The sequence below is a fragment of the Lates calcarifer genome, linkage group LG15 (genome assembly GCF_001640805.2).
Source record: "Lates calcarifer isolate ASB-BC8 linkage group LG15, TLL_Latcal_v3, whole genome shotgun sequence".
NCBI lineage: Eukaryota > Metazoa > Chordata > Actinopteri > Centropomidae > Lates > Lates calcarifer.
The window spans coordinates 4142842-4214055 of record NC_066847.1 but is presented as its reverse complement, the minus strand read 5'-3'; the positions used below and the strand labels follow the sequence as shown (position 1 = coordinate 4214055).

The 71214-nt window shown below is 39.5% G+C and overlaps 5 protein-coding genes across 6 annotated transcripts in view; 3 read left to right on the top strand and 2 right to left on the bottom strand.

Moving 5' to 3' along the window:
- Positions 1–16074: 16074 nt before the first annotated feature.
- On the top strand, positions 16075–30242 carry LOC108889231 (retinoic acid receptor beta). Of its 2 annotated transcripts, none has more exons than XM_018685599.2 (8): positions 16075–16716; positions 20894–21051; positions 21555–21696; positions 23734–23900; positions 26122–26298; positions 27756–27960; positions 28142–28300; positions 28550–30242. In XM_018685599.2, the coding sequence occupies exons 1-8, from the start codon at positions 16554–16556 to the stop codon at positions 28723–28725; spliced, it is 1347 nt and encodes a 448-aa protein (XP_018541115.1). In that variant the 5' UTR covers positions 16075–16553; the 3' UTR covers positions 28726–30242. The 2 variants fall into 2 exon arrangements, with proteins under 2 accessions (XP_018541115.1, XP_018541114.1); XM_018685598.2 differs by having other exon boundaries at positions 20891–21051.
- Positions 30243–31237: 995 nt separating this feature from the next.
- On the bottom strand, positions 31238–43790 carry nek10 (NIMA-related kinase 10). Its single transcript, XM_051076389.1, is given in 36 exon segments — positions 31238–31929; positions 32283–32338; positions 32698–32741; positions 33022–33127; positions 33907–34017; positions 34220–34320; positions 34492–34529; positions 34755–34800; positions 35084–35149; positions 35246–35303; positions 35398–35674; positions 35918–35988; positions 36096–36191; positions 36193–36226; positions 36701–36776; positions 36857–36959; positions 37508–37629; positions 37725–37770; positions 37879–38016; positions 38162–38290; positions 38457–38559; positions 38740–38804; positions 38892–38963; positions 39059–39120; positions 39630–39769; positions 40691–40915; positions 41221–41307; positions 41382–41461; positions 41946–42013; positions 42112–42190; positions 42302–42343; positions 42498–42582; positions 42655–42750; positions 43251–43387; positions 43507–43567; positions 43679–43790. Coding segments are annotated over 36 exon segments (3237 nt in total). The 5' UTR covers positions 43750–43790; the 3' UTR covers positions 31238–31883.
- Positions 43791–44984: 1194 nt separating this feature from the next.
- Positions 44985–63817, top strand: septin7b (septin 7b). The gene is made up of 14 exons (XM_051076388.1): positions 44985–44988; positions 46924–47085; positions 48676–48782; positions 49871–49971; positions 50121–50255; positions 56110–56227; positions 56996–57088; positions 57173–57269; positions 57575–57626; positions 57791–57919; positions 58806–58826; positions 60632–60767; positions 61647–61789; positions 62514–63817. The coding sequence occupies exons 1-14, from the start codon at positions 44985–44987 to the stop codon at positions 62551–62553; spliced, it is 1338 nt and encodes a 445-aa protein (XP_050932345.1). The 3' UTR covers positions 62554–63817.
- On the bottom strand, positions 63755–66350 carry LOC108889220 (protachykinin). Its single transcript, XM_018685585.2, has 5 exons — positions 64880–66350; positions 64492–64594; positions 64384–64407; positions 64239–64295; positions 63755–64163 (listed from the first exon to the last, which is right to left on the bottom strand). The coding sequence occupies exons 1-5, from the start codon at positions 64976–64978 to the stop codon at positions 64153–64155; spliced, it is 294 nt and encodes a 97-aa protein (XP_018541101.1). The 5' UTR covers positions 64979–66350; the 3' UTR covers positions 63755–64152.
- A 179-nt stretch (positions 66351–66529) lies between these two features.
- The window catches only part of si:dkey-256h2.1 (uncharacterized protein LOC337520 homolog), a 9369-nt gene continuing 4684 nt past the window's right edge, over positions 66530–71214 (top strand). Inside the window, exons 1-5 of the mRNA XM_018685582.2 lie at positions 66530–67148; positions 68138–68277; positions 69427–69602; positions 70374–70534; positions 70816–70956. Coding sequence (XP_018541098.1) covers positions 66682–67148; positions 68138–68277; positions 69427–69602; positions 70374–70534; positions 70816–70956 — 1085 coding nt within the window. The 5' untranslated portion in view covers positions 66530–66681. The remainder of the gene's footprint in view (positions 67149–68137; positions 68278–69426; positions 69603–70373; positions 70535–70815; positions 70957–71214) is intronic.

Sequence of the window (71214 nt, the reverse complement as noted above, 5' to 3'; positions counted from 1 at the left end):
GCACAGACAGACATGTCAATGTAGCCAGAACAAATGCCATTACTGAAGCAATGCTATAAAAACCCAATTAACACAATTCAACAGGTATCCAAATACATCATCTCCAGCAGAAGTATCAGTAGTAACTCAAAAAAATAACAAAAACGGAAACAATAAAATATAGGTAAAATGCATTTTACACACCGAAACAGCGGATTATTTGTATACAAATTAAAAAACTGCCTGTCGAGCGGACATTCTCAGCCCGAAAGCAAATTAAAACTTGTGTGAGAAATATGACTGGTCAGACTCGACTTTCAGCGTTAGCCTCCATAGCAATAGAAAAGGACTTACTGTTGGAACTGAGACGCACAGATAACCTCTACAACAGTCATTGGACTCTTCCTCCTCCTTCAGCCTTTTAGCCTGTGCTAGTAGCTATACGTGCAGTTTGCTAGCTCTGACCAGTACACTGTCTGACCATCCAATCAAATGACACTAGACCTGCTGGATGGCCCCAGATCTCAAAAACTCGAAAAGGATCCATGAGGCAACAGTTTAAAATTACTGGGGCCTGCACTGTTGAGTCTGAAGGCCCTAAAGCAGATTTCGGTAACTTGGCAACACAGGGCTGAAATCTGATTGGATAAAAGCTCTGACATAAACAGACTGTATGGGAAGTAGTGCAACTGGGAGGAAAGCTATGAGATGAAGAGAACAGACAACTGGGAACAATTTAATACATAAAATATTAATGGAAAAAACATATACAAAAATATAATTCAGTGATTGTGACAGTGACAGAAGGCCTTGCTGGCCCTGACAGCCCACCACTGCTTGAGAGATTGACAACCACAAGTTACTACCATCTCTAGTGCCATTTCTGTGCTAAGGCCGGATAAACATAATCATATATTCAAATCATATATTCAAATCCATCCTCTCTAAATCTTTGTCAGGAAAAAGGAAGATTGGAGATGGGTTTGCAAATGCCAAAGTCAGTGATGTCTAGACAGACCCACGGATACTTCTTCTCAAATTTTAAGCATAACATTATATCATTAATATTCATGACTAAATAAGTGACCAAACAACCAGCCAACCGTCATCAAATTCATACTGAAATGTTGCTTATGCCTGGTTGGTGTATACAAGTATATTGTATGACATCACCTGGTGCTAACGAAGTCCAACTCACTTCAAGAAAAAAGAAAAGCAACAATCCGTCAAGTGATGTTCTGTTTTACAGGTAATACTGTGATTTACAGAAGTGGATAACAACAAAAGTTGCAAAATGTTGAATCAATGAACCAATCCTACTAAAAAGTAAAGGTAAATTACATCATGATCACACCATGCTGTGTACTACAAAAGGTATCCTTCACCAAGGTCATGCTTTGCATATGAAAATAGTGGCAAGAGCGCTCTATGGTGATAAGCAGACGTATATCTGGAGGCTTTACTGCACAGAGTTCAGATCTCATCAATCAGTAGCTGGATTTAAAGTCGTGAGTATATCTTAATATTTCCATGGAATTAGTGAGGTAGTTTGATTTCCACTCCCAGTTTACAATACGGTAAGTCTTAATCCATGATTTAAGTATGCTGTCTTCTGTTAAGACGTGAGAAAATTAATTATTTTTAAAAGTCAGTCATGTTTTTATCCCATTTGTTGATATTAATGTTTTCTGGTCTCTGTACGTGGCACATTAAAAGCTACATCAGAGGGGAAAGTTGTACAGCTCCCTCATCTTCAGTAGATTTTTCCCTGGATCGATGAGCACTGGGCACTGATTCAGTGATTTGCAGGTCAGAAGAGGTTTGGTTAAAAACATTACACTTTCTTTAGACAACCAGGGTACAATCATTGTTTCAACAACACTGAAATGAGTAGATTCAATAAATATGTAGCAGCTTCAAACTACACAATGAAATTCCAAATATCTTTTGACTGCAAATCACCAAATCTTGATTACTGAGAAGCATCAACCATGTATGGATGTTGTTAGTGTTTCAACATATGGCTCATAAAAAAAAAGACCACAGCAACTACAAAACACATTTAAACCCAACCAGTCAATGCAGATGGCCGCCCACTCTGAGTTCGGTTCTGCTCGAGGTTTCTGCCTCTTAAAAGGAAGTTTTTCCCTGCCACAGTCGCCTACTGTGTGCTCATAGTGGGATCTGTTGGGTCTCTCTCTGTAAATTTTAGAGTACGGTCTAGACCTGCTCTATATGCACAGTGCCTCGAGATAACTTCTGTTGTGAATTGGCGCTATGGAAATAAAACTGACTTGACTTGACATTTCAGATGGCTTGTAGCAGCTAAATTTAAAATGAAAACATCCTGTACTGCGTTTGCCATCACTTCACAAAAAACATCTCCACTACCGGACTGATTATCAGCTGATAAAGAATAAACATCATACCTGCAGCTGTGCCACCTGCACTCCATTTCAGAGGGTTTCAAAAACCTTACTGTTGTAAACAAGAAACACGCCAATACAGTCTAATAGAACACACTTTGCCAAGTACCACACAGAGCAAAGGTCTATACAAGTTGGAAGTTGGGTGTTATATATAATTCACTTATTTTCTCCTTTTCTGCAGTAAAATCAGAAATGGATCATAACATGACTGTGATTCTCCTCTTCTTTGGTAAGATCACATGTGCCACTTACATAATATTTTACAGTGATTTGTTTTTTTGGTTTTGGGCTGTCTACATTTCTGTACCATTACTTCCTGTTACTTACCAGCCAAAAAAATACAATACTAATATATCTATAATATTACTGGCCAGTATATCTCCCTGGCTGATGAAACGATCTAACCTCCCTCCTCCCTCAAATCTTAGATCCAAACCTAAAACACCCCTACAGCAAACAGACTTTGCTCAAATGTTAACGCACTGTTACTTTTCATTTCATGAACCTAAAGATTAGTACAAAAAAAAAAAAACACTAATTGTGACAAGTACTAACATTTGGGCACCCTACTGGGAATAATCTGCTTTGCAAATTAGGGCTGTGTTGTAGCCAGTGGCAAGGAAACATTGCACAGATGGAGGAGAGGAACAGATTCCAGGAACTATCAGCAAATTCCAAGCATCCTGCAGTCAGCGAAAAAAATGAACCTGAAAAGAGGCCGTCTTCTGTAACATGACAATGACCCAAAATCAAACCTAAAAATCCACCATTAACTACCCATAGAAACACAGGTATGTATGTCACAGTTAAAATTAAATAAGAAAATTTGCACACAGTATCTTAGGGTTATACTCTGGATACCTGCTGGATATTTTGTCAACCACTTTGACTGCGCCCGCCACAATTTCCCACTTAAAGATATATGTCCACATCAAAAAAGTTACAAAACTTACACTGTCTTTTCTATAAGCATAGAGCACGAAACACAGCCTAGAGTGCCGAGTATATACTAATCAACCTGGCCGACTATACAGCAGACCTCTCCAGTGCTGCTGGATTGGTCAGGTTGATACAGTACCAATCAAAACTCTGGACGCATCTTCTCATTAAATGGTTTTGATTTACACTGTCAGAGAATAGCACGATTTCCGCATATAAACACCAACGTGACAGTTTGATACATTTTAATCAGTTTCACCTGGTTTCTCCTCAGTAGATTCGACGCAATGAAATGTAACAGTGCAGTATCACCTCTGACCACACAGACCGTCTGTTACAACCCAGAGGGCCCGCTGTGGTTTTTCGTTTATTTTTTAAACACACATAAAGTTGTATATAATATACTTATAATATAATGGGGCGATAACTTGGGATTTAATGTATTTATTTTTAAAAATATATATTTTATCATATAAAAATAACATGACGAAATATGTATATATTATATGCCAAGTGTCTGAAAAAAACACATTTTCTATTACCGGGCATATATTTGAAAATAAACGTACACACAGAGTGAGGGAGAAAAGCAAAGGCTCCAAAAATAAGGGCTATTAGTAACAACAACAACAACAGAGAAGGTATCCTCACAAATCTTTCTTGCTATTTTACCAGAGTACTTTTTTCAACTTTATTATACATTAAACATTTTCACAAAACCTCTACAATTTAGCCAGGGGGTACATGCCAGCAGTGATGAAAGAAGTACTCATACTCTTTTACTTAAGTAAAATTAATGATGCATCTCAGTAAGAATATTCATCATACTAATATACTCACTAATCATACTAATGTAAAAGAATTATCAGCAAAATTTCAGGTAGCAAAAATAAAAGTTGAATTAGGCAGAGTAGCTCTTTGAGAGTGTCTGGAGTGCACCTTCACATCACTGCAGCAAGGTGAAACATTGAACAGCTGCTGTTAAGTTGCCCTCTGTTGGTTTCCAATTTGATGAAAAATATACCAGTCTAAACATGTTGTATATTTTATGCCCACTATCTTCAATCAGGATTTTGCATCCCCTACTCTTACCACCTTCGTCAGTTCCACTATGTCAACTTGAAAATGAACTGGACCAGTGCTCAAGATTACTGTAGAGAGACATACACAGACCTGGCTACCATCAAAAGCATGGAACACATAAGTAGGTTGAACAGACCTACTTTGGACACCTCAGAGGCATGGATTGGCCTGAGTGATGACCCAAAATCATGGAGGGGAACCATGGGCAATTGACGTCCCAACTCCTGGAGATGGTCCGCAAATGAAGAAACAAGCAGAACTGGTTATAATGTCTGGTATTCAGGAGAACCAAATAATCAATATATAGAGTACTGTGGGATAATGAATTCACTTGGAGGATGGAATGATTTGTCCTGTGAAACGCAGGAAAGTTTTATTTGTTATACTGGTAAGAAAATATTTGTATTAATGGTTTTTACCTACTGACCTAATCTGTCAGCGACAGGTAGACCACAAGACAAACACCTGTCTATTAATGAATTTAATACAAAAGGTCTGCCACTAATTAATAAGTTTATTATCATTTATTCTGATAATTATTTCAGTCAATTGATTTAGAGACTCCTACTACATCTTAAGCTCTCCTATTGACATGTTGTATCTTGTTTGTTCAATCTATGGAAGTTCAAGATAATGCACCAAACGATTTCTTGGCTGGGTGCACAGACTTCCTGGAGTCTCCGCTGGTTGCCTGGCAACCTTACCATAATTGCAAGGCTCCAGTTTCCAGTCTTTATGCTAAGCTAAGCTAACCAGCTGGCTCCATCTTCATAACTGCTTAATTAGCAGATATGCAAATGGTGTCAACCTTCTAATCTAACTCTTTACAAGGAAGCAAAATGATGTTTTGCTTTAAAACTCTACTATGAAGGAAGATACAGGTCTATTGTACTAGCATGGATCTTATCATTCACTCAAACATGGCTGCCCATCAGTGTGTTGTCTGAAAATGCTCTGAAATGATTCAAATAATTTCACTGTCTTCACTTCTGTGTATTGCAGAAACAGCTGGAAATGTGAAAACCTATGTGTTTGTCCCAACTTTGCTGACGTGGACTGATGCTAGAGATTACTGTAGAACACACCACACAGACTTGCCTATGATTGAGAACTCCATAGAGAACACAGATGTTTTCAAAGCAAAACCAGCCTCTGCTTCTGTATGGATTGGTCTTTACCGAATGGCATGGGTTTGGTCTGACAACAGCAACAGCTTATTTAGAAACTGGAAGACTGGACAACCAAACAACTATGGTCTTAATCAGTACTGTACAGCTGAGGATGCTCTACATGAATGGGATGATAAGGACTGTGCACTCAAGTACCCTTTCATCTGCCATGAAGGTGACTGTTCATATAACACAGAAAAAAATATTTAGTATTCTAGTATTCTAATCTATGCATGTGTCTCTTTGGTTTGTAAATGTATGTTTATTGGATTGTCCAGATCCAAAAGTGCATCTGACTGTGGTGAGGATGAAGATTCAAACTACCGCCGACATGACAAATCCAGCTAATAACGCCCAGTTACTTGAACAGGTGGGAAACTTACAGAGGATGAGTAAATGACATGAGTCTGTTCACAGTCTGCTAATAGAGAAAAATTAATAGAGAAAAATGTATATTTCTTTTATTCCTCCTCAGCTAAGTGCATTGTCAAAACATCAGGGACTGACTGGCATTAATCTCCGATGGAAGATCCAGCCCAGAAAACAGAGGAGCGCACAAGACACAGAACCTCAGCGTACTCTACATGTTTAATTTTGTCTGCAACCACAAACTCTACCTGCATGTTTAAATAACTGAATGACACATTTGATCAATAATACTACACTCAAAATATACATTTCTTTTCTAAACAGTGACATAGCGACTTTGTTGAGTTCTTTAGTAAGATGTTTGTGTATTTAATTAAGCATATATCATTGCATTGCAGATGTAATCAAGTCCCTACTAAACAAAATGTGTATTGTCTTTCTCACCACCAAAATCTCAAATCTTACAAAACATTATCCGCTCATGGTGACTGTAACATTACTACATTTTATCTTAAGGTTAAGATCATTTTTTTGGTTTAAAACTGAAGAAGTCTTCAGGGACTTCTAGCACCAGACACAGTGTGTTTACAAACATGCAATGGAAACCATGATCTCTCCACAACTGCTGAAGCACAGACAGGATCATGCCAAAGTTGAATCACTTGAAAAAATGTTGCTTGTGAACATGTCCATGGAGTGATTATGATTATCATATGAGCAAAGCAAATGAGTAATATAGAAGCACTGATGTAAACGGTGTAAGAAATAATCAATAATAATATACATATATATATTTGTGTGTGTGCAACCAACTGACTTTAATTAAACTATTGTCTGTTTGCTTCATATGTGTTTTTCATGTGTGGCCATGTCTTTATTGTTGAGTATTCCTTCCTCGTCCTGTTAGTCATTAGCTATTTTATCCATGAGTGGCAGCCCTTAACAATTTTTCCAGACGTTTGCCTGCAAATGTGTTTCCAGCTGACAACAACACACGATGAAACTGAATATCATGTATCTATTTATAAACATTTGAAATAAGCCAATAAAGTAGTTTTGAATTGTAAGTGTTTGTTTTTACTTTTGACTTTACTCTCTGTGCAGACTGAATACTTTCAATGAGGACAAGACACTGGTCTGGTTCCGCTGTTCATTGACCTCCACCAAGTCAAATCCAAGTCACGAATGCTTGCACACAGTGAGACTTCTGGGCCCACACCCATCGACTTGAACTCAGTCCATCTACCAGATGACTAAATGTAAAATAAGCTTGTCACAAAATGTCAGCATTAGCGTCTAACTTTTATCTGCAAATGTAGGTTTTATTTTGCAACCATTAAATACCCATGGTTTGGTTCTAGATCTTCACATAGCAACCAACCTTGCATTTATTCCTCATTTGTATATTTAAATATATAATGCTGTGTCTCACTGCATAAACAGATGTTTACCCACAGATCAGAGTGATAAAGGTTGATTCGTTATTGCAGCTGATGGTTTTATTTTTCTAAATCTTTTATTGAGTCCATTTTAACTTTCTGTATCATTACTTGGAATGGGAACCTCGTGGTGCAGAACAGATCAGACATGCTCCATACTTGCAGTAATGCAGCTACCGCAAATATTCTTGCATTTAAGCAACAAAACTGAAAACTTCTTGTTGTAGTCCACTTGACCTACCAGAAAATACAGTGATTCTGATGCTGATCTGGTGATCTTATCTTGAGCATCCCTGAACTGCATTTTCCCAATTTCAGTGTGTAGCAGCTTACCTGTTTGATGTGCAGAAAGTTAAAAAGTGCACCATAAGATGCCACACCAGAAGATTTAGATGAAGATCTAAAGACGTTATCGCTGCTGTACCACCTGAGGACATACCCCCTCTCTCTATTTGGAGAGACAGTATTGGTCCTGGTGCTGTGTTATGACAACAGATATTTAATAAAGTTAAAGAAAAGGAACATACATTTAGCATTTGTTTGGTCAGCATGAGTCAGAACACTGTGATACTTAAGGAGACGGAGCTGAGCAACAACAGGATGCCATTTGAATGTCTGGAGGCAGAGCCCAGCTTCAGCTCTGGCCCAAGTTAACCCCTGTTCATGATAAAACCAGCACTATTACGTGATCTTCCTTACTTGCATATGAAAATGGAAATGAAAATAGGATGGCGCATCTGATTCCGCTGTTCATTGACCTCCACCGAGTCAAATCCAAGTCACGAATGCTTGCACACAGTGAGACTTCTGGGCCCACACCCATCGACTTAAACTCAGTCATCTTGTCTGGCATTGCTACCCCCATACGTGGGGAAATCTCAGTCCAGACTGTTCTTGTTTATGGTTTCCTGATGGTGCAACAAGCTCCCAAATGCTGTCAGAGCAGGGCATCCCTCTCTATATTCAAGAACCTCTTGAACATGCTTAACTACCACATTTCTTTACCTGACCTTCTTACATAATTCAAGGTCTCCTACTCTACTAAAGTTTGAAAGTTGATTTGTTATTGCAGCTAGCCTGAATATAAAAAACAGTCTGCAGCTGGATTGAACCTATGACACTGAACAACCTTAAGGGCATTCATAAATTATTTAGGAAACCACTGTGCTTTGACAGTAAAGTAGGAATTCTGGACAACACAAAGAAATGCAATATTTCAGATCTCACTGCAAAATATAATATTTTGCTGCATGATGATCCTTTTTAAGACATTTCTTAAAATAAAGCACTTCTCTACAAAGATACAGACTGCAACCATGGTTACATTTTCTCATTTGAATATTTAAATATGAGAATGCCAAAAAGCAGAGCAGCTCCAGGATACTGGGGAGCAGACATACAGAGATACATACAGGGATTCCAACTTTACTTAATATGCTGCCAAGAGTTCAAATGCTGTATTTTATACATGTAAGTACATTTTCTATTTCATCTTTTTTTTAAAAATCCTCTATTGTTATATGTTTTTATATCATTAAGTTAGATCAACTTTATTAACTTCAAAGGTATATCTTTGTCATTTTAGTTTTGAGCTGTGGAATTTAGTTTCCCAGTTTGTATCAGCTAACATATGTTTCACCCAGTGGTTTTGATATATATATATTTTTAGAATTCCCTTCAAACACACCAGAAATGCATTTAAATTTATTATTTACAATTTATATCACCTCAATACTATAACTAGAGAGTTTTTCATTAATACTGAACCAAATCTAAGACCACAGTAAAGCTTATTCGAAATGTAACATGTCCTGTATGTTAATCTTTAAGGTGATTTTTTGCTTTTATGTCTACTGACCTGTTAAATGCTTGATACTTGATACTTTTTTTCTGTTTACTTTACAGTGAAATCATAAATGGATTATACAGAACTTTTGATTTTTGTATTCTTTGGTAAGATTTTCAGTTACTTTTCAGAATTTTAAGTTAATGGTTTTTGGTTTCCAGTCTGTCTGTGCCATAAATGTTTACATAAAGGCTGTGAACTCCCTTGAAGTCCTTTGACCATCCCTGTTCATAATGTTGTACACAGAATTTTCAACTGTAAAACTAAGCAAAAGGCCTTTAGACATTATTCAGATCAACCCTTCCAAACATGATTTTCTTTTTCTCTATAATCCCTCAGGATCTGGCCTATCTTCCTGCTCTCACACCACCCGAGAGTACCACTATGTTAACATACCAATGACCTTTACCAATGCTCAGCATTACTGCAGGGTGAAACACACTGATCTGGCAACTTTTAATAGCTCCAGTGACTTTAGCAGGTTAAACAGACCAAGTTCTGACACCTCATGGTTATGGATTGGACTGTGGGATAACCCAGAATCCTGGAGAACTATGGGCAATGATTCAAACTCCTGGAGATGGTCAGCGACTGGTGAAACAAGCAAAACTGGTTACCACAACTGGCAACCTGGTCAGCCAAATTATTATGAGGCACAGCAGACCTGCGTGCTGGTGAAAAGTGATGGCGGATGGGACGATTCCTCCTGTGGCACAAAAATGTTTTTTGTTTGTTTCACCGGTAAGAAAAGTTGTTGGTTCACTGGCTTAAAGACACACACACACACACACACACACACACACGGTTACTTTTTAAAAGTACTTTTTTAAAGTGACAGCAAACTGCTCTGTGTTCACCTGTGACCAGTTTAATCAACAATCAACATGCTTAAACTTATCTACTCATCTCATTTATAACCAAATTGCAAGTTTTGAAAAACTATCATCTCCTCACACCTAATGCTGCTGCACTTCTAACACTAGCTCTACTTTTCCTCTCTTGTAGAAACAAATCCTCCAGGTCAGAGAACATATACTCTAATCACTGAATCACTGACATGGAAGGATGCCCAGAACTATTGCAGAACATACCACAAAGACCTGGCCATGATTGAGAATGCTAAGGAAAACGGAGAGATGATGTCAGTGAAGTCATCACATGTTGTATGGATTGGCTTGTACCGAGAACCGATGGATGTGGTCTGACAAGAGCAGCAGCTCCCTCAGAAACTGGCAGGGTGGACAGCCAAATCACTATCCTGGCCAGAATTGTGTGGCTGAGAATTCAGCTCACTACTGGGCTGATCTAACCTGTGACGATGAGCATTCCTTCTGGTGTCATGGAGGTGAGAAGAAAATCCTCACAAGTTCTTTTCTGCTTATTTCTCACAGTGCATTAATATTTCCTGTTTGTCTGAATGTCCAGCCCTGAAAGTGAAGACTACTGTGGTGAGGATGAAGATTCAGACACTTGCTAACTTTTCTGATCCAGCCATAAATACCCAGATTCTACTGCAGGTAAAACCTCCTCCTACCCTTACACAAGTATATCTTAAGCATCAGAACGTCTGTCTGTCCGTCGGATCAGAACTCCCAAATGAAACTCTGTTCCACTGGCAAAAATAACCCATGAAATTAATCATGTTTATTAATCATCAAAGCACTAGTATCCTTTCAGACAGTGACCTTCTAATATTATGTTTGTTCCCTCTCAGCTACGTGCAGGGTTCAACACTTCACTGACTGACTTTAACCTGAGATGGAGGATTCAACCCAGAAAAGAAGGGGGAGAGAATGATGATGAATGATGAAGCCAGTGGATATAGAGATCCTCTGTAATTGATAAAGAATCAGAATTGATGTAGTTTTATGACTTTGTTAACCAAAATCTGATCGATCACATACTTATACACTACTTACTTATCTATCATCTAGTATCTTCCATGTTTTAAAAGTAACTAAACACCGGGAGGTTTTTCTGTTTTCATGAAATCTTTCATGGAAAATTATAAAAAGAATGAATAAATAAATAGTTACCTCGTAGTGGATAATGATTAAATCACAGATTCTCTTTTTGATGTCTTGTGAGTGATAATGCTGTAGGCTCAATGAAACACTCACAGGTGTCTTCATAGATGAAGGAAAAGGTCTTTTTTTTTCCTTTGAGTCATGTGTTTATTACAAAATCACCTGACCTGTGAAGTTATAAACCACAAAGCTTCCCTGTCAGTGCAGTTTGGAGGATGGATTAGCACTTTGTACTTTTCTGTTCTTATGTCCGGGTTTTATACCAGCCAGAATACAAACATTGTCCTTTATAGTGTCTTGAAATGGGATGAAAATAATGATGATGCCAGGTGCAATTACTCTCTTATAATACATTGAATCTTTCTTTTCAATTATAATGCATTCATTAAATGTACTAATATTAATACAACTTTTTTACTATGATTGTATTAAAACTGAACATGGCTAGGAGTTTGATTTCACACAACAAAACATTTTACTTGTAAATGGCCTGACTTTAATATCAGGTACTAATCAAGGTGACCTTTGTCAGATTCCACATTTGTATATTCAAATATGTTGCACCTGAAATGCAGCACATCCCTGGATACTTCACAGAGATGCACGTTAACATGTTTATAGGCAGATGTGAGGGATTCTGACTTCAGGTGATTTGATGCTAAAAGTTGAAATGCTGCATTTTAAACCTGTGAGTATGTCTTCTACTAACATGTTTCTATTGCTGTTATAGTAAAGCTGAACTGCAGGAGAATAGAAGGCAATAATATCATTTATATCAATATCCTGTCACCTCACTAGTTTTCTTCTTTTCAGAATCACAATAAGTGATACTGTGACATTTCTGAAAACACACATTGAAGTGCTGATTGTTAATACAAGATATAGAAAAGGTGTGATAGCCATACATTTATCATCTGCAAGTTCTGAAAATGTTTCTTGAAGTTCAAATTTCTATTCCTTGTATTAAATAACAATGAACATGTTTTAATGGATATATTTCTGAATTCTTGCTAATAGTTCTTTTTAGTGATTATAGCATATTATTAATCATCCTGGCTTTGTTTTCTCATGTTATTCTGTCTGTACATCATTTATTTAAGGATTAATATTTTGTTTGTAATGTCTGCTGCTGTTTTGGTAAATTAATTTTTTACCTCTGCAGTGAAATCAGAGATGGATCATTCACTGATTTTAACTTTCCTCATCTTAGGTAAGAGTCAGGACTGTGATTTACAAAACCCTGTGTCTCATTGTTTCTAGTTTGTATGCCCACATGACACTCTGTAAGCTTCATCTGATTCATGCAGCTGAGAAAAATAAACCTGTCCATCACTGAAAAGTGGAGACTAATAATTCCATATACATTTATGTAAATAATATTACATATTATGGTATTTTTTTTAAATACCATGTCATATAGTGTTGGAGTACTGGTACTATTATTGTTAATAGGACCCTTGTTGACTTGACAAGTTCATCTGCACTGAAGTTAGACCGTCCTTCAGACTGTACAAATTCTGCCGACTTCCTCGGTAAACGAAGATAAATGTTATATTCCTGGTCCAGAGTAATCCTTCCTCCTGCATTGGAGACAGTGATGATACAGTATAATGATTGTGTTTGTCTTTGGTTTGTGATCGTGTGTGTATTGGGCTGTCAAGACGTAAAGTTGAAGACCATCTTCAGGACAAAGATTCAGACTGACGCTGACGTGACTGATGAAGCTGTTAACACCCAGATCCTCCAACAGGTACAACCTCTTCTCTCCTTCACTGGCTCTCTTTCCTTCTTTGAATTGATAAAATGAGAGTGAATGGAACAACAACTATTACAGTCGAAACTGCTACTACAGAGAAATTTACACAGAAAATATCTATGTATATTTAATATTTCTCCCTCATCAGATTAGTGCACTACTAACAAACCAGGGGTGGACTAACTTAAAGCCACGATGGAGGATTCAGCCCAGAAAACTGAAGGAGGTGAAAGATGAAGACTAATGTGAAGTCTGAGGTTTTTCAGTACGCTGTGATCACATGCTGAAAGGTCTCATGAGTGACAGTAGTGGCATACCAGTGGAAAAAGTACGGTGAGGTGGGTTTTTTATTTTGGCAAATTAAATATTTATCAAATCAAGGATGTTATTGTAAGTAGAGAGCAATAGATATAGATGTTTTCTGCCTTTAGTTTTTCAGTGTGGTTGAGGTCTACAGATATGAACACAATAGTTATGAGTGTGTATAACTAATAATCTATCTGAGAATTCCTTTGTTTGTGTGTTCAATGTTTTAAAAACCAATAAAAGATGAATGAACCTGACTGGTGTCGTTGAATGTCAGTATTGTAAAGTTAGGGCAGAGGTGAATGTCAGACTCTTAGTCAGAGTTACAGTTTGGTGGCAGAGCAAAGAGTATAGCTGTTTGTCAGCTGTTTAATAGGCCATGTTCAACAACTTCAAAGAGGAGTTTGACTTACAAGGACCCATTTTAAAATTGTTCAGTCCCTGTCATCCTGTTTCCGCTTGTGTGACAGTTAAAATAAAGACATATATTGCACTAATAAATAACCCCTCAATTGTGCCAGGCTCCAACTGAAGGTTTACAGCTAGCTGTAAAGAAGCAAAAGGAAGGCTGGGCATCGTTTGGTCATTTTGTTCCCACACACCATTTGGTGCAACGCTATATTTGGACAAAATGCAGGGGACACTCATATAACCACACAAACTGAGGAACAGATGAAAAGGATTTTACAGCTTTAACAATGTGGTTTCTGTCTGTGTGGTTTTGTACATTTAGGGCGGATGAATCTTGGTGATCGCCTGACTTTTCATTTAGCACTGCCCTCTGGTCAGAATTTAGATTTTTCCAGTATTTTGGTTTGTGATTAAGTATCTGCTGCTGACAGTAAGCTAACATGGCTGTAGATTATTATCACATCAGTATATCTGAACTCCCTCCACAAAAAATCATTGATGAATAGCTGAACTCCTACCACAGATTTTAAAAATGAGTATTAGAAAGAGTGATCAAGATGGGGAGTGAGAAAAAAAATGGAAGCAATGCTAATTGGGACAGGGGGAAGAGGAGGAGAACGAGGAGTCAGGGGAGGAAGGATGAAGGAGGAGAGAGGAGGACAGGGGGAGACTGAGCTGAGAGGGAGGTCCAGCGGCAGCAGCAGCAGCAGCAGCAGGCTGCAGGAATGTTTCACATGCCTGTCCTCTGGATGACCTCGCCTCCCTGGAGTGTGGGAGATACTGGGAGTAATTAGCCTCCTTTAACATTGGAGCTGTGCTGCCCCTAAGCCTCAGTGGGGTTAGCAGTGGCATTGAGGGAGATCAAGTGTATTTTTTTATTTTCCAACAAAACAGCTTAAGCATTCTTCTTTGGCACCACCTGCCTGTCGCCCTCTGTCGCTGTACAGCGGTTCATGTTCAGATGATGCATTAAATTCCTTCTCTATACATTTCTTTTCAGTTTTTGTTTTCAGGGCAGGGAAGTTGTTTTCAGTCATTTCCAGCTGATGAATGTTGTAAATTAGTTCCATTATTTTGAAGTGGAACAGATTTCCTTCCCTCCACCCACCAACCCATCTTGCAGTTGACCTACTTCGTCTTTCGGTCAATTTAATTATGGGTCCTCCTAACTGCAAATATTTCTCACTTAAAGTCAAGGATTAAGAGCCAAAGTGGATGTGAATGAAGAAAAACAGAACCTAAAAAGTATTGATTTTCTAAAAGGCCACATGGTTTCAATCATGAAATGCCAATAGTGGAACATCAGCGTGATCTGCTTTGCTCTGATGTCCTTTATCTAAAGCAGACAAGAGTCTCTTTATGGCAAATCCAGGCTGATACTAATTAACTAAAGTATCAATTAAGCATTTTAATTATGTTTATCATATCATATCATCAGCTTCCAGTGAAGACAGGGTTTACAGACCATGTTTACTCAGTGACAGAGACAAATCCACTTCTTCTTGTAAAATTATTTTAAAAGCAGCTGGTGTGATTGAAAGAAAATATTTTGGGGCAACATCTCTCTCATTTTCTGACGAAACTAAAGCACATACTACACAGAATATGTCATCTGCTCATCTGAGCATTAAACATAAGAGGAATCAGTCTTTAACTAAAAGAAGAGTTTGTCAGAGCCAGGTGTGTTACTGGCAGCTAAAACTGCCAGACCAATAAATTAGTTTCAAAGCAGCACTGTACTGAAGTCAGCTGACAAGACCATGAAAATGAACATTAGGATTTTGCATTGCCAAGTTGTGGAGAAATCCTCCTCCAGCTATAATTCATTAGGTAGACTGTTTGGCCACTCACCTGAGGGGCTGCAGAGTACCTAAACTCAAGTCCATTTAAAATACAGTTTATTATTGATTGATAATTGTAGAACGAACACCAACTTTTGCTGATGGCGTATTACAACCAGCCTTTATCACTGGCTGCAAACCTGATGAGATGAAAGTGAGATGTAGTTCCCTCTCTTGATGACTTTCTAACATTCATGCAGACTTGGAGGAGTTTCCTTTATAAATTTAAGTGCTAACAAAGTGTCAGGCCAGAGCTCTTCACCTCATCAAATAAATGAATGTTTCCAGAAAGTGGTGCACAAACTTTTAATCTAATTCTCTATAAATGTCGAGCAATTCCTTTAAAGTTACACTGTGATCGAGGTAGAGTACTTTTGCTTCTTTTCCAGCACAGTACGGATACTTTCACTTGAGTAGAGGACTTCAGTACTCGTTTCCACCGCTGCTGGTGATGTCAGACAGCGGCTGGGTCATGTGAAGGTCAGCAGCGGAGGAGGTTCATGGAGAGTTCAGCCGCATACATTAGGTAACACCATCGGTCGCTGTGACATAACTAGTATGAAGCAGGTTGAGTTGAGACATTCGTCAATAAAGAAGAGATAAGAAGAAGAAGAAGTCCTGGAACAAACTTTGTTATGCAAAACAGCCTTCAGATCTGGATGTGTTTAACCGCTGTGTCTCTACTGCAGGACTCTACTGTCTCTACTGCTCGCTGCGCGTCAACATGAGAACAGCTTCCAACATATAAAAATATAGGTCTGTTCCTGAGCGCTCACGCCCCTCCTGACTGTAGTACAGTCATGTTTTACTGTTCTGCTCTGCACACAGTTTGTATTAAGCGTAGCTAAACCTCGGAGGTGCAAACAGAGAGAGAGAGAGAGAGAGAGAGACCGCCCTGCCGTGCAGGATCTCCCATGCGGACAACCTCTGCAGACGGACTTCTCTGCTGAAACCAGATCATGTTTGACTACATGGAATTTCATTCTTTCGGTCCCGCAGAAATCATGGACTTCTACAGCTCATCCAGCCCCGTCTGCGTGTTTCAGGAGCAGGACCAGGATCTGGCAGACTTCTTCCCCGAGCTGATCGAGTCGGACTGGCAGGAGCACCGGTGCTCGCAATGTGAGTGAAAAAGCAGAAAGTGATGTTTTAGTTGGAAAATTGAATCAGTGATGTTCCTAAAAATACACAGCTGTTCCTTCAGATGGGTGTTTAAAACGAATTCAGTTATGTTGAGTCAGGTCAGTTTTATTTACAGTTTGTGGCCCAGGTTGCCTCTTATCTGTGCAGGACACCCTCCACCCTTCTTCATATTGTTGGTAAACAACATTAAAACTTAAAATATATCATCCTGTAGTTTGGGATTTACAGTAAAAGGCAGGCTGTGTGCTACAGGATCAGAGCAAAATAAGATTATAAAACCTTAGGGTGCACTGATCCTGCAGGACCACAGATACAGATAGCATGTACTGTGTATGTTCTGTAGATAAGGATGAAGGATAAATCCACTGGATTGTTGTCACCTGCAGTGTTGTGACTTAGGTTCAATAAATCAATACATCAAGCTGATAACAAGACAGTAGTATCAGTATAGCAAATAGAATAGATAAGAGGGAATAAAAACTAAATAATAAATAAATAATGGTTATAAAGCATTCTCATCAAGCCAGGCTGAAAAAGGAGGTTTGTGTTCTGTTTCTGTTTTAAGGCCATGAGATGCTTTAATAATAAGTGAAAGAATATTAAAATCAATACAAAAACTAACCGGAAACCAGTGTCAGGACTTAAAAATAAGCTGTAACACAGCGTGTTCTTGGTTCAAGACCCTCTGTGTGGCTGCCCACATGTCAGATTTGTTCAGTTAGTTATATTCATGTGAATGAATTGGGAGGGAAAAAAAAGAATATGGCAGTTCAGACCCATTTTTCCACATCTGGATGATGAAACCTTCGACCAATTATTTCATTTTTACTGGAAATGTGTGTTTTTCTCTGATCATATCTGGAAGAATTAAAGCTCTACAGTAGCACTTTAGTTTAACCCCCATATTGTGCATTTAGACATTAATGGTTTATAACTCACTATAATGAAGTTGTTAGCAGTTATGAATGTATAGTGATGTATTTGTCAGCAAACGTAACTCCTCTTGTGGACACCTATAAGTGGAGGCTGCCATATAAGAGATAATGAATGACAATATATATATCTGTTGACAAATACTATACAGGCCTGACAGCTGCTCTTAACTACATTATAGCGTGTTAAAAACTTTATTAAATGTTTACATACATTTATTCACATACATCAGCTTATAAATGCTAGATAGCTGCGCTTAATGAAAGTATTACCATTCTACATTCATGCACTCTTTATCCACGTAGTGTGACACCTTTCCTAGAGAGTTTCCTCATGAAGGAGCTGTTCTCTTTAACTGACAAGGGATACGCAGAACAGCACAAAACAGGGGACTGTATCAGAGTCAGTGTGATGGTCTGTGTTTGGGACGGGGCAGGGCCCGGTCAGTTTGGGGTCACCACGGGTTCACGGGACGGTCACCAACTCAGGAGGTCAGAGGAGAGCCAGACTGTTCCAGAGGTGGAAGGAATACCCAGACCCTGAAGTACCAGTACAACTCACTGTTACAAATAGTCCTACATATACAACTCTTACACATCTGATAAAGGTCCCAACAAGACATAGTTTTTTTGGTTTGGTTTGATTTAATAGAGTGTGATGAAGTGGAAATATTAAGTGTTTTTAACCAAGAAGAGATAAATGTTGCATCACAAATTATACACAAGAGTAAATAAATAAGTTTAACTCAGAGCTGTGATAATTAAGAGATTAAACTATTAGTTAATTGAAAGAGAATTGATCAATAACTGTTTTGATCATATCATATTTCAAGCAAAACTGCTGCAGCCACTAAGATGTGAGGGTGAGTAAATTAAATGTGTTTGGGTTTTTAACTGTTAGTCAGACTAAATAAAGCATCTGAAGTCATCACTTTTTTTAAATACAGTTTTGAGGGAAATGAGCGATGATAAAAAATAGTTGCAAGCCTAAAAACCACTGTGGCTACCACCAGGAGACCATTTTCTTGAGTAATTGGTTAAATGTGTTGTCTATAAGTGTCAAATTAGAGTCCAAGAGTCCAATAATAATTATGATAAAGACAATTTAACTTTAAGAAAATGGCTTAAACGATCAATTGTAGCAGAATTAAATTATCAGATCACAACCAATAGGCAATTTGGGCGACATAAGACACAACAAATGAAGGAAAAATTAAGAAAAAAGTAATATCTGTTAACGAGTCTAACATTTAAAGTAACTTTTAATATCATGTAGCAGCTATGAATAAATTTATACGCAGTGTCTTTCAGCAAGTTGAGATTTCACTTTCACTCACACACATCACACAGGTCCTTTCTTTGATGCGTTTTAAACTCCTTAATCTCCTTATCTTTCAGCCTTGAGAATCTTTTACACCCTTAATTCTTTGCTGATTTAAATGTTTGACTCACACAATGCATTGTGGCATACATCAAATAACACCACCTAAATTGGGGTTGGGGCAACCTCTTTTCCCCCTTCCCCCGACCGAATCACTTACACCCCTCCACCACACACACTCTCTGTTTCTTCTCCCTCCCTCTCGCTCCCTCTCATCAGTCAGTTGGGCTTGTGGCATGCTCCTGCATTGTTTTGTGTTGGGAGAGCGCTCGGGCTGGTGGGGGTGTCCTCATTTGACCCGCCGGTTCCAGGTTCAACCAGAGGCCATGGGTTCAAGGGGATGGAGATGAACAATTTTTCTCATTTTGTCCCCTTTTCAAAACGGCTTTCTTTCGTTTTCTATCACCGCCGGGGCAGTGGAGGTGATCACAGAGTCGGCGGGAGGCAGAGTGAGCCCCACAGACTGCAGCAGATCTCTTCTCAGAAGTGGTTTTTAAGTTGGAGGGTTACCCGCTGTGATAGATGGAGGGAAATGTGAAAAAAAAGGAGGTTAAAGTGATGTTACAGTAGGTGACTTTACATATTGGCATTAGGGAGAGGTGAATGTACGTGCACACCGCCCAGACTGAGGCTAGCTTTCTCTGGACAGATACTGAACAGGCCAACATTTCATCTCAACTTGAAAATGTAATGTATATCCACATATTCACATTATCTTTCAATAAACATTTAATTTTACAGAAGCTGCAGATGGATGTGTAATGTTGCCACCAAACATGCTTTTCAGAAGTCATCCTGAATGTCTAATCCTCACTAACAGACCTTAGAGGCTGTAATCTGTGACAGAAAAGTGATCAAAGATTCATCATTTCTTAATGTTTTTGACTTCACATACTTTCAATTAACACTTACTCAGCTAATTGATTTTCTCCCATAATAATCAGTTATTTATGATTATATGATTCTCTGTAGTTTTGTTGATTGTTTTTTTTTCTCCCCTTTTTATGATGTAAACCTGGCACGCTTGAAAAAGACAGCTCTTGTTCCTTGTTCCTGCTCTTGGAATCTTACTGCAGTGAGGAAAAATTTACATTTTATTCTGAAATCTACAGGAAATGTCAAGTGATTATACTGATGGAGATTCCATGACTGAGCTGAGCAAATTTGTTTGGCTTTTCGATAATGAGATATCCTAAAGAAGCTGACACTTTGGTCTGTCAGAGTATGTGCTCAGTATATTGCAATCTCCATTTTTTTCTATTTCTGTTGTACAAATAAGATTTTTGGCCTGATACTTGAAATGCTTGAGGCCTGAAAGCAGGGGTCTAAGGGTCACTGAAACATTAGGATACATCCCCTGGAGATACTGAATGTATAGGACAGAAGTTTTCACAGTCAACCCCCCAACACCTCTGTCACATATACTGAGGCATGTAAACAGGATGCATAATGCTGCTTCAGTTAGTTAGCTTTTGCCAATTTTTTAACCCCATATTTATTTTGGGCTGTATCCTGTTTTAGCTATTAGCAGTTCCCGTTTGCAGTATATGCATGGGTTTACAGACAACTTATCAATGGATTTGATTGTGTGGTTTGAGTACCCTAACTGCCTTCATGAACTGTGTATCACGGATGTGCTCAGACTGGTGTTGATAAGTGTGTAGAACAACGACAAGCACGTGTCTCTTCCACCTCCTGTGGTATCTTTGCCTCGGGTGTTGTATGGAAAGGACTGACTGCGTGACAGAAAAGCCTGTGCATATTATCGCGCGTTTACTCAGATTACAAGTTGTGGTATGTTACATGTGTATCAGTGTTGTAATGTTGTGTGTCTTTGCAGCAGTGGGCAGCCAGAGCTCCAGCTCCAGCTCCAGCTCAGATGATCTCTTTACCAGCCCCCCCTCCCCGCCTCCACCCCCTCGCACTTACAAGCCCTGTTTTGTGTGTCAAGACAAGTCCTCAGGCTACCACTATGGAGTCAGCGCCTGCGAGGGCTGCAAGGTAACATATCAGGCCTGTGGTCCACTTCACAATCTGCACTTCAATGAAAATGCAAGCAATTTGTGAATGTGTGTCATGCTGGAAAAAAAGAAGGTTGTTTCATTTTGGTTTGAAAGCAGCCACAAAGCTCACAAGACAATAAACATGTTAATGCACAACCCTGTGGATGTTTATTATTGTGCTCTCTTGCATTAGTCAGTTACTGATTACTCTGCTCAGAGAAAATATATGATATTTGACTGGTCTCTGCTTTACTCCCAGTGTAACTGTAAGAACTTTTCATGCTATCAAGAAAGAGAATTCATTCTATCTTAATAGTCTTTTCTGATGTTGTTACATGTTTCTTTACATTTGGGTTTGCACATAATTTTGTCCCTAACCATTCCTCTAGTGGCACCAGCAGGTCAAACTTTTCAGTGTATGGATAAATACTGTAAACACTTTCAATTTGGCCTTGAAGTTAAATCATTAATATCCTCTCTCTTCCTGCTGTGCCTCTGCAGGGTTTCTTCCGCCGCAGCGTGCAGAAAAACATGGTGTACACCTGTCACCGTGACAGAAACTGTATCATCAACAAGATCACCAGGAACCGCTGTCAGTACTGTCGGCTGCAGAGGTGCTTCGCTGTGGGGATGTCGAAGGAGTGTAAGTGTCTGATCCGCTGATTTAGCAGGGAGGCCTCCTGAGGCTCATTTGCTCTGCTATGCCGACAATCATCTGGCATCTGTATCAGTTAAAATTAGACGTTCACTGTCCTCAGGAGGAATTACACGTTCTTACAAAAATGTGTGCACATTTTAGAGACAATTGTGACACCTTCAAGGACATGGTAGACACAAGATAGTAGAGAGAGAGAGTGGACTGTAGATGTTTTCTTTGTCAGAGAGAGTAACGTGTAAGAGGTGAATGAACGGTCAGTGTCTGTGAATCATTGACTCAAGTTTTTTTTTTTTCATTTGTGTTTTTGAAGAACCACTTTCATGTTTCATAACTGATTCATGAAATCACAGTGAAAGAAAAGCATAGCAAGCATTTTTCTTTGCTGTGCAATTATTGTTATGCCACTGTGTTTTCTGCAGTGAAAACCACTATCTCAGAACATCAACTTTAATCAGCTAAGACAATCAACCTTGTTTTCAGCTTTCAGTGCATGTTTCAGCAAACCCAGTACATTTTTAAATGGTCTATTCAGTTTATTATTTATGAGTAAAGAGAAGAATTTTCTGAAACCCCAAATTATCCCTTAACATTCAAAACTGCCACATTTGGAGTTTTCTTTGAACAATGAATTGCTTCAGTCTAAGTGATAAATATCATCAAAATATAGAATCTGTCTGAAATTGAAACTATCTGCATGGCTAGACAAAGTGTGAAAATATTCTTTTCTTGATTTGAGTGAACGTGAGAAGTTTTTGGTGATCTCCAGCAGCACTCTAGCGCCTCGACTGTACCACAGAAACAAAGTCAAATTCTGTGAAACCCAGAAGCGCAGTGACCTAGATAGCTGAGTGTGTGTTATGGAGGAGGGAGCCGAGGGCAGTGATAGGGCGGCAGCGAAGGATCCACCCAGCCACATGTACTCATTGTTGCCCTTCCACACTCAGACACACACACATTACATAAATACATCACATGTATCAGACAGATGGATGCTATGTAACTGTTTGCTAGCTGCTTCAGCCAGCGTGTAATATGATCTCACTTGTGGTGTTTACACAATGACGACTGGATGTAGGGCATCCAGAGAGAGGAGGAGGAGGAAGACGTGGAGTGGGCTCAGAGTGAGGAAGGCAGAGACCGAGCTGTTGCATAATCCTGAGCTCCCCTGACATGTGCGTGGCTGCCTGAGCCAAGTCAGTGGAACGCACTGAAATGTGTTGACACCATTACCGAAGCGATTATGAAAGCCTAACCTGGTTAGGCTGCGTTAGCCGGCTTCACATGCTCCCTGGAGTAGCAGATAATCCACACAGCTCACTGCCAACTGGTTTCAGTGTAAAACTCTTTTCTACTAGAGACAGAGTTCCAGTGAAATCTGCTGACAGTGGGGTTTGTTGAGTATTTCCAAAAGTTATTTTTAGATGCTTTAAGAATCACAGTTGAAACTCACCTCGGCTGCTCAGGTGTATCCTTTGACACTGTTGTTTTGATTGTACAGGCTAACTTTGAGGTAACATATACCAGTTTAAAAGACTTGTACAACTTAGAGAAGCTTGTTGTCACACTGTAAAATAATGTAGCAGAGTATGAACTTACAAATTAAACTGTAAATTTGCATTGTTAGCACTTCTTGTGTAAGGAAAGATAAACTATAATCATTACGAATGCTTGCTTACAGTAGCACTGATTCCAACTAGATGTTATTTTTTCTCAGTCTTAATTGTTGTACCTAATAAACTGGCAAGTGAGTGTGTACACAAAGTACATAGTGATTTCTTGGCAAAAAATTATTGCATGTCCTTGTCTTCTGGATTGTGTGAACAAAAAATAATTATCTTGTATTTTCAAAATCAAAACCTGAGCGTCATAGAAGAGCTTGTGAAGCCACATCACATTAATATCCATTACCATAAACATTTTTAATTCAACAAAGAATAACAAATATTTTCTGAGTTTTAAATCAAGCACCAGTGTTTGGACTTTCCTTAAACATCTTATAATTGGCATCATCTTTTTCCCCAGCGGTGAGGAACGACAGGAACAGGAGGAAGGGGAAGAAGGAAGCGGTGAAGATGACGATCATGGAGACCTACGAGCTGACGGCGGAGCTCGGCCTGATAGTGGAGAAGATCTGCAGGGCTCACAGAGAGACCTTCCCCTCACTTTGTCAGCTGGGAAAATACACCACGGTGAGTCACGACATGAGCCCTGAAAAGATCTGCACAGAGGGAAAACATTTAAGCTGTCTCCTCTGTCCAGTGATTCATTTCATACAGACATGTATTTTATATATAAAAGTTGAAGAATAGCATGAATTTTAATCATTTATTTCCATTTTGGATGAAAATAGAAGACCTCCAACACAAAACACAATCAAAACTTAACAGGAAATATTTTAATGGAAGTTGTTAAAATGTCCCGAAACTTGCCTCATTGTAAGGCAAGTTATTTTGTCACTGTAGAAGTAGAACAGCCTTCCACTTGCAGGATTGCTGAGGTCTGAAGGCCTCATGAGAAATGTAGGACAGTCTGCTGTGATCCTGTGATAGCAAGCAGAGATTTCAGATATCAGGGGTGGCCAGTGGCATTCAAAGCACTACACATGTGATTATTATTCAGAGACCGTGTTGTTACTGAAAGGTCAGAGCTCGATGCTCACGGTGGTTGAACACATGCTTAAGGTTATTTTACATTGTTGTTTGAAATCTTAAATGTTAGCTTTAAACATAAAATTCAACAGGGAGATGATGGTGATATAAGAATCAATTATATGATATTTTTGTTACTATTTAAATTGGAAACAGTCTATGTACTCAGCAGATTAGTATTCAAATATGTGCAGGTTTACAAATATATGTTTTCATAAATAGTAGTGCTTTATCTTAAGGGTCGTTAATTTTATAATAATTTTACAGAAAGTTCCACAGAAAGAACCAAGTAGCTTGGTGCTAAAAATGCTTATTTTAGTTGTTTTGTATCTGTAGACAAATGTAACATTTTAACATGATAAGCAGCGCTGACTAAAAGACTAAAAGAAAAAACTTATGCTGGTAATTGATTGATTGACACTGTTAGGGATATTTACTGGGAATTTGTGTAACATCCATCGTCCAATTGTGTTTCTCTGTATTTGCAAAAAGGACAGATCCAAGGTTAAATGGAAGAAAAGCAAATATGGGAGGACTGAATAGAGCTCTACACAAATACTGTGGTCAAGTAATTCCACTAATGTGGCAAAGCCTCCACTGCAGAAAGCTCAGGGAAATCTTTGTGGTTGAATATGTAAATTCAAACAGACTGAACGCTTTTTTGCTGTTAGATCACCACAGATATTTGCATAGTCATCAACAATGAACTCACAGCAGAGCATATAGCATTGTTCATGCAAACTATGACACACATCCATCACAATCAGGAAAAACAGCCCATCCCTTCACGACAGAGAAGCAAAAACATCCCAGTGTTATACAATACAGTAATCCACCTGGTATAAAGTGTAAGGGTGTGCCCTTTTCTAATTTTCACATCACATGTTTGTGGTTTGACAAGTCAGCAGAGCCTGAATGATGAGTAATGTCAGGAAAATCAGAAGGAATGACAACATACTAAACTTCCTGTTTTTAAACTTCACTGGTGTGAAAATCTTAAATTGAGTAAATTTATCTTGAATAATGTAGGGAGGCCAAGGTTTTTTCAAAAAGGTTAAAAAGATTCAATATTCAAGAGAAATGATTTTATTAGACTGGAAAAGTAAAATTGAGCTTGAAAAACTATCAATGATCAACAGTTTTAATCAGTTAGGCCCCTCAGCTCTATTTTTGTCTGTGGCTGTTTTCTTCTGTTGTTTAATGTTCAAAAAAGTTGAATGTGCTTCAGTTTGGTATATTTCTGGAAGTAACCGTCATGGCAGCCATTAGTGTGGTCACAGCTCCATCATCACTGTGTGGTATTCCAGTCTCAAGTACAGATTTGAAAAGTCAATCAATCCTGTTTTATACACGACTCCACATGAATGATCATGTTGCTCTGTGTCTGCTGGATGTGTGCACAGGAAACTGTTTGCTTATACAATATGTTCACCATGACAACTTCATAAGATGACGCTTGTTGCACTGCCCCCTAGTGGCCAAAGAATCACTGAATGCAGCTGAAAGTAAACATCACAGCTGAGTTTGTTGTTGACAAAGTTGGAGTATTAGTGTGTGGTAATTTTAGATGTCTGCACACCATCATCACACAACAAAAACAACATGTTTTGTGGTTAATTTGAACTCTTTATTTATAATCACATCATGTCCATTAATAGCCCTTTAATGTGGATTTCTGGATACTGCATCTTCCAACAACAAAAACTCCACTCTGAGCAATTATCATCTGGCAGATATTCATCATCTCTTCTCCTCCATCCAGAACTCCAGTTCAGACCACAGGATCCAACTGGACCTCGGCCTGTGGGACAAGTTCAGCGAGCTCGCCACCAAGTGCATCATCAAGGTGGTGGAGTTCGCCAAGCGTGTGCCAGGTTTTACCGGCCTGACCATCGCCGACCAGATCACGCTGCTCAAAGCTGCCTGCCTGGACATCCTGGTACGTCCATCCTGAGACAAGTTTCTACCTCAAGATTTGCACTTGAGTCTACGATGATGACTGAAATAAGTTAGTGAGCTGTACATTGCTCTAATTAATACATTTTCACCTGCACCCATGCAAGATTTTTATTGAACTGAATGACCCGAATTACACAAAAACACACACATACACAGCTCCTCCTGTGATTCACAGCCTCTGCATATCTTGACTCACAGTGTCAACTGACATTTGTGCCAAAGACAAACCGACAGGCAGGCTGGCAGACAGAGAGAAGCCCTCAGGCAGGGTGTGCTGCATGTTTTATTCTCCTTGATCCTCCCTCCATCTCCTCTGTCATCCACTGCCAAGTCTGTCTGTCATTGTCACCATCCGAGCCTGATGATTTACCCCAACACTCTGGTAGCAGCAGGGAAGTGCCATGTACGATCACGATCTCTGTTGCGTTTGATATTAACACATATTTCCCCTGATGAGGCATTCTGGGACTTTTCTTTGCCAAATTCTCCTCGTCATATTTGTCACTCTTATCACACCCTGGCACCGTAGAATATGTCACAGTGCAATGACAACACAAGTCCAGTGGGCTATTCACGCTTTCCCAAGTTTGTATTTTTTAAAATTTGTATTGATGTAACTCATCAGGGACAATGCACAGAGTAGATGACAGAAGTGTAAAGAGTTAAGATTGATGTTTTAATTGCCATTTTCTAAACCTGATCTAAACAGTTTTTTTCTCCTGTGCTAAACAGTCCAGTTGCAGTTAATTACAATGTGAATTCTGAATGGCCAAAAATGTGTTTTGTGAGGTCACTGCAACCTAGACCTTTGACCTTTGACCTTTGACCACCAAACTCTAACCAGTTCATTTTTTAGTCCAAGTGAAGGGATTCCCTCAAAATGTTCCTGAGATGTTCATGAGAATGCAATGTACGTACAGACGGACAAACCGAAAACACAATGTCTCTGGCCATGGCTGTCACCAATGAGCATAAAAATCTACTGGAGGAAGACATGGATGCTTTTGGTCCTGTTAAGTGATGCACTTCAGCCTCATGTGGTCGAAATGGGTATTACAACAACAAACACTTTGGAAAAAAGCTTATGAGAAATAATAATATATTTTGAGCTGTTGAGGAAAAAGGAAACAAGAAGGCATCTTTGTAAAATATTATTCAATATTTTATCTGCAATAAAGGTTAAAAGGGCTCCAGTCAGTATTTTAGAGTTTAGTCTAAAAATGATTTCAAAACAAAGTGCATAAAGCCCACAGTGAGGAGGAGCAATTAGACAAACTTCAGGCTGAAATTCGCGAGCTGTGCTTTTGCTTATTTAATTTAAATTTTGGCAAAAATAAAATGGAGAAGAAATGGAGAAGATACAAATCCATAAACAGTTTGATTAAAGCCAGTGCAGGTTCATTTGTTTCCTCATTCTGTTCCTCTCTCTTCAACCAGATCCTGAGGATTTGCACTCGCTACACTCCTGACCAGGACACCATGACCTTCTCTGACGGGCTGACCCTGACCCGCACTCAGATCCACAACGCTGGATTCGGGCCGCTGACAGATCAGGTTTTCACTTTTGCCGGGCAGCTGCTGCCGCTGGAGATGGACGACACAGAGAGCGGGCTCCTCAGCGCCATCTGCCTGGTCTCTGGAGGTATGGGAGCTTGGACCCAAGTAAAACCAGAAAGAAAGAAGTGTTAGATAAACCAGCTAGTAAACTTGCACACACCCTGTATAGTCCTTTAAAAAGTTGCCTTGTGATGTGTTCTGTAATAACTGTGCCAATGACAGCTTCACTTCTGGAAGGAAAACATTGTGTCTCTCTGTCTGAGCAGACCGACAGGACCTGGAGGAGCCGTCTAAGGTGGAGGTGCTGCAGGAGCCGCTGCTGGAGGCGCTGAAGATCTACTCCCGCAAACGGCGACCCAGCATGCCCCTCATGTTCCCCAAGGCCCTCATGAAGATCACTGACCTGCGCAGCATCAGTGCTAAAGGTCAGCAACCACTGTTACACTACATTTCAGCATTTACTGTTATCGTGTAAGTGCGACTTGTGATCACAGGAGCTGCTTTCCAGTAAAAGTTACCGGAGTTAAGTTGAGGAAAGGCCTCACCTTCCCAGCTGGAGCCAGTCATGCACTGAGGACTGCACAACTCAAGTAGCATAAACAAAACTAGAACCACCAGATCCAATAAAGAAAAAACTGGTATAAACGTGTTTTGTTCTGCATCTGTTTCCACAGGGGCCGAGAGGGTGGTGAGTCTAAAGATGGAGATCCCGGGCTCCATGCCTCCTCTGATTGAGGAGATGCTGGAGGATCTGCAGAACCTGGAGAAACACCAGAAGAAACGCTCGGAGGAGAGCCAAGCAGAACAAAACACCAGCCAGCACACACACACCTCTGGTTTCTTACTCTAAAGCTGCTCAGAAAGGACATTTCATCTGTCTTCCCTTCCCAGAGAAACCTGCTAACTATATACAGTACAGATGCAGTTCAGAGGGTTACCAGTGTCTTACCTCAGTTTTTGGTTGGTGAATATTCACACATTGATCTGCAGAAATTACAGTAAAAGAGAATGATGCAGTAATGTTTTAATCAGACACAGTTTCATTTCTTAACCCTTAGTCACAGGCACCTCATAACCAGTAAGAATCACTTGTGACCTTTCTTAATCTGGTTTTTACTGTATTTATATTTACATGAGATATCACCTGGATTAATTTTTTACCTCATGAAATAACAATGCCTCTAGAGTTAATGTAGCAATTATAGTAAAGCATATTGAGAGGATTTTTTGGAGCTTTTTACATACTATGTGAATTTTTTCTCTTGTCCAAGTCTTCTGTTTGTACCTGATGTGTTGACGTGCTCCGTATGTGTAAAAAGAAAAGGGAAATGTAAATGCAAACACTTGATGAAGTTTATACTCACAAGGTTGAATGTTCATAAAAGGCATCAACAAGCTTTACAAGCTGATGTAATTGAGGTGATGTAGGAAATGTCAAATTTATGTACAGAAAACACAAAGTACAACAAATAAGTTTTCAGCTTGTTGCTCAGTGGGTGTCAACTCCCCATGCTGGAGTTTTTTTTTTTCTTTGCAATATGAAATATAAAGAGTTTGTACACTCTTAAATAAGCTCATACACAACATTGTTATTTTCACACATATTCTAAACACAAGGTTTTAATTCCTTAGTTATTAACAGGGCTGGATATTGTTTGAAATGTTTGACATACTTTTTTTTGATACCTTACTTTGATGAATGCTGTATAAACATGTTTTCTACAAAAAAGTTTTTCATTTAACAAAATAAGCCAATTTCTGAAAAGCATCAGTGTTGTTGATGCCTTATTACAGATAGCTGTAAATGAATTTTGCCTAGTTAAATACAATGTACTGTAGAAATGTGAATAATCATAACAATACAAACAATGGAAATTTAAACCGGACTATGATTAAAAATGTAGCTGTACTTACAACAGGAGGAGGAGGATTATGGGAAATGTGTTCTGAAGTTACACATTAAATGGCATCGTCTCATAGAGTTGGCATAGCAGGTTTAATAATATATAAAATCAAATGACATTTGTGCCTAAAAATGTACATTCCATGAAAAAGAAGGATGTTGTTTATCTAAGTGTATGAAATCTTCTGAGCAAGCAGCCTGTGTACTGTAAGAACTCATGCGTGCCTACTCTTCATGTGCCAACTTTTTCCATATCCAGGAATTTTACATATTTAAATAAACCTGAAACAGTAAATGTTAATGCCCTCATTTTCTCATCCATGGTCGACATTACATAGTTTGACTGCTGTATGTATATATCTGTGATCATTTATCATGGTGCATTCATTTGTGGTATTACTAAACAGATCACATTTCATCACATTCATGTTTACTTTGTTGTCCTATTAAAAGTCTTGTGTCATTTCTGAGGCGACGCTGCGGCTCCTGTTCATGTGAAAGCCCTGTGGATGTTTGAGGTCAGCTCACCTTCCCTCTCTGCAAAAAAAAGGCTCATACTGCCCCCTGTGGATCTTGTGAGGAATTGCACTGCAGCATAGTTCATATTATGCAAATATTCAGTGAGTTTTATTTGTTAAGTGGTAAACAAATGCCAGATTTCACATAATAATATGCTACATTTGAGTTAAATCTTAAGGCACTTGAACTTTACTTGAGTAATTCCATTTTATGTTACCTCCTACATCCACTACTCTACACTTCAGAGGGAGATACTGTACTTTTTGCTCTACTATATTTATCTGACAGCTGTAATTACCAGTTAGTTTTGCAAACAAACATATAATAAGCTAATGAGTCAAAGATTAAACCATTCTGGCTCATGACTCTGTGGTTGTTCTCCCTCTGAACTTCTCAGATGGTTTCATTTAAATTAAAACAGTTTGAGGTCTAAAGGGGTGAAATTGTCTAACATTCACACACATAAAAAAAATGCAGAGATTAGAAAAAAAGAGATTTGTCTGCCAGAACTTTGTTTTTTCTTCTTTTCCTCTACGATTAATCATCTCACGACCCCTCAGATTTATCTTGTGACCCTTTAGAGGAGGCTTCCCCCGTTGGGAACCACTGGACTAAACAATTTAACTGTATATTAAATTGTTAAAACTACCACAACCTCAGCCAGTTACAAAACCTAATGTTTTCTGCAGAATGACTAGTTTTATTTTAATGCTGGAAATACATTCTGCTGGTAAAACAGCTGTATTTTTTATTTAAGTAAGGTTTTGAATGCAGAACTTTTCCTTTGTACTTTTAATGGAGTATTTTTACATTTCTGTATTAGTACTTTCCTGAAGTCTGCTCAGCTCATTCACTTCCAGGTCAAATTGTACTTTCTTCACAGTAGGGTTTCTTCAAATGTCTCTATCAATGTGAGAAATGGTTACAAGACGACAATGTCTGCATTAAAAAGTCTTTATTTAATATATCATTTTATAATAGTTTGTTTTTCTTTATACAGATTATACTGACAATTCCCTTTTGGATCAAAGTGCACAATAAAAGCTTATTTTCAGCTGCCCTCAGCTCTCCAAAATGACAATGAAAATGTACAGTGGATTACATACATGAAAATATATTTTAGATTTAATTGATTCTATTAAAAAGTATAACAGTATTTCAGAGTACACCTGGTTTTCATGTCTGCCAAAGCTGCAGTCAAGTATTGTGACATGTTTGAAAATGAATGCTGAATTCATGTGAATGTTTGGTTTTTTATCAGCTCTTTGAAAGTGGCGTGAATGAGGAAACTGGCTCGCAGCCACTTGAAACACACACGACGAGGAGTTAAAACAGTCAAACCGCTGAGTCTGGTCCTGAGAATTTAAAGCGCTAAACTCAGACAAACCTGAAAAAACAAAACATAGTTTCATATGAGCAGAGCGGCTGAACCCCAGAGATAAAAAGTTTAGCAGTCAGTTGTTTTTCTGTGTGAGTGTGTTTGTGTCATTCAGTTTGGAGGCCAGTTCACTTTGATATGAGAAGCTTGTAATGGGTCAAAGGCTCACAGGCTGTGAATTTTGAACTTGAACAGCTGCTTCTGTGACTTATGAGGATGAATATGGACGATGGTCACTTCTTTTCTCTGCAACCCTACATTAACACAAAACACATACAAGAGGATAAATAACTAAACCACAGCAGTTAAATGTGAATGTGAACTCATGTGAAAAGTTGAGAAACTCAGACTTAATCACACTTAATCTAACTTTCTAACTTTGCAAACTGCCTGTAACAGCTCCTACCACATTTCAGAAAACAACGGAAATTAAATTACTCCAGTTACGTTTTATGACATGACAGTAAACTGATGCTGGACTTACAAAAAATTCACAAGAACCTACAGTGACGCATGTACTCACACAAAGTGACAAAGTGAAATCGTGACAATCATGACTCACCATGAGGCTAGTAGTTATTTTAGGTAGCATGTTTTATCACTACACCTGCTGTTTGTTGATTCATAGTAGCTGTTCTCCTCCAGCAGCTCCTCTATAATCCCCTGTGAAGGAACATTTTAACAGGAGATCACTGCAGCAGCAGCTGACAGATGTTAAATATGACGATAGGATGGAAATTAGAGAATTTTCTGAAGGATATATTCATTCATTTTTGATTACATGAGAGGAATAGCTTAAATATAGGTGTATATATAAATAGACTTATTCTCTTTTTTGCTAAGAGTTAGATAAGAAGACTGACACCACTCTCATGTTTGTAAGGTGAAATTAGTTTAGCAAATTAGCATAAGTTCCAAAATGTTGAACTACTCCTTTAATGAATCAGGGAAAGGAGAAAAAAAATACTAGATGTACAAATTCAATTTAAAACTATCCTTATAATCTTCTCAGAGAAACTGACCTGCATCTGCTGATAGGTAACTCCATCTTTGAGGTTCCCATCACCTGTCAGAGGAAAAAAGAGAATCAGCTTCACTTTCTTGGCATTAAAAATGTAAACATCTAACACTGAATTTTGCAGTATCTGAGGCCACTCCCTCACTGGCTGCAGACAGCCTGATGACAATCTAGTTAATTGCTGTCAAGAATGAACCAGATTACATCGATAATTTCCTATAGAGTTTGTGAATGAGCAGCTCTGATAAACAGTCTGCAGTGTTTTGTGTGTTAGTGTCTTTTGCTGGATGTGTAGGGTGAAGTTGTGGTAGCACTACTGTAACTCTACCTGTGCTTTCAGCAGTGAGGGGGTCTCCTCTGAAGTGATGGACCAGAGGCCACCAGTCTGAACTGGCTGAGCCTAATTCCATCAGCTCTGGAGAGGCCTGGAGGAGCTGCAGGGAACAAATATGGTGAGTATGAGCTACAGATGAAACTGGTGAGAAGCTGGTAACCAGGCAAACACAGTCACATTTCACCTGACTGTCTGTACACTTCACCACCTGGGCTGCTCAATGTAACAAAGGGGCTCTATCTTCCCATAGTCCTAAGTTCCTAAGATCCTGTGTTCCCAGGGTCCTAAGTGTTCAATATTCTGTCAACACACATTAGCCTTATGTTGAGCTCAAAGCTGGGGAGCATCTTTTCAGGTTCCAGTTATGTGCTATATAAAGGTGAGGAACAAAGGACCCTGGGGACATTGGAATGACTCAGTTAAGAATATTTGCATTCAATCATTTGCTAGTACTAAGTAGCATTAAGCACTATACTGCAGGGAGTGTCGTTTTGTAGGTCTATGGTTGTAAACCAAAATGTTGGATGAGCTGAAATTTATACCTGATGACAGTGCTAACAGTCAGAAGATCGCCAGACATATTACAATTCATCTTGTGGGGAGCATGAATATCTGATAGCTGTTGAAATATTTCAGTCTGGATCAGTCTGGAAGTGGTAGGCCAACATTGCTTTCCCTGAGCCAAGCTGCTAGCGTGGCTAAAATGACAGGAAATGACTTATTCTTGCTCACTCAGTGACCACACTTAATTTATGTAGGGGTGCCTGGATACAAATGAAGGCTTGTTTTCATTAGATTTATCTAACATCTTTCTCCCTTGAAAAGTGTTTCTTTATTATCACTAAATGTACAAGTGAATTATAAATAGACCATACAAACCTTGCTGAGCTCCACTTTTAGGTTGTATGGATCGCTTCCATAGTGGAACAGAGATTTTTTAAACCTTTCAATGACCCGTCGTTTGATGTTGTGGTGCGGAGCTGGTGGAAGCTGAAGATGAAATTAAGATAATCCACTTTAAACATTCACAGTCACATGCAACCACTAATGTCAATTGTTTGTATGATGATAAAAAATTAAGAGCCTATGGGACCAAAGAGTGATGTGATCACTATAATCACTGGTCAGACTGGTAAGGATTTTCTGTGACTCTGATGAGATTTAACTAAAACTACAGTGTGTATCACTATACTTGAGAGATGTAGATGATTTTGTGCAGCTGCACCAGGAGCCTCTGGCTTGGATCATCAATCTGTCGAAGTTTCTTCTGGGAGACACAGATCCCTGCTGACACTGAGATAAGATTAAAACTAAACACACTGACGGAGGCTAAATAAACGGGACAGAAACAGTTTATAAGAGACATTTATAACTTTCAAACTTTTGACATTTTTCTCTTTGGGTTGTTTTATTTGTGTAGTCCTCTCATATACGCATTGTTAAGAGATTCAAAAGGAGAGGTACCTGGTCTTGGTTTCATCTTTGCTGCGGCAAAATCCCCACTGAGAAGAAAGACACGTGGGGAAAGGGAAGTTAATAAACAGTTTAAGATAAGAATAAACTGTTGGTTTGTGTCTGTATAATTGTGCATCAACAAACATCTGCCATTATTTAGAAGAAATAATAATTATACAGAAGAAGAATAATAAAGAGAAGAATACACAGTCAAATTACTTATTTCCAACTGACCACACATGTAAAAATAGATGATGTTAGGTTTCACTTACCTAAATAGGATTTGGTCAGGTGTAACACAGGCACTGGACTTCAGTCCTTTCAGCCAAAACAAAGGAGCCAAAAAAAAAAACAACAACAACAAATTTTGGTCGTCTGAGAAAAATCCACATCACAGTGAAAAACTTAACCCACAAGAGAAAAGTAGAGAAAATTGAAAATAGTAACTTCTAGTTTCAAAAGACCAGCCTTGTTATTGGCAGTTCAAATCCCAGACTGCACTGCAAACAAGCATTATAATCAGGGAAAACATTTGCCAAGTAAAAATGAAAAAACTGCCCAACATTGTGACGAATATTCTCACAACTGACAGAGAACTAACCGTAGTGTTGTCCTTCAGAGGCAGTGGTGTCGTTTTTGATATCAATATCATCATCTGAGGCATCATCTAAACATACACATTATTATTTACAACATGGTATCATTTTTGAATTAAAACTCTACTGGTTTGTGTTAAATCCTGTGCAGTATGAAATAGATTCACCTTGACAGATTATTTGCTCATGTGGTGTTGGATATTCAGTTTTCATTAACGCTTTTTCCTGAAAGAAGTGCAGCACACCATTAATTCAAACTATTTAAAAAAACATCCCTAAAATATTTAACAATATCAGAAAGGATTCCAAACTGTCAGGTACAATTAACATAAACAGCTGAAGCATGTAGCTTTTGCATATTTTTCATATTTTCGAAATCTAAATTGCCTGCGACAGGTTTGAGAGGCAGTAGTTCGTCCTGGCTTCCATGCCTCTCCAGAAAGTACTTCTGCGCTCGCTTCCTGTCTCTCTCTGCTCTTCTTTCCAGTGCACTCTGGGAAGTGTAGAGGCCATCCATCAGCCTCATCATAAGGTCGGAGATCCTGGAGCTGACGGCCACAATGTCTGGCCGCTGGTCTGCATCTGGACTCAGACACCTGGTAGGTGGTCCCACAACAGAACACAGTACTGTATGAATGTATTAGAACTATGAGTGATTTTAATATTAAATTACGTTTAATACAGAATAAAAAAAACACAAAAATAACATCAATAAATCGGATCAAATTTATGACATTATGACAGATTCTGTAAATCTAGTGGACTTTTTTATTTTTAAAAACACCCTCTACAGGTGCATTCATACACCAACATCATTCATTTCAAATTAAAGGCCTAACCATCTGATCATGTCCGTCACTCTCTCTGAAAAAGCGCCTTCTCCAATTGGCTCATAGGCGGCCTCGACGATCTACCAGCACAGAGTAAGAGGAGAAGATCAATAACTGACAACAGACAGAAGAAGAATTAGAAGGTGGGAGTAAAATGTGAAGTGTGAAGTGCGTGTCTTCCTGTTACCTTGCTGGCCAGTGACAGCATGTTACTGCTGTAGAATGGAGGCTGTAAAGTTGCCATCTGGTAGAGGATACAGCCTAAAGCCCAGATGTCAGCCTTTCTCTCCATATGGCTCATTTTTCACCACCTCTGGACTAAAACACAAAATACAAACATCTGTAAATCTTTATGCACCAGCATAAAGCATTGCATATCTCCTAGCCCCTGAGTCATCCAAAGTCATCCAAAGTTCCCTAAAAAATATATCTAATGCTAAACTTAAAGAGGAAGTCTTCTGATTTTACAGGTCTCATGGAGTACTCTTTTCCCCTAAAAATCTGTCTAAATAGTCATTTAAAGAAGAGAGACGCAGGCAAAATGTCCTTATTTTCCAAAAATGTCTCAACTCAAATTTAGTCTTCACACAATCCACATTTTTTACCATTTCAAAATGAAGTGTTACAACAAAAATTTAATTGGTGACCTCCATAAAGTGTAGCTGTTGCCATGACCAAAAACACTTCATCGAGCTGCAGAATATACTGTCTTGAAGTTGCGTATAACATTAACAGGTCTGCCACGTTGCTTTAATTTGAAGGCAGCTGTACGTTCTGAATGAGTTTCCTCACCAGGAGTAAAGGATGGTGCCGACCACCGACGTCAGCTTGCTGTTCTCCTGCTTCTGCTTAGCCAGGCCGAAGTCAGCTGCAAGCAGAGGAAAGACGCAGGTCATAATAAGACAAGACAGGAAGTCAGGTGTGATTAAACTGTAAACACACACTCACTGATGGTGACTTTGTCCTTCTCCCCCAGCATGATGTTGTTTGGGGTGAGGTCGCGGTGGACTATTCTCTTCTCTTTGTGCAGGTACCTCAGTGCCAGGCACATCTGAGGGAGTGTGGAGAAGTTTAATCAATTAGTAATCAAGTTATTAAAAGGGCTCTGTGGATTTGTTTCCACTTGGACAATAGAAAATATTTCTATTCATATTTTAGGCTTTCATTGAAGACTATTGGCAGAGTGCAGAATAAGGCCAGGTTGAAATTCCTGAACTCTCTTCAGGAAGACCACCACAGTGTTCCAAATTTAGTCTTTTGAAATGATTTTAAACTAGAATTTATTTAACTCTATAAATTGTAATTGTAATGTAAATGTGGATATTGTCACATTTTTTTTCACACAAGTCATAAAAATCCTAGAATTGTCAATCTTTAGGGTTTAACCTTTTTTCTCAACTTTCTCAAATCATATTTTCATGCCCCATGGCAACTGAAGAAGTGCCATGGGGTATGGGGTAATTATGGACAGTATGTTCACTGATTATTAGTAATGCATCACTTGTCATGTGACATGTATTGACTATCACATGAATGTACAGTTTCACATGTTGGATCAAATATAGTCTGTTGAGCTGATTCCAGAAGTTGAGTTGTTACCTGTATGAAAATATTCCAAATTCTGTCTTCAGTGAAGTGCTGCTGCTTCTCCTTCAGAGAATTAAAATGTTCAGCCAGCGGTACTCCCTCAATCAGTTCCATCACAACATATAGTCTGTCTCCTAAAATGGACAAAATATGTTTTTTACAGTAGAAATTTTGTTGAATTTCATCTCATAACTTGTCTTGATGCCCGAGTAAAAGTAATTATCCTCACCTTCCAAAAATGTCTTGTAATATTTAACAATGTTTGGGTGTGTCATCTGCGGAGGATGAACCAAACAACACATAAACAACACAAATATGGTCTCACTTGTTCACACAGCAGGTTATTAAATTGACTTTCAGTGACTGAAATTGAAAATTTGTGCCTGTTCTTTGATGATTGTCAGCTCAGAGATGATTTTCTCCACGTTACTGTCTCTGGACCTCTTGTCTTTGCCAAAGGCCGGGTTGTGCAGGTTCACTTCCTTCAGAGCCAGGAGGTTCTGGACACTCTGCTTTCGAACCTGTCATTGAGTAAATTTACTAAAATCAAAGACACTTGTGTGAGCCACCTGAAATACTCTTGCATGAGGTCGCAAAGAAGCAAAACTGGCCCAAGCCACAGCTGCTGACTGCAGATTCAGTCAGTTTTTACGATGTTCATTGTACCTTGAAGACGCTTCCAAATGCACCAGTGCCCAGATGGTCCAGCACAGAGTAACCATTGATGACTTTAAGGGGAGGTCGGTTCTGGTCCACAGCCTCAATGCTCTCCCTCAGACTGTCTAGTTCCTCTTCCTGCATTAGAGAAACACACAACACAACATCATTGTGTAAAGTAAAGAATCCTCCTTGTTAGTCTACAAAGCTCTCTCAGTAATTCTTAATTTAAAATATATTTTATTCTACGGTCCTAGAACCAGCTGAATAAACAGATGAATCCATTTCGAAGCTGTTTTCTTACAGTGTAGAGTGAAACTTTGGTTTGCAGTCCCTCATAGGCTGCGAGGTCCCGTACATAATGGCCAACATCAATAAACAACTCAAAGAGGTCTGTGGGAAAGAGTCTGAAAAGGATAAAAGATTACGTAACAGCAGAAGAGAACATTTGATGAGATCTCTTTCCAAAGCAGATATCCAACAGAAGCTAGTTTTAAAGGATTTATGCATGACGTGAACTTAAGGTTATGTTCATTTTTTAAAAATAGAAATTGTTTTATATAAACTTTTTAATTGTGTAACATCACCTCTTGAACAGATGCCTGTTTCTTTCCACACTAAAGAGAAATCGGAGGGTTCGAAATGCGTAGCACTGCAAACAGATTTGCAAATATCTTATTTAACAACTCAATTTACAGTATAACATAATCTAATACTCATACTGTATGAATCCATATACCTGTAAAGATGTGACCTTTGCTCCAGAATTTTGTGGTAAAATCAACTTTGCTATAATGTACACCCCATTTTCCTAAGAATAAGATGCCAAAATTAATGATCCAATGATTTATATATGGTAATTTGATATAAAGATGGACTGTGCACATATTAGGGACTTTCCCTCACCTGCACAATGTGGTGAGCAGCTGTATCATCCAGACTGAGCTCAGTCAAAGCTGTACAGCAGGCTGGAAAAGGAATTAGACAGGATATCACATAATTTAAGAACTCATACATGCAGTTTTAAAGTCTCAGACACTCTGAACAACAGCTGTGAACAATAACAACTCTCTCTCTCCAAACCACAGGACAGAACAAAGACTGGAAACACTGACGCTTTTGAAATTTAAAATTTAAAGTTTTTTCTGTGAATACTCAAAGGGAGAGCTGTGCTGAATAGTTTTATACCCAAATGAGTTTTATTTTACAGTGGTGTCTTTAGACATCCACAAACAGAGAATTTACAACCACTTTACTCTAAAAATCATAGATACAAGTCTTGTTTCAGTGGTCTGGATTCTCACTTCAGGAAAAAGATGTTTACATTCTCTGCTGCTGATATGACTCCTCTGGGGGAATAATTTTCTTTACTGTGCCTTGGTCTTTTTCACTAGTTTACATCATTAAAAGCACAGTGTTTTACTGGTTTAATTCAAACTCTTGTCACATAAAGAAAATGCAGTATTTTTTCTCTGACCTGACTGCAGGGCCGTGGTGTTGTCCACCGCCTCCTGTGGGCTGAGCTCCTCTCTGACATGCTCTCTCTGGATGCGACCGGCTGCATTGGCGCTGGAGAGCGTCTCGATTGAGGAGCGATCACAGACATACTGCCTGTCACTGTAAGAGTTATTTTGTATGTCACTGCGATAAATCATAAAAATTACAACACAGCTTTGTCACTTGTTTTAGGCCTTAGAACAAAGTTTTGTGATGGTGGTCACTTAGTTGTAGTTGCGACCTCCATTGTGAGATGTTGAAAAGGAGGATGAGTGGAAAGCTTTTGTTTAAAAAAAAGCTAGTTCTGAAGGCCAGAAATCACAGCACCTGGTGGTCAGTGCAGATTTATTATGGTTAGTTTGTGCTATAGAGCAGTATAAATCTGAACTTTTCCCATTTATAAAGACACACTGCATTAGCTCTGTACTTTGGTAAAGTTTGGGGACAGATTTTAAAAGAATGTATAAAATGTATGCTGTAAAGCCTGAGCTGTGCAGACTGTAATATGAGCTCAGCTCTACTGTTGCTGGATCCTACATTTCCCATTATGCAACCAGCAGCATATTTTCCTCAGACCCTCCCTGCTTGGTTAACATCCGTGTTTTCCAAAGTCCACACCCCAGTTTGTAATGCAGGCTTTCTGCTCTGAGTTTTTAGTTTCCCAAGCCCAGACTAATAGAGCCTTGATCAGATCTAATGAAATACACTACAAAGTTGCATTATATGATATGTAGGACTCTGTGTTTTTGGAGCTTAACCCATACTTTTTATTATTTTAATCTGTTTCTTCAGAGTCCTCAAATTAATGAAAATGTAATACCAAATGACTTGAGTGATTGACCCATTAAAACCTACAATATGGACAGAATTAATAATGTTTGTATTAATAAAAGGTTTTGGTTGAAACACCTTGTTGGTCAGTAAAAAGGAGGCTGTTTTAACTTGGACTGCAATTGTGAAAAAAAGAAACTGGAAAGAAATGATGTAACATAAAACTCAAAAACAATGCTACAGTTGGCTTTAATGGCGAAGTTTCAACACCTGTTGAGCAGCCAAAGCAGCTGCTGCACTCCTCCCCAGCTCCGGATCTCTGTCCTGGTGTCGGGATCCTCACAGAGCTGGACCAGGACCCAGGCTAGGCTCCACAGCAGCTTCAAGTGCTGACCATGCAGTAGGCTCAGCAGCACGGGCAGCCCCTCCAGCTCCCTCACCTGGTCCCTGACCTGCTGCACTGGGGACAGGAGCCTCAGCAGCTCAGCACTTATCCTGGAGGAAATATCAGGATTAAACCTTGTATTATGTCTGTTACATGAAGGAACATGAAGCAGTTAGACTTTATTACCAATACAACTTCTTAAATTGCCCTATAAAACTTATTTTTATAAACTTGTCTTGTGTTATAACCTTTCACCACCATTCCATGAGTCTAGCCTTGCTTCTTTCCTTGTTTAATGGCTCTGTTTTATTAGCACTAATGAATGAAGAAAGCTTCCCACAACTAACATAACAACTTAGACCCAACATTTTATCTGAAAGACCGACAACACTTCAACAAATAAATGATTTCTAACCTCTTTGACAGCAGGTCATATTCCTGCAGTATCACAAGTAGGTTCTCCACTATCGGTAGCTTCCCAATCTCCTCCTTGCACTGTGGGCTGCAGAGAAGAAATGTTTGCAACAGATGAGATTATAAATATATTTAATACATTAAGATTAAGAATGTGTTTACCTCTCAGCCAAAGTGGTGAGTGCCAGCAGGGCTCCCAGCAGCACGCTGCTATCTGTTGTGGAAAGGAGCTTCACCAGGGTCTTGAAAAACAAATTGTATACTTTATTAGAGTCAGAATTATACAAAGAGAAAACTGAGAATCTGTGATGATACAAAGTGAGTGCAGAGACACCCACTGACCGTCATGATACAAGAAATGTATGACTTCATATTGTCATCCATTTCACAAAGAGAGAGTTGTTATTGCTCCGTATAAGAGGTTTCACTGCTTCACTTGACAACTCAGACTAAATATTTGCAAACTGGAAGCAGCAATGTTCACTATCACCCACAATAACAAGTACTGGATGGGATAATTAACAATAGGTTTGTCATGTGGATAACGCTGCCACATACATTCAGCATTTCCTTTACAGCATGTGGTGAGTGACCAGTGGTGTATTAGCTGAGTGCACCAACAGGAATGATTTCCTGTTACGGCACATAGTTTATCTCACACATTAAAATTATTTGAAAACAAACAGCACATACTCAGAGATATCCTTATCACAACTTATCATTTACCTTGTGAGCACTGCTCTCAATGACCCAGGCCCTTTGATTTTCAATGGCAGACAGCTTCTGAAACATGTCTGCAGATAATTCAACAAAGCCGGTGTTGATAAGGATGCAACACAAGACTCAAAACTGTATCAGTGCTGTTCTGTGATACTGCCTTCAGATTACTCACAGGTCATTGTGACCAGTTTCTGCACAGAAAATGCCTGTTCACCACAAGACATGTGCGTGGCGGCGACAGACTCCATGTACTTGAAGAGAAACAGAGCAGGGGTGAGGAACGATGACATGAGATATATGTGGATAAATCACAAAATGCAGGCTGTTACGGCATGTGGGAAAAAATCCTGGTGAAACTTTACCCTGGCGAGTAAATTGATGCCCTGGAGCTCATGGAGGATTCTCTAAAAGGGGAAGCAGTTAAAAGAGGCAGTTACTATTTTAGTTACTGGATCTTTTGTTGGACTAATATAATAAATGTGGAAGTATTTATACAATATACAATAATAAATATTAAAATAGCATGCAGCAAGAGAACTGAAAGGGTTTAAGTTGTACCTGATGGTGAGGATCTCTGATCAATAATCGTAGGCAGATGAGAACCCTATGAACTGACTCAGGTGCTGCATGGTCAATCCATTCGCTATAGAAAGAGTAAATAGTGTTAGTAATGTAAGCCTTTTGTGTTATGATGGCTGTTTCCAGGATATTTTACCTGCAGAGTCGATTCTTGACCAAAGACACAAGGATGTCAGAGAAGAGTTTATGCAGCGGGTGGCCACTGAAGCATCTTTGGTCTCTGTATGTTATGCTGGAAAATTAATGTGTTTGTGATTAGAAACTGTACAAAGAAGCACAGACTGTATTTGATTCTTTAAAAAGACAGTTAATTTCATAATGAACATTCAGCCACCACATAACTAAAAACACAATTACACAATAACATCTGTTGCTCTCTTCTCCAAAGCCACTGACTGTGACAGGCTCCTTAACAACTTCAAAATGCAAAAAAACACATAATAATTCAGTATTTTCCTCACTTATATTTTCTACACTACCATGTTGTGGTTACATGCAGGCCCGAATATTGGACTGAATATTGGATGAGTTTTGAAAACTGTCAAGAACCGAAAATTGGCTGAAAATATCTGGTCAGATTCATATTCTTGTTTTCTTATTCTCTGATCAGATGATTCAAATGCCCAGCAAATGTATTTAGCAGTGGGATAAACTTGTATTTTGTTGCACAAGACGTTTAGAGAAATTTGACGTCATGTTACTACTCTTTTAAGATCAAAATGAACTTGGAACCTGAATTTTTCCAGTTCAGAGGCTTCACTGTTGTTGTCGCTCTCACTCCTGTGTCTGTTGGTGTCTTTTTGAAGATGCAGACCTTGTGATCTGCTGGCTCCACTGCTGCGTGCTTTACTGTGACTCAGCGCTGCCGCCTGCAACACAGGGAGTCTCATACTCCAATATACACAAACCTGAAGAAATATGAGCTGGTTTGTATCGTTATCAAAATGTCTAGACACACAGCCTCAGAGTGGCGTCACTTGTTGTTCACCTCATGTCTGGGGCCAGTTTTGGCAAGCAGGGACTGAAGCCTCCTGAGATCATGAGATGCCCTGGAAAAATAGGCTTATCAGGTGATTTGTTTTTTGTCATATCAGGAAAATAAATTAAAAATTATATAACAGACTGTTAAATAGCTGCAGGGAGGAGATGACCCAGCTTACTTGCTCTGGATTCCTGTGGATTTCAGGGGCAGTTTTTCTCCTTGTCTCACTTTTTTAATCGAGCTGGACATTTTCAGCACTCCCCTTTGTTTCCATGAGTAACCTGTGGTTCAACTTTACATAAGTAAAAATAACAATATTACAGTGTAAAAATGCTCTGGTACAAGATAAAGTCCTCCAGACAAAATAGAATAAAAGTGCAAAGGTATCAGCATCTAAATGTGTTTAAAGTACCAAAAATAAAACAACTTATTATACAGAATAATGCATTTTATTGTTTATTGGTGGTATTAATATTGCAGATGAACTTTAATGTTCATCAGTGAAGTGAAATACAAGTACCTCAAAAGTGTAGTACTTGAATAAATTTATTAAGTTATTAACTTGATATTTGGCAAATTTAGCTTGCCTTATCCAGACATTTAAAAATCCTACTGAAAAAAAACATAGCTGGTGATAAGATGGCTTGCTGGATTATTTTTGTTTACCTTAAAAGGCAGCTGACGGTGAATTTACAGTTAAAAAATAAATAAACTGACAAGTTACGTCTCTTACCCTTCCTCCAGCATTGCAAACTAGCAGCAAACAGTTGTTTTGGATCGGGAAATATGTATATTTCTTCATTAAATATCCTTAGTCGAGGACACAGTCGACATATAGTTTTTATTCTTGGAAAAACAGACGCCCCTGCACCAGCCAATAAGAAAAAACAATGCTGACTGTTTTTTGCGTTTTTAACCAATACAGGTGAGCAGTATTAGAGAGTCCCTGGTTGCCATGACTACAACAGACGCTGTTCACATTCCGTCACCGTCTTTTGACATTGACACACACAAACACAAATACAAACATACATGTTGTAAAATAACCACTAACAATATAAAGAAACAATCAGTCTGCAAATAAGTTATAAACTTTTTGGTAAAATTAGTTCTTTAACTAGTCCTGCGTGAGCAAATCGGGTTTCATTGTTGTTTAATTAAATTGTATGACTATTATGACAAAGTGGGGGTGTTATGAGTTTCGTGTTTCCCAAAAGAAATTTGTTCCACATAAAAAAAAAAATCTTGCTAAAAACGGTTGGGTATCGCGAGAATACGTCGGGACTCAAAGGAATTAACACATTATCGCGAGACTAGCGTGTGCCTCCGTTTGTGATTCACGTACAGTTTACGTCAGTCTTTCGCCGTAATTTCGTTGGGTACTGAGGGCGTTGCGCGCCTCATAGTGCGTAACTCAAGTAGCGAGAAGGGGAATGTCGGCTTGTGAATGATCGGTATTTGAGGCGGCAGGGAGCGTCAACGCTATGGGTGAGACTGCTGCCGATAGCTACTGTTCACACTTATTCTGAAAACTATGTTATAAACTGCAATTCTCATTATTTGTATTAACATTGGATTCGCTATTTGAACTATTTCGGTTTGCCGCTAATTAGCCTCTGCAGTTGTCCGAGCAACCAACGCCCAGTGTCCGCCTCCAGTTAGATGGTTGCTAACTAGCTAGCTGTTAGCCTCGGCTTCGCTGTGTAACCTAACGGGAGTGTCATTTCCTGCCTTTTAGTTCTTTCGCAAAGTATTTCACCAAACGTGTTTTTGTCTGTGTTTCGAGTTAACACAATGAGCCACATTAACACTCTCGGTAGGGTTGCGTTCAAGTGTTTTTTAAAGCTTTGATTTTAGCTAACTTAGTGTCGTACGTTGGTTTTAACAGCTCTCATTAATGCTAACTTCTTTGAACCAAATGGGGGAAACGACATGTAACGTTTATGCATGTGAGCTTTCATGGAGGCTTTCTATTTGGCTTGTAATAACGTTAAATAGACCCACACCGTGCAGAATATAGTCAGTATTTTGGGCACTACATTTACGTTGAAAACGAGGTCAACGGCCACTTCCTTGCATCTGTTTGTCAGAGATGGCAGCTGCATTAGTGTGCGATCAATAATTTGATTTAACTGCAATGATTGGAACATGTAGGTCAGGCAGTCAAAGCCAAACCAGGAAGCTCTCTCACGGCCAGGTTATAAGGAGGACAAGGCTGGCATGTAATCTGGATTACACTTGATCTAGTACCTCACAGTTCATGTTTTGACTTTTAAATTCAGTGGCTTCAGGCTGTAACCTTAAAGTCAGAATGTGAGGTCTGCTGAAGGGAGCATAACAATGTATATATAAAAAAAATAAAATATATCAAACTACAGCATAGACATCCACCTGCCACCACTTCCTTTAGCAGACTTGTCAGACATTGCTGGAAAGGAAATAGACAGCTGCGTTTCAAAATGACAGTTATCAAAAAAAAGAAAGAAAGAAAGGAAGGAGAAAAGAAAATCAGCATTTAGATTTTAAAAATCAGCTGTGATTTTAAAAAAGGACTGACAGTTGTTTGCAAATTTTGATACACATTTGTTCACAAACCAGATTTGTAGGATCCTGAGGTTAAACTGCACATCCTGTAGGCAAATCAGCATAAGTCATAGCGTCACACTGAAGACATGTGGGCTGCTGTTGGTAGGCAGGAGATGTTCCAGCGTAAGAGGCAGAAATCCTCTCCTAGCCACGGGCGAAAAAGAAAAAGCTGCAACACTGAATGGGCCTCACTTTATGGTCCTACTGACATTAAAGGAGCAAATGGAGTGGAATATGTACCATGCTGGCCAACTGTCTGTGTTGTTACAGTAGTGAAGATTGTGAATCATTTTGCCTTAGGCTTCGCAGCTTGGGAAACTGATTCTGAAGACAGAATGGTGTGTTTATCAGATGGCCTGAGATTGATTCTCTGTTGCCTTTTTTGTGTTTGTGCTCTCTCCCTTTGCTTTGTGACCCTGGAAATGCTGGCTCTTCCCAAACATTGGAACTGCATCACAATGATCTACGCAAAACAGCTGTAAGTAGAGAAATTATCTTCATACTTACTTTTAGAAATTGGGCAGTCATTTTTTCAACCATTGTCTTCACAGTGTTCAGCTTTGCTTAATTAAATTTAAGTCAAGAATCTCCAGTGTACCAACTGTGTCAAGCTTAATTACTATAAAAATGTATGTCATGTCATGATGCATTAATCCATTTGATATAATGGTAACATCTTCAGTTTGAATTTTTCACTCAATGTAAGTGTAATATCTTCAGTGAAAATGGAATAAACAGATCCAGTGGACATATGTGGAGTTCTCAAACAATTATGTTTTGTCTCATCAAGGTTTAGGTTACTGCAGAGTGGGAATAGAGTGAGCTTGGCAGCTTAAGAGAGGTGCAAGATTAAATCTCTTTATGGTTTTGATGTTTTCATTTTTTTACTCTTACAGCAGCAAAAGAATCTGGAAGGATATGTTGGCTTTGCAAGCCTCCCCAACCAAGTGTACAGGAAGTCTGTCAAGAGGGGCTTTGAGTTCACCCTGATGGTCGTGGGTAAGAACACACGCTGTTCAGCTTTCTGTTTGCCCTTGTTTTCTTTGAATCATTTCATTGTATTCATTGCGGTTGGCATTTTATAGTCCTTCGTTGTGGTTTCTTGTTGAGAGGGAGAGAAAGAAATTGTGTGTGTGTATGTGTATACACAAGGGACATGCCCCCAGCTTTGTAGTATCAATTGCTGAGTCAGAGAGGAGGGGACCAATGCATTGCTCTTATTTGAATTAATCTCAATGTCAGGTTCTTGAACATTGTCTTGAGAGCAGAAACATTTGGATTGGATTTATCTAGAGCTGCACTCAGCGAATCAAAAATGCAGACATTCTTTTAAAATGCTTGGATGTGGTTGTTGACATTGAGCCAAGATCCTCCTCGGCTGATCAGTCTCTGTTTGGAGGGAAAATGTTTCTTCGGGTCAAAACCATTTCCTGTGGTGGGACCAATAGAATTTGTACCCAGCATGCCTCTAAAAATAGCGCATCTCACGTTGCATTCACACCAGTCAGTTTTTTTACAGGTTCTTTTTTGCTTATAGAACTGCTAATCAGTCTCCAAACTTGGATTTTGCTTGCTCTAGTCCTCTTAAGCGTTCTTTATAAAAGCTGCTGGATGGCGACCAAGTGGTCCTCTGGGGCCTGTGAATGCTTCAGTGTGTTTGCTACAGACTGCTTCGTTTTGGGAATAATTGAAGAAAAGATTAAAAATGGCATAACATCTAGCAACAAGTCAAATAGAGGAGGTCCCCTGTGCTTGTTTCTAGTTAAATGCTTGCCATTGTTTTTATGGTATCACCCTCTTGCACAGATACACACACACACACACACACACACACACACACACACACACACACAGACCCACAATATTCAGCTTTTCTTGGCTCTGAAGAGCCGTGAGCCCACATGTCCCTGCCGTGCAACGCAATGCGTCACCAGCATGGTGTGAAAGAGGAAAAGAGGATGAAAGATGGAGGAAGGGAAAGAGAGCGGTGGGACTAGTATTACCACCAGTGACTGGCACGTCTGTCCATGCCTCATGAAACACATGAACCAACAACATGTTCAGTTCACACATTGCAGAGCAGCTCTTTTCATAGGCCTGTCATCACTTCACATTGCAGTACATTTAACAAGCACATATCCACAACAGATAGTTACATGCCATGCATAAAATATACAATATGCAAATGCCACAGTGCAAGCTCCACGCTTTACCCTTTGACTGTAGCTTTGGTGTAAATGGTGGCTCGTTAAATATTGACTTGTGGCCATCAGCCAATGCAGGCAGTGCCAGTGGTCATTTCCACTAATGATCCTTTTCATCGGGAACTTGGAAACTGGGCACACAATGGCTGATTGTCTGTGTTGTTTCCTTAGCCTTTTAACTGCTACCCAAATGGATTAATGTCCCGGACAAATGTCAGTCTCATCCCCGGCTAGACACATGCCCTTTGATAGTCTTTTAAGATGTCAACAGTGATCTTTGTGGGTATAATGGATGGCGTGGGTTTTGTTCTATAGATTCTCAGTGTGTTATTCCATGCAATGCAATACTTTATGTTCTAATTTGTCTCCTTGTTTTCTGTTTCAGGTGAATCAGGGCTTGGCAAATCCACATTGATCAACTCTCTGTTCCTGACAGACCTCTATTCAGCAGAGTATCCTGGACCTTCACATCGAATCAAAAAGACTGTGCAGGTACATTTGGGCAATAAATGTCATCGTTGAGCTAAGATGTTCTTGCACACCTGTGTTGGTAGCGTTTGTCGGAAAAAAAAAAAAAAAAACAGATAGAGAAGTTGCCAGCTGCCTTTTTTAGATACAGCATTAAATAGACCAAATATCACAGTTGAAAAATAGCACACTTAAACAGCTTTGGCAGCCGTCCAAACCAAGGTTTTGACATTTTATTCTAAAATGTGGCCAGCACTTTGGTCACAGAACCAACCAAAACAGATTCTGTACTGTCTCTGAGTATATCTATGTCAGTAACATAAATACCTACTTAATTAGCAGTTTGTTTTAATATGTTCTCAAGTATGTGGCTCTCAAGTGGATTAAGTGCCTTTGAGTCCATTAAGATGAATACAGGGATATTAAATTCTTGGCCTCTTATGAGTTACAGAAGCATTAAGTAACATAATGTATTATAATGAAAACAAATGTGAATGCATTGTTTATAAAACGTGAGTATTGAGCAGTGCCAGAGAACATGCTTTGTTAAGATCTGAATGAATTATCTATGCCTCTCTGACTATGTATCAGAGAACACAGAAATAGTGACTCCTAAGATTGAACGTAAGCAAACATTTGAATATTGTAAGGAGAAGGGAATTATGGGATTTGGTGAGAAAAGAAAATCCATAGTTTCTCCTCATGGTTTAATTAAGTCAAACTCTGTGTCAGCTCCTGCTATAAATGTTTATCTTCTCTAATAACACAATGTTGTCCTGAATCTTGAGTGCCTCAGGTGCTGCACTTTATCTGTCTGGCTCCTGACTGACAGCATTGCTGTCTCCAGATGCTTGTGTGCTTTTCTGGTTTCTCAGCATAGTTAGCTAATTGCACACTGTGAGATGGCGTGTTGCTACATGCTGCTAGCTTCAAGTGTTTTCTATATGAAATATATGATCTGCGATGCGATCAGCTTACAGTGCTAATGATTTTGCACCACACCCTCCAAACTGTATTTTTGTTTTTATTATTGATTAAGTGGTTTGGTTTCAGAGGCACAGTTTGTGGCAGAAGTAAACACATTGTGCCCTTCATTCTTCCTCCTGTGTCAGGTGGAGCAATCCAAAGTTTTAATAAAGGAAGGCGGTGTCCAGCTGCTGCTCACAATAGTTGACACCCCAGGGTTCGGAGATGCTGTCGACAACAGCAACTGGTAAGAATCACCACAACTGCAACTCAGATAATATTCATTTATAATCCCTAAAATGTCAAAGCTACTCTCCACCTTTCCTAATTTAGGAGTGCTTCTGCATCTTTGTGAGGATTTGTTTCTAATCTGTAGCTATAATTTCTATCATGCAGCTGGCAGCCAATCATTGACCACATAGACAGCAAGTTTGAAGACTACCTGAACTCAGAGTCGCGGGTGAATAGAAGACAGATGCCTGACAGCCGAATCCACTGCTGCCTGTACTTCATCGCCCCCTCGGGACATGGGTGAGTCTGGGAGGCAATTTCATAAGACAATAAATACCTTCTTAGTGAATGCTTTCATCCAAGGCACCCTACAGCACCCATGTTGTCACACAGATCTAGTATGAATCAAACTCTCAAATGTCACCGCCTTGTTCAGTACAAAGCAAGTGGATGGCAGTAAGGTCTGAATAGGATTCAAGAAAGGAAAAGGTTGGAAAGGGAGGGGTGAACAGTGGGAGGAAATGAGCAGAAATTGTGCAAGAAAGGAAATAAAAGGTCAGTAATGCCCCAGAGATCAGACTGGCGGGAAGCAAAAGGTTGCTGGTTCAGATCCCTGCACTGTCCGGAAAATCCAGGGAAGAGAAGTCAGTAAACCTTTTCCTTCCTTAACATTTTCAGCTAGGTGCTGAACTCTGAGCTGCTTCTGCAACAGCTCAATGGCCAATAGCATGAAGCTGTGGTCACACTAGGCGGCTCCTGAGGTCGGTGACTGAATTTGCAGTACGTGCGTGTGTTGTCTTACTCCATCTACTGCTACTGCTCACCCAGGCCATTTCTGTAAATGATAATGTGAGACTGAGTCAGCTTGTCTTGCAAAATAAGGGTTAAAACTTGAGGCATGTAAAAAGAAAAAAAAAGAGAGGGGGGAAGCAAGCAACACAGGCGCAGACGCTGGCAAAATGCCCAGCAGATGATACCGATTGCCAAATGTTTCATAAAGAGATGACTGTGTGGAATTTTAATTTCAATGTTTATTATTCACAAGCCACCAACTCTTCTATATTTAGTGGTCAGCTCAGATGTTCTTATCTTGTCTTTCTTTTAAGGAGTGTTCGTGTCTTATGTGATGCACTGTTCAGTCAAAGAGCAGAAAATGTGGGAGTAGTGAAACTGAAAAATGAGGCTTCAAGCAGTTATTTCCTGCCATTTTCGGTCATTAACTCATTTAAATGCATGTATGGTTTTAAAATTGTGTTAATAAGAAAGTTTTCTCCTAGTGTCGGCTCTTAAGCTTTAACAATACAAAAGAAAATGCTGCTGTTTGTCCGTGTAGGGCTGGATAGTGTTGTGTTTGTGTCTGCTGTGTGGAGCTACCCCATTTGTGTACATGCAAATATACACAAGCCCCTAAAGCTCTTGACCATGACTTATTGTGCAGTGAAGAAGCCTCTGTCCTCCTCTCTCATTGTTTTTTTTTTTTCTTCTGTCCTGTGTGTGTCTGTCCTCTATGAGAGACGTTGTGTTTGTACAAGCCTGTCCTCTGTACCCACACAAGCAGCACTTTAGCCTTGAGGATGTGCAGCGTATGTTCTCACAATCGCACACACACAGAGCATCCCCTCATAACACCAGCTGACTGCTCTCACACAGCAGCACAGTGACCTCCAACACTGAGAGACAGTTTAATGTTTAAGTCTGACTGGTTTTCTTAAAGGTTTGAGGACAGTGACTCATCATGAATGATCACCCACATCAGTGTCTGTTAAATCATAAAAATGTGGCCCTATTCAAACTGTGGTTAAACTTATTTATGAGCATGAGTAAGTAAATAAGTTTACTATGTGTGTGAAACCACATAGTCACTCTCTACACTTTATAAAAGAAAAAAGGACACAGTTGCAGAAAGTGAAGCTTATACAATATCAATAAAATAAAGTAATATCAGTAGAAATATATGTCCACGCAGTAATTAGGGCCCGAGCAACGAGTTGCGTGGGCCCAACGGGGCCATGCAACGAGTTGCAAGGACCCTCTTGTTTTCGGTCTGTTTATTATTATTATTATTATTATTATTATTATTATTATTATTTTTTTTCTTCTTTTTCCGCCTCTTAGATCGGCTTTTTGAGGGCCTTAACATGCGTGAAAACTTACCAAAATTTGCAGACGCGTCAGGCACGGCGAAAAATTTAATAATTTAGGGGTCTTGAGCATGGGCGTGGTAAAATGCCCTCGGTAGCGCCACCTACATTTTTAAACGGAACAGCCCCTCAAGCCCGTTGCGCCTAAAAATCTGAAAATCTGCACACATATGTAACATCCCATGACGCACCAAAAAGTCTCTTGGAGCCATATTCTAAACCCAACAGAAAGTATTTTTATTTTGACCGGAAGGTGAAAAAATTGTGTGTTTTTGGCCATTTCCAGGGGTCGCTTGAACGCGAACTAGTCCTAGACGCATTATCCAATTGACTTCAAAACTTAATAGTATGTTCTTAAGACATAGACGATGTTAAATTGCGGCAGATTTTGAGTTTTTGTTGAAGGGCGTGGAAGTTATGGCCCCTCAAAGTTCGATTACTCGCCACGAAACAGGAAGTTGCTTTATTTTTGCTATATTTCGGCCATACTTTGTCCAAACTGCATCAAACTTTACAGGATTGTTAATGGTACCTATCTGCACACATCCATATGTCAATATTCATACAATTGTTGTAGCGCCACCTATTTATAGCAGGAAATGACATATTTTATAGTGTGATGTCCAGTTTCTAGACGGGTGACCAGATTCACTTCAAATGTTGTCAGCCCCTCCTTGACAATTTTTGGAAGACTGGCTCCGAAAATTGTGAGTTTGGGTCGAAGCGTGTGCCGGTTCTGGCCCGTCAAAGTTCGGAAACCCAACTTCCTGTTTGAAACCTCAGATTTTGGGGTAACTTCCTGTTGCGACTCTCTACTTTATCCTACAGATGGAGCCATTGTATTACTCTTTGATGGGTTTTTGGAAGGGGGTCTCTGTGTGTGTGTGTCTGTGTGTGTGTGTTTGAGGGGGGAGGGGAAGAGGAGTTGATTGAGTCTGTGAGAAGCTGCCACAGGGAGGTTACAGTCAAGAGAGCCATGAGCTGTCACAGATGATGAGTTCTGAAAAATATTATCACAGAAAATAATTAGCATAAAAGCTTTTATTTTAAATTTGTTGCAACAAATTCAGGTTTCTTACAGCATTTTCCTTATTGAAAACTAAATTCTACCTGAAATGTATCAATAAAAATCTTCTTTTGCAGTTAATGTCACCAGTTTATAGTTTAGTTTTAATAGCATTCCCTGTCACTGATGTGCCTTTAATTATCGGTTCTATCAGGGATCATTTATGTGTTTATCTTACGGGGGTGAGCCACCTCACAGGTTGGTTATATTACCTGTTGACCTCAGCTCAGTGAGCTAAGACAATGTTTAATGCAGTGTTTTTTCTGATATGAAAATGGATATTATTCAGCACATCTAACCTCAGCAGGCCCCTCTTCAGAAACTCATATCTGCAGATGTCAAAGCTGGCTCAAAAAATTAAACTGGCTTCAAATTAATTTGAAGGAATTGTAGGTTATTTTGAATTCATGTAATCTTTCTCCATCACCCTTTCTGTTTCTTTCCATCTCTCTACTCATCTTCTCCCATATGTCTCCCCTTGACCAAAGCTGAGCGTGGATTGATGCTGTCTTTACAGTTTGGTTTTGATCAGTTAGGAAATTTCACACGGGGTCAGCTGATTTTTTCGTGTTACTCAGTGTACGGCGACAGGAAAAGTGCACTAGGTCCACGGGCGTCGAGGTGAACCAGCTGAATATAAGCCACTCAAGTTGACGACAAGTGCATTGAAAAGTAAAAGCTGCTGGCCTTTACCTTTTCTTTGTCAAAGCGCCTGTTCGGCAAGTAGTTAGTAAAGTAATATTTTCAGCCTTGTCCACAGTCTCATAACATGTTTAACAGGAAGCACAGCACGCTGGTTAAGCTCATGGCAAACTGTTACTAACAGCTAAAATGAAAGCTTGTCTGTATGTAGTCTAACTGGTTAGTTTGTCACTAATCTCCAAATTTTGCAAATTGCTATAAACTTCACTCTCTTAAACCAGTAACAGTCTGAGCTGGACTGATAGGGGTCTGTATGGATAAAGATAAAATCCTAATGATACCCATCCCTACAGCTGGTTAGTGGCTTCGCCCTGACTTTAGGCAGATGAGATATTCACTGTTCAAATAACTTCATTATAAGCCTTGTTTAAGCATAAATGATTTATATATGCACCCAATAACAGAACTTAAAAAAATGCTTTTGCTCAAAGCTCAAAGCTTTTAAACTCAAGTTAAAACTGAGTTTTATCTCCTTTTGGGAGGGGGTATCTGTGTGTGTGTGTGTGTGTGTGTGTGTGTGTGTTTGTGTTTGTGTTTGAGGGGGGAGGGGAAGAGGAGTTGATTGAGTCTGTGAGAAGCTGCCACAGGGAGGTTACAGTCAAGAGAGCCAAGAGCTGTCACAGATGATGAGCTCTGAAAAATATTATCACAGAAAATAATTAGCGTAAAAGCTTTTATTTAAAATTTTTACATCTCGGAAGTGTGAACTGTTACGCCAGCGTGTGCCCTGCGACCTGCGTTGACCCCGCGGTTGCCGGGGTCCCGCGGTCGCCGCTCCCCCGACGGGCGCCGGGTGCGAGGGCCCGTTCAACGCTGCTCGCAGCTTTAATTAAGTTTTGTTTTGCTAATGTACAGAGAAGTTTGTAAATATGGAAAAAAGAATAGAATCACTGATTAAGGATGCCGCATTTTGAGGTCTAATATGGATTATTTACGATTTTACCTTTTTGATAATCACCAACCCACCTGCATGGTTTGGTGGTTTTAGTAACAATGCAGGCGTCAGCAATGACATAGCTACCGTTGCTCTGCATGTGACGTCATCATCATTGTGTGGCGCTTTGTGAGTCACTTTGAAATCTGATTTGAGCAGCCAGAGCATTTCGACTGAGATTCATCTGTTCAGATCTGATTGGAGTCACTGATTTTCAAGAGAAAATGTACAAGTGTTTTTTTCCTGCCCAGACTTTCTAAAATGAATCTGGATACAATCTGGATTTGTCAGAAAAGACAGATTTGTGCTGGCAGTCTGGACAAGGCAGTATTGTGTGTCTGCTGATGTGGATTATACACAACTGCAGTGATGAGTCAATTAGTCCATCCCCTGAAAACTATTTGCCAACTATTTTGCCAATTTATTTATCATTTTAAGTCATCTAGATCTTTTGTTCTCTTACAAAATATGTTACCATATTTGTATAGGACAGCTTGGGAAATGTGCTTGTTTGGGGTTGACCCTGGTCTGGGACATGTTTAGCCGGATTGGTGAGTAATTATGCAGAGGTTGATGTGTTGAGTTTGATCAACAGCACATTTTTCTGGTCAGTTAGTGTAGGGTCAGGGGTTGTCTTATAATAATTTATACGTAATATATTAGTTTCTTCTTTACTTAGATTTTGCTTCTATTGTTGCTCTTCTGTCAGGTGATAACTACCAGTTGTTGCATTCAGGTTTTCTTACAAGAATCAGTGCTACACTGTGCTGTGTATTGACCTGCATAGTTATTGGCTATGTGACAAACATGCCTCCTACTCAAACTACTAAAAATAACAAATTCTGCTCCAGGGCTAGATTTTGAGTCAGAGGGATACTTCCACAAATCCATGAGATTTGATGTTATTTTATTGCAAAATACAAAGTGAAATGCAAAACTATAACTCAATAACTCTTAAATGTCAAATGTTATTTATTCAGCTCAAAAACAGCCAAGAATAGCAACTTTCTCATGACTTCAAGGTCATTTTTTTAGACACTACAAAAAAGTCAGGCGTCACAGATATGTTTCTATATTTGGTTTAACTACATTTATTCATGTGTTACCTAAAGGAGAGCTAAGAGCAAGGAGCGGTGATCAAATGTAAATCCAAGCCTTCAAAATATCCCAATTAATTCCCATAATAACTCCATTATAAAGAGACTGGTCTGGAGCTTGTACATTTAAGATATCAATACTAGGACAGTAACTTGATATCACTCAATTATATTAAGTTAAATTACATGTAAAACTCTGTCTTTATCTCTGCAGACTGAAACCTCTGGACATCGAGTTCATGAAACGGTTGCATGAGAAAGTCAATGTCATCCCACTGATCGCCAAAGCAGACACCCTCACCCCAGAGGAATGCCAACAGTTCAAGAAGCAGGTCAGTGGTTTCCACAGCTGCAGAAAAATGATCTCAGAAGCTTATTTGTTTTCATTTTTCTACTGTAGGTTATCATTATGATGGCAAAATTTGAAGACAAGCCAAGTAAAGAACAGCCTCTGTGATGTTGCAGCATTTCGTACAACAGTGACCTACATGTCTTAAACTTTGTGAAAAGTTGTCTGTAAAATATACAAACATATAATTTAAAAAGAAAAGGGCTGAATTTGCATGTTTCCTTTTTGCACTGTGCTTCTCTCCTGTACTTTTATAGAGACATTGTTGGTGTGCGTCAACATCGTTTAACCAGCCATGTTACGTTAATTTTTAGTCAGTGTTGTGTAATTGAATTAAGTATTGAGAAAGTATCTAGAAGGTTTAGTGTTGACATCAAGGTGAGGCAGTTGAAAAAGAAGCACAGAAACAAAATGACAAACCCCCAAAAATGCATCTTCAACATCAAGCTAGGCTAAAACTTTGTCTTCATCCTGTGTTAAGTCACTATATTAACCCTAGACAGTGTGAGGAGAATGAAAATTTGCAAACTGAAACTAAATAGATCATGACACGACAAAGAAAAGAATACGTCAGCTTGAGTATGGACAGGATGTGCCCACAGAAATGTGTCACTCATTTATCAGCTGAAAACATAACATACAGCTGCTTTTGCAAGGATTTCACAGCAGACAATTTGATATCAGCCATTTCCAGTCAGCAGCTCTGGCAGAGGTTGCTCAAAGATCTTCTCTTGTCCCTGTTCTGCACTAGATCATGCGGGAAATCCAAGAGCACAAAATCAAGATCTACGAGTTCCCTGAGACAGATGATGAAGAGGAGAACAGGCTGGTGAAGAAGATAAAGGTGCGTCACATCAAATTACATAAATACACTTGTTTGTTACAAACCTCTTGTATAAATCTTACATATATATTGTTCTTTTACTAGGACAAGTTGCCACTGGCTGTAGTAGGAAGCAACACCATCATTGAGGTGAACGGCAAGAGGGTCAGAGGGAGACAATACCCCTGGGGGGTTGCAGAAGGTACGTAAGTTTAGTTGGTGCAGTATTACCACTTTAAAAATGCTTGATTAAATGCTGAATTCAGTTAAAGGAAAGAAAGTAAGTAAAACACCTAAATACAAAGAGGTGACACATTTACAAAAAATGTTAAGTAAGGATAGGACAGCGAGGACAGCATTCCTGAAAACAGAAATTGAAGATTCCCATGTTGGTCTGTATTTTCTAGTGAGTCAGACCCAAGATGTTACTCTGTTGACGGTAAAAACAAGGTTACTGGTTTTTAAATCCTGATAATTGTCTGGCTGACTTGTTGTTTTTCCTCCTAGTTGAGAACAGTGACCACTGCGACTTCACCATCCTCAGGGATATGCTCATCAGGTACTGAAAAATACAAAGAGGATAAGCACCTTGAATTATTTACATCTAATAAACACTTAAATGACAGCAGTTGTTTCAACTTAGAGGAGTTTTAGCTGAAAGAGCACATGAAACGTTGCTTCAAGTGTTTTAGACATTTAGAATTTTTTGTTGTCCCTCCCCAGAACTCATATGCAGGACCTGAAGGACGTGACAAACAACGTCCACTATGAAAACTACCGCAGCAGGAAGCTGGCCGCTGTCACCTACAATGGAGTGGACAACAACAGGGCTAAAGGACAACTGTCCACCAAGTAAGTCCCAGAAAAACACACATTAGAGGCAGAGGTTGTAGTCAAGGCAGGCAAGAAAGAGATGTTCACTGAATGATTTAAAAGTAAATAAAATAAATTTTTGATGAACTGCAACTTAGATTGTGTAGACTACAACAGGACCTCTGAATAGTTGGTTACTTTTCAAGCTGATTAAATTTCACGTTTAATGGAATCTACAGATACAAATGTTGCAGGATGTGTTGGCACTAATATGTTAGTCAACTTGTATAATTGCATTTCAAATGGTGTTTCTGGTATTGTAAGTTTTATTTGTTTTAAATCAGCCACTTTTTTTGCCAGTTGCATGTGTTAAATTGTGTCTGACACATTTGTGAAAGCAACATGTCATTAGGCCAGTAGGAAGTGATTAGAGATGAGTCACTGCTTAATTATTTATTCATATCCTATTTTATTGACGTATTTAGGTTCCATGTAACTGGAAAAGCCAAAGTTGGGAGTTCATTCATCGGCCATTTGTCCTGTGTTTGTGATGTTTGGAAAAATACTCAATGATTTTGCTTGTGTATAAGCCTCTCACTGTACTACTTTGCATAAAATCATGCCACTGATTTTGCTCTACAGCTGAATAGAGGCCTCACACTGCTGATGCTAACACACAGCTAAACATTTGACCAACTCTGCTCGTGTATTTGACACCCAGCTCACAAAGCCCACATTGTTATTTTTTCCGAGCTTTCTATTTTTTTTTCCATTTGCAGTGAAAAAGCAGTTTGAGTCACTGAACACGTCTAATAGACTGTAGTTTTATGTTAGTGCATGACCTCATCATTGCATGCTGTGTGTGTCTGTGCGTGTGTGTGTGCGTGTGTGTGTGTATTTGGTTGTATGTGTTTTTGTTTTTTAGACTTGACACAGTTGAAGGAATGTAAGTGGTCATTTTTTCACTTATTTTTCAGACCCCTATTTAAGACGTTCATTTCTCTGTATCTTTCCTCTATTCTCCTTCGTTGGCTGCGTTAGGGTGTTTTCTCTCCTCCCCCCGTTGACTCGGGTCAGCTTTCCCCCTCAACTCCCCCCACACTGTCAGTAGAAGTTTCCAGGAACAGCAGGGGGAAGACTGTGGATTGCCACACCTCCTTATAAACCTAGTCTGACAGCTGCGAATGTGATGCTTTCAATTTTTTTTCAACAACAAATCCTTTAAGTCTTTCCGCTGGTGTTTTCATCGCTGCTTCCACCTGCTACTTTTGTTAGCTCCGCTTTGACTAATAACAGAGACCTGCACATGAGATGTTCAGAGTGGTTACCAGTGTTTATGACATGCAAGACAACAGTGTTGAAATTCAACCCACAGTGTTTCCACTCGACACATAAATGTGTTTGTGTGGCGGTGCTGCATTCCAACTTTATTTTTTCACTTAATGCAGTTCCTGTCCAAAATGTGCCTATTAGTAGGGGCTGATTGCTTGGCCTGCGTTAATCCACTTTCTTGGACGCAAATGACTTGGTTTGTAAGCGAAAAGCACAGCAAATACAGCGTTACACAGTGAAAGCATGGATCTCTGTCGTTCTCGGCTGACCCTGTATATTGTCACACAAATAGCACCACTTACAAACATTCAGTGTAGGCGATTTACAATACCAAGCAATCCTCATCGGGCTGCTGGATGTAGGAAGTCAGTGTGGTTTGTTACTGCTGGAAGTGACTGCTCCACTTCGATAGTGTCTGGGTGATGGTGTAGAAACTGTCGTCACAGTAAACCCTGGCACATGCAATCTGTAAATTGTCTGGGTGCTGCACTGCCATTGTAGTTTAGTTCCGCCTTTTTCAAGTAACACGTCAAGTAACATGTATAAAAGCAATGTTTGAAGGTTTCTCGAGAACCTCTGCACATATGTCATGACAGGTCTCTGTACACTTACACTGCCACAAACTGTCCTGTTGAGCTTTACTAACATTTAACCCACCACCGGCACTAACAGCCAGTGTTCACAGGTTCCTTGCATTACGTGCTTTTGGGTCCCTCCTCTGATTCCCAGAAATGTCTTGTGGTTGGTTTGGTTTCCTGTTCCTTTTACAGCCTTGTTGGATCCTCTCATTCCTAAAACTTGAAACCTCTTGCTCTGTTTTTCCTCCTGTACCCCAACAGTTCGTATTTCTGTGGGGAATGGGGGATGATGTGCAACTTGAGATTTTTACAAAGCTATGGCAATCTACTGCACAGATTTTAAAGTCAGATTTTTGTTTTTCTGGTTGTTCTGGAAGAGAAAAAGCTGTAAATTTTACCAGTTTATTCAACCAGTCCAAACAATTTTAGGATCCAGTTGGCATGTTTTAGGTGTCCAACCCCTGTTGCCATGTTCCACTGTTTAAAACCAGAATCCAGCTATTTCTATTCCATCTCCGTTCTACTTTCCAACTTCTTTCTCCTTATCATCTTTTCCCTCTTATATAAAGTATTACAATCTGCACGTAAACATATTCAAGAGGAGTTGTTTAGATGAAATTTCAGTTTGCAGAACAGTCAATACTGACGTTGCTAAATAAACAGAATTACATTCAACAAATTCAGTTTTTAAGAGTCCCACCAGAAAATTATCTTGAGAGTGCTAGTAATGGCTGACACTACCATTATGAGTAAGGTGGTGATATAGTGCAGAGCTGGTCTTAATCTATGTGTGTTTGTGTGCGTGTTTCTTTGTGCTTGCGTTCACGTGCTCCCCGTGCAGGAGTCCTCTGGCCCAGATGGAGGAGGAAAGGCGAGAGCATGTGGCTAAGATGAAGAAAATGGAGATGGAGATGGAGCAGGTGTTTGAGATGAAAGTCAAGGAAAAAGTGCAGAAGCTCAAAGATTCTGAAGCAGAGGTAAAACACGCACACACATACACACACACATCTGTGTTAATGAAAGCTGCAGTTGTGAAGTTACTCATCTGTCTGAGCGCCTTCCTCCCTCTCGTGCTGACGTGACATGTGGTTAGAAGTGAGAGAGAGAGAGCTGTATGAAAGCGTGCTGTTGATTTGTGTAAGTGGATGTTCTGTTTGCTAGTTCCCCCGAAAACCTGATTTTAGATAGAGGCTGTCTGCATGTAAATGTGCATGCAGACTGTCTCAGTAAACGCATCTGTATAAATATCTGTTGAACACATGGAGGCATTATCTCTCTTTTATTATTCCCATATGATTATTGCAACAAAATGAGATTTCATTACAGCACAAACATGACATAGTTTTTCAAATCAGGAAAACATGTCAATATTAATATATTTTATATACTTAGGCAACAAGTTGTTTTACAACTGTAAATTTGTTTACACCAGACTGACTGATACTCAGACTGAGTGCTGTCCTGTACAGTCTTCTACTGTTGCATTGAGAGAGGTTCCTTCTTTAACAATGCTACATGAAGAGTGTAAAAGCAGCGCTGTTTGTGCTGGTTTGCTGATTTGTAGATGATTTGCAGCTTTATTTTTCTTGCAGTTTAAGTTTGCAGATCTGTTTTCTCATTTCTTTCTCCATTAAATCAGCTGTTAATTTCCCTCAGCACAGTATTCACCTAACACCACACAGTTTAATTTGTTGTTAAGCTTAGAAATGCTGTTCAAAGGTTTGTCTCTATATGCAGAGTAACTGACGAGAGTATTACATCGTGTGAAAAGCTCTGTATTTCCCACGTTTTGCAGTCTACGTGTTATGTTTTTTGAAATGCTGATGACCTCCCTTGTCCTTCCTGTGTCTCTGTAGCTGCAGCGGCGTCATGAGCAGATGAAGAAGAACCTGGAGGCTCAGCACAAGGAGCTGGAGGAGAAGAGACGTGTGTTTGAGGAGGAGAGAGCAAACTGGGAGGCCCAGCAACGCCTGGAGCAGCAGAAACTGGAGGCCTCCAGGTACATCTGACTCTCACTGTCACAGTTTGTATGGTTCAGCTGTATATTTTATCAAATGTATTAAAGGTGTGCACACACTTCTATATAAAGCATAAGTCCACACACTGTGGGGGTTGGTGTAGATTGTAAGTTTCAGGGATGGGTAAATGGATTACTGCTGCCTTATCCCAAGACTGACCCCATGACGTTGAGATCAGGGCTCTGAGGGGGCCAGGCCATCTGTTGCAGGATTCCTTGCTCTTCTTGCCTCTTAAGTTAATTCTTAATGACTCTGGCTGCATGTCTGGGCTCATTGTCCTTCTGCTAAATGAAAGAAACTGACACAACACACAAACACAACGTTCAGCTGCTGATTTACACAATAATGTCTGCATGTGTAAAATGCAACACAGTGCATGAGCAGAAAATATTTGTACTATTTCAGGCCTGTAAACTTTTTTCAAATAAGGATGGAAGAAAAATAATCATCAGACAGAACTCATGGACACATTTAACCTGTGATTGTGTAGTTTCCATTTTAGCTGCGTGCACCCACGTGGTGGTCATGCAGCTCTCGACAGGTGGGCAGAACTCGGCATAACAGCTATAGATCATCATTCAGCACTGCGTTGGCTTTTTACTATCTGGTTCACTTCAGACACAACTTAAAATGATGTATCTATTTGTTATAAATATTATTTTAAATATGCTCGCTGATTACATATGTGTCTTCCCTCTTGTGCAGGACTCTGGAGAAAAACAAAAAGAAAGGCAAGATCTTTTAAAGACAGTCGGCAGGACCACCCAACTCGAGTTGTTTTTGTTTGCCAACGTTGCCGGTCAGGACGCCAGTGTGTGGCACTGACATCGCCCTTCTACTCCTCCTCTTCCTATTCCTCCTCCTCCTCTTCCTCCTCCTCCTCTTCCTCTGGCCCTGCTCTGTCTGCCAGCACAGCTGTGCTCCTGCTCCCACCCACTAGAGGTGGGCACTGGGGGTATTTGTGGGTATGTGAGGGGGGGGTGGGGTGGGTGGAGAAAGGTCTGCATGTACAGTCAGAACCGCCACCACGGAGCCCCCAGCCCCCCTTGCTGCCTCGGGACTCATCATCATTAAAGAATGTGTTTACTATAACAGCAGAAAAAAATAACCCCATTTTAGAAAGGCCAAACCCATATTATTATTTTAATTATTATTATTATTGATGTTATTATTATTATTGTTGTTGTTATAACTAAATACTGTCCTCGCCCCAACCTGCTGCTCTCTTTTTCCCCCCTCCCAAGGTTGCTTTTAAATGACTGATGTGTACAGTTTTATGGAGAGCAAAGACAAATAAAATACCCATGAGTCATGTCTGACTGTTGTACAATCATGTTCTGGTGAATTATAGTTGTTTACAGGAAAAAATGACAGTAACAGTATATGAACATTAACCTGATCTTCTGTCATGTATTAAAGTAAGAAGAGGACAAGGCATTAACTAATCCTTTTTGTTTTGTTTTTGAGTGTCAACAGTTAACCCTCCTCCTGTGAGTGCGACAGCCTGAAATGAAATGGTGTCAATAGAAAAACCTGAAACCAAGAAAAACGATAAAAATGCACCTTGGGCCTTTTTATAGATAAAAAAAATATGGCTAAAGCTTCTTTTTCTGAAATGTAACGCTTTCTTTTTCCTCTTGTGTTTTTCGCTATCTCCACTAGCCTTGGACCACCATTTATAATGTCATTAAGTGTTATATTTCACTTTAGTTTATTTTTATATATATACCGAGCCAGCTGAAGTAATAACTTCTTTTGTATGTTTAGAGAATTCTCAGAGACTTGACAGCAGCGTCCACTGTTTGACTTAAAAAAAAAAAGATTTAAAAACACACTTTCACATACAACAGTGATCCTGGACGTGTTGGAAAAAAAACTCTGCGGAACTGATGAGTGGGAAATGAAGAGTCGACACCGCAATTTGCTTTGGCTATGTACTCCATCTATGTATTTTTAATTTTATTTTTCATTTGTATTGTACAAAGTCACTTAATAAACCTGTGATGATATTGAGGGGTGAGATGGTTTTATTATGGAGAATGATCTAGACTTTTATTGTGAAGTAGTACATGACACTTTTTATATCATTGAAAATATCACTGTTAAATTAGTTGTAGTGATCATTTAATATTTCCAATGTTTTTCACCGCTTTGTTTTCCCACTAGATGTCGCTGGTTGCCTTAAAGTGTTTGCCAACATTGCCAAACTCCACTGTTAGATGTTACATTTTTATGAAACGATGACAGACTGACAAAACAAACAACCAAAAAAAACTGTCAGTCTGAAATGAAAAAAGCAAAACAAATATCGTTTTCCTCAGTAATCTTCAGTCCTCTCTGCAGCTCACTGGGCTCCTGTTGTGATGAAATCAGCTGTTACCAGGCAGATTTGAAATGAAATGATGCTGAATACTTAATATAAATCCTTACCTTGTTCATCAAAGCTCCTTCTACCCATCAGACCCACAAAGGTTTGAAATTTGTGCCCTGGGAATGAAACAGATAAAAACAGCTATTATGTAAATGTCATTTACTGATCTGTACAAAATAATGCAAAAATAATGTTAATACTTACGTTTACGAGCTGTCTGCACTTTTGCTGTTTGGAGGGAAGAAATAACATAAAACATGAACATAAGAACAGTTTATTGGTGTGATGCAGTGTGGCATTAAAGAGCCCTACCAGAGTCTTTCTTCCCCATGAGTCCGAGGTATTGGCGTGGTCCTGGTTTTCTGATCATTCTCACTAATATATCTTGGATTACTTCAGGGTTTGTCCATTTATTCTAAGAAAAGAGAGACAGAATGTAAAGATAGAGACTCTCTCTCTCTCTGTCTCTACCTATTCAAATTATTCTCAATTTCCACCAGTAACTGAGTCAAAGAAATCATTTTTCCAAGAGCTTTTAAACCGAAAACACAAATATTATTAGTAGTAATTGTTTGTTTCAGCGAAGATTTTATGGAAATGAAAATGGCATGGAAATATAAATTGTTTTTGGTTTTTAAATTATTTTTCATAAATGGTCATTTCTAATTAATTCACATATGCAGTTAAGTTAAAGTCTTACCTCCTCGCTGCCTTCTCTCCAGCTGTCATCATCCATATCTTGACAGAACACATTTGTCAGGAGCAACACGAGTATCAGAACAACTTTAACTATCTCCATCGTTGCAAACCGTGCGTAATTTCACCCAAATCCCTTCGCATAAAAGTATAAAAGCTGAATCCTTTTAGGCTGGGTTACGGCTAATGCGAGATATTTGTGTGCAGGTAGTCTACACCTCTCTGGTGGATTAGTCTTAAATGCCGGAGGAGAGAACAACAGCGCGTCTTCTCTGATGATGATGCGCCATTGCGCCACGGGGATCCATTAACGCTCATTTTGCGCACATGGCGCTTTTACGCACAGCTGGAGTGGATGATGTCGGTCGATGATCGTCAATTATTCCGTGAATCACAGGGCTTAATTTGGCATGTGTTATAATGGAGGGATCATAGGAAGATCATACAGGACTTGGAGTTTGTGAAACACTTCAGTGGAGAGACCTTGGTTGGTTGGCACACCTTTCACTTTGTGCTGTATTTCTCTGGCATACTTTATGTTTGAATTATCTCACCAGCTATAAATGAATACGTTTAATTACGTTTAATGTACACAAGTGTTTTCTAAATTTAGGTAATTAGTGGTTCCCATCACAGGCTGGTTGGCACAATCTTTAAACGCTATTGTTACAAAATAATGAAGCAACCAGCAGAAACAATTTGAAGATTTAATTCAAACAGGAGCCAGAACATTTCATAGAAAACCAGACTTCATCTTAAACAATTCATCTGTGAGAATGTCTCATTATTCAAAAATATTCATATTCATATTTCTATTAGTAAACCAAAGAACCACGATGAAGAGCCAGTACCACAGCTTTTATTTTCTGTGCTTGTTGTATTTAGTTGATGATGTGTATTGTATAATGTATAATGCATGGTTTTCTAGTTTTATTTGGCTTTTGTTCTTCCTTTTCTTGTGTTGAATAAATAAACTTTACCCAGTCTTTTGTTTTTGTGAGCCCTCTGTAAAATAACAACTACCTGCTTCAAATAAATGTAGTTAAAAGGACAGAATAGTGACTTGGATGCATGAAGTAACATCCAGTAAAAGTCAATTATGCAAGTCCCTAATCCCCAAGAAAAAAGTTTATTAAGCAGAAAGTCCTCATGTCTCTTCAGAGAGGGAAATGTACTGTACTACCACTGACAGTCAAGGTCACTGACCCCCAGAGACCCTTAAGAGGCCTCAGGTTTACTCCACATCATTTTGGTCTAAATATTTTCACTAACTGTAAATTTGTTGGAAATTTGCACCAGTAAAGTAAAATGTCAGCTTTGACAGCTCCTCCACACTCCAGCATGTAGTTCTGCTCTTGTAGAAGGACTCTGTGACTTAAATCTGGTTTATGTTTTACTAATTTGTCGTGTTTGTGTCCTGTTTCATCAATGAATGATTTAGGATCAAATGATTTTTCTTACCATCAGGTATTATTATTATTTCAGCTCTACAGTGGTAGTTGGTATCCGGGAGCTGGAGAAATAATGAAACTGAAAGTGGCACCCAGCAACTGATTTTTTCGCACTGATGGAAATCTCGTTTTCGAGCTGCGCCTTTTGAGGCTGCGTGTCCCGCTACGACCGCCGTAGACAGCAGCATGGCCCGCCCCCTGACTCAAATATGTGGAGGTGAATTTAGGAAGTAAGACTGTTTTTAAAGAGGGAAGCAGAGGGGCGACCTCTCATGTCCAGATAAACAGTGTAAAAGAAATGCTCGTAGTTTTCTGTTTGTGGTGAGTTCACGGTCACTCGCTGTCAACGGGGAACATGGTTGTGCTGCGTTCAAAATCCTCGCTGTTGTGGTTCCTCGTTGTTGTGACAGCTCATGTGACTGAAGCCGAGTGGGGGCCGAGGCATTGGATGAAACCGACCGAAGATGAGGAGCCGATCTGGGCGTCCCAAGACAACACGGTCTCCTTCAGCTCCAGAAAATCCTCCGGTCCGCCGGTCGCCGCCGGGCCCGAGCCGGGAGACCTTGCGGCTGCGTTCAAAGTCCCAACTCTGGATGGGGAGTTTTCCTACGAGCCCGGAGCTGTGCGGGGATCTGTGGTCATCCACGCCTTCACCAACAAGTCCGGGTTTCTGGAGTGTCTGTGGAGCTCGGAGTCGTCCCTGACCAGCCTGGTGCAGGACCTGCCGGACAGCACACACGTGCTCTTCCTGTCCCTGGACGACTCTGCAGTCAGTGATGCTCTGTGGATGAGGGACCAGCTGCAACGGGCCGCCATGCACAGGTGACCGGAGGGGGTCCACTGCCTCAGGGCGAGGGTTTAGGGCTCAAATGCACATCAGTGATCACCTTAAAAAAAGAAATAAATTCAGCAACACGTGACATACCTGCTGCTGTTTCACCTGTGGACTACAGGGAGTATTAAGAGTATTCAACAAGTAGTCAGATACTTAGATAAAAATACTCGTTACAGGTGAAAGTCCTGCTTTCAAAATCCTACTGAAGTAAAACATTATTAACGACATGTGAAAGTAGCCCAGTCACAATGCAGGAAAATGCAGGATGGCTAAATGACTAACGACTAAAAAAGAATTACATTTGATATTATTAAATGCATTAATAGTGTGAGCAGCATTTTACTGTTGTAGCTGTTAACTAGGTTGAACTACAAGGAAGTAAACAGTGAAATATTTCCCAAGAAACTGCTGACACAGCTCCACAGACCAAAACATCTGTTGCCAAATCTGCAGCAGCACAGGTTTAAAAAAAATCACCTAAAATGTCAAAGGCGGAACAGACTCAAACATCTCAACAACATTAACTGAAGCCAGAGGGATCACAACCAAAAAGAGGAAGTATAGTTACAAGCTGAAACTAATGAGAAGGGAAATGGTGCACACCCTGCTGTTTGTAACAGTGAATAAGTTTCTCCAACTCCTGAAACAACTAGTTGATTCTTTCTTTAGTTGATCAACAAACTGATAATTGAGTTTCCAGCTTCAGAAACTGATTCTCAGATTGAAAAATATCTTTTCTGTCAAACATCTTAAATTTATCTGCATTTAGGTAAAAAGAACAAGATCAAGTTAATTTCCAATAAAATACACAATCACAAACATTTCTCAACCACCCGCTTTTATTTTCTAATCATATAGGGGTCAGGTGAACGAAAACCGTGGTCTGGCTGCTTCTCAGCCGTCCAAAATAATTATAAACCACTGGATAATTAGTAGAGTTTTTCATTGAACTGTGCTCTCATGTCTGTCTCTGCAGTAAGAAGGAAGTCCTCTCCAGGCTCCACTTCTCTCCGGTGCCGGTCTTCGCTCTGGGCAACTGGATTCCCAATGTGCTCTACTACTGGGGCTGCATGGGACGCAACTGTGGCCTGTCCCAGGTTGTTTTCACCTCTAAGGGTAAGAACGCCGACTCCATGTGAACAAGACTCGGTCACACAGTGTTGTCTGACTCGCCGGATTTGCCGAACCTTGGTGCTCTCTAGTGAACCAGCTCAACAGGAGGGTGTTTTCCGTCCTCTCTTTCCAACCCATAGAATATGACCCAACCATTGAAGCACTTGAAAACCTGCCATTTTTATGCCTCTGTGCCCTCCACAGCTGTGGCTGGAGGCATTATGTTTTCAGGTTGTCTGTTCCATTATCGCAAACACGATATCTCAACACCTCAAGGGAATTACTTCAAATTTGGCACAGATGTTCACTTGGACTCAAGGATGAAGTGATTAGTTTGTGGTGGTCAAAGATCAAGGTCACTGTGACCGGACAAGACACGTTTTACACCACAACTCAAGAATTCACACACTAATTAACTGTAATTGGTCTGGTTGATGGAGGCATATAACTGAGAGGTGGTAATTCTGGCTAATTCTAGTTCAACTGTTCGGGTTCTGATTCAGTTTATTCCTGTTTTAAGTGGTTTAGTTCAAAATCAGGTGCATGAACCAGAACAGGACCCATTCCCTTACAAAAAAACAGTAAAGTGTTTTTTTCCTGCACATTTTCACAACAGATTCGTCTCTTTTCCAGTTGCGTGTCAGTTTTTTAGGTGATGCATTTTGCTTTCATGACCATATATTAAAAATTCCTCCTTGGTGTGAATCAGTCAGGCTGTCTGAACATGGCTCCTTTAAACCCTGCAGGTCTGCCCTCATCCCTACACTAACAAACAGCAGTAACACTATAGGTTGAATAGGCCGTCACTTAACATCTAAACCTTGGTCAATATGGTCAACATGGTTTTCATGTGGTTTAATTTTGTTTTAATAAGTCTCACACCAGCATCAAGTTTTATGTGGAGACACATCACACCACAAAGGAAAGTTTTAATCACAAAGATTATTTTCAGTCAAATCAAATCAAGTTTATTCATAGAATCATATTTCATACAACAGGTGTAGACTCGATGTGTTTCAAAATAAAAGCAAATACTCCAGCTGTAGCACTCTGAATTAACTCTAGGGTTAAATGCAAACTGTCTCCTATGCAGCAGCATGTAAGCAGTCTGTGGTTTTCTTTTGTAATCATTATTTTTATCCCTCCTCACAGGGTGGAACATGCCTATAATTGTCAAGAGACTGGATTCCAGGTACGATTGGATCATGGCACGCTGGGGTCAGATGTCGTATCAGTTGATTGATGCAGGAACCGGATGTGATCCTTCCCCGTCTGTGGCAGGTGCTGTGGCCTGGGTGTCTGAGGGCAACTGCTCCTTCTTCACTAAGGTCTGTTAATGTCACTGGTAGTGAAGTGTGCTGCTTTTACTTCCAGTTTATAACAGTCAGTGGGGATGAGTATCCAGAGACAACTGCTTGGATGATTTATCATAAGAATCTTTTCTTTTTTGCTTATTTCTCAAAAGCTTGTACATTAAGATTTTAAACTTTTTATACACTGCAGTCTGTGGCAACTCCTTGATGCACAGTTGACTGTAATTTACACAGACAATAAACTGTTAGGAAACAGTGAAAAATGCTCTTTAGGATTTCCCACAGCCTAATGTGACGTCTTTGATTATCTTGGTTTGTCAGAGCATTGATCCGATCATGATCGATCATGTAAGACAACGAAAAGCATCAAATCTTCACATTTAAGAAGAAAAAAAAACTAAATCAATTAATTGAAGATGCAAATTGTAGATTCATGTTGTTGATCAACTAATCAAGTGATTGACTAATGGTTGCAGCTTTAGCTTTTCATTATAGTAAAGAAATGATCATCTGAAGTCCGCAGGCCCTCAACTCTATTAAGTGTTATTGTGGTTTTTTTTTTGTTCCTCTAAAAGTCCAAAACCCAAAAATAATTATTTTACTTTTGAAGACTGTCTAATTGATACTGAAAATAATGTTTACTGCTTTTTTTCCTTCGTAGCTGCAGTGTTTTATGATGTTAATCTCTTTTCTAAGTGTTGCTCTCTCCAGATTTTGTTGTAGAACTCACAGCGTTGACTCTGATCACTCTCGGCTTCATTAACATCAGATATCACTTCTTTCCAGGTGCAGGCCATGGCCAAATCCAACGCCTCCGGTGTCCTGGTCTATGCCCTCCCCGGTAACCCGATCCAGGACATGAACTGTGTTGAGGCTGAATGTTATACGCAGCTGGGCATCCCAGCTGCCATGGTGCACCTGGAGTCTTCGGTTGCTCAGGCGCTCCGGTAAGACCGACTCACCTGAAGGATTAAAAAACCCCTGACGTTGATGCTTAACGTCCTTGAGCATAGATTAACTGCTCTTTTAAAGGTTAAAGTACTGATTCTCAAAAGCCTGGTTGAGTCCTTTTTAATGCTCTTCCGGGGGAAAATATTATCTGACCAGAAATTTCCAAGTCACTTGAGAACAGAGGATGTGATTTTCATATTGTTAAGCTGATTGAAAACATTGTCCTTTCTTTTAATATACACTGCCTGTCTCATGATGGCGTGATACTGTTTTGTAGGTTTGGACAGAAGGTTAACGTGTCCTTCCAGACCACTCCGTCCCCAAACTTCTTCATCGGTATTGACCAACAGGGGGCGCTGGCTGAGATGGGCTGGTTCCTTTACCCCACGTTCAGCTTCATCAACTGGCAGGCGCAGTGGTGAGAACACAAGTGAAGGTCTGATGAAGAGACCTGATTATAACTGAAAGATACATTACAGTGAGAGAGAGAGAAAAGTGTAAAAATTTCACTTGACTTATCAGAGTAATAGATAGATACAGATGATGGTGGGGATTCCCTGAGGGGAAGTCCAGGACTGTTTGTCTTTAATTTCTTGAAAAAAATCCCTGTCTGTTCATCTTCTTCCAAATCTTTATTTCTCTGCTGTCTTTATATCACAGCTTGAAACCCAACAAT

Bases quoted from the DNA above. Each gene is read 5' to 3' on its own strand.
- LOC108889231 (XM_018685598.2), top strand. From the start codon at position 16,554: ATGTTTGACTACATGGAATTTCATTCTTTCGGTCCCGCAGAAATCATG. The intron at 16,717-20,890 runs GTGAGTGAAAAA...GTGTCTTTGCAG, and splicing joins GGAGCACCGGTGCTCGCAAT to CAGTGGGCAGCCAGAGCTCC. The intron at 21,697-23,733 runs GTAAGTGTCTGA...CTTTTTCCCCAG, and splicing joins TGTGGGGATGTCGAAGGAGT to CGGTGAGGAACGACAGGAAC.
- septin7b (XM_051076388.1), top strand. The intron at 57,920-58,805 runs GTAAGTCCCAGA...TTTGTTTTTTAG, and splicing joins AAAGGACAACTGTCCACCAA to ACTTGACACAGTTGAAGGAA. The intron at 61,790-62,513 runs GTACATCTGACT...CCTCTTGTGCAG, and splicing joins CAGAAACTGGAGGCCTCCAG to GACTCTGGAGAAAAACAAAA.
- LOC108889220 (XM_018685585.2), bottom strand. From the start codon at position 64,978: ATGGAGATAGTTAAAGTTGTTCTGATACTCGTGTTGCTCCTGACAAAT. The intron at 64,595-64,879 runs GTAAGACTTTAA...CTCTTTTCTTAG, and splicing joins GGAGAGAAGGCAGCGAGGAG to AATAAATGGACAAACCCTGA. The intron at 64,296-64,383 runs GTAAGTATTAAC...TTTCATTCCCAG, and splicing joins AGTGCAGACAGCTCGTAAAC to GGCACAAATTTCAAACCTTT.